Raw genomic sequence first — 72,089 nt, forward strand, 5'->3', positions numbered from 1 at the left:
CCTCTCTTATTACCATTCGATGCCGTGATATGTGTGTTAAGTGTTTTCAGGTTTTATATGGCAGGAATGACTTAGAGGATGGAAAGGGAGTATGCAAAAATGGAAGGAACACAAGAAATTAAAGTTTTTAAAATCTGGCAGTGACGCGCACGCATGGACGACGCGTACGTGTGACTGATGCAGCAGACATACGACGCACACGTGTGGCTGACACCTATACGCGTGACAGAGCGTCACGTGCTATAATTACAGAAAATGCTGGGGGCGATTTCTGGGCTGCTTTTGACCCAGTTTCAGGCCCGAAAATACTGATTAGAGGCTATAGAGTGAAGCTGGAAGGGAATCAATCATTCACTTTCATTTATACACAATTTTAGGTTTAGTTGTAGGTTCCTAGAGAGAGAGAGGCTCTCTCTAGGTTTTAGGGTTTTTAGTTTTATTTCTTCTCCAATTCAGATTTCCATGTTGCTTTAATTTAGTTTCTCTTCTACATTCTATTATTTTAGCATCTTAGTTTATTTTCTTTTGTTGATTTCCTTATTTTTCCAATTTAGTTTATGAACTCTCTATGTTAGATTAAATTTCCTTTTAATGCAATTTGAGGTACTTCATGTTTATTGCTTCTTTCTTCATTTGTTATTATCGATTCCTTGCAATTGTGGTCTTAAAATTTGCATTCTCTTGTTAATTCTCTATGATTTTATTTTGTGCCTTCCAAGTGTTTGATAAAATGCTTGGATGGATTTTAATTTAGATTTTTATGTTCTTGACTTGGATTGATTAATTAGAGACTCTTGAGTTATCAAAAGTCTTTTGTTGATTGGTGATTGAAGATTGCCGGTTAACTTGAACCTCACTAAAGCTAGTCTCCCACTTTGAGTTGACTAGGACTTGTGAAATCAAGTTGATTGTATGCAGTTGACCTTCCTCCATTGTTAGAGGTTAACTAAGTAAAAGCAAAAGGCAATTACCATCACAATTGATGATGATAATGAGGATAGGAATTCCAATTCTCAATCCTTGCTAGGACTTTTCTTAGTTATTATTTTATTTGCAACTGGTTAACCAAGCTTTTTAATGAGATTTTAAGGTCAAAGAAGATGCCTGATGAGTGGAGAAAGAGCACCTTGGTACCTATCTACAAGAATAAGGGGGATATACAAAGTTGTAGAAACTATAGAGGGATTAAACTTATGAGTCATACTATGAAGTTATGGGAAAGGGTGATAGAACGGAGGTTGAGAAAAGAGACACAAGTAACAGAGAACCAATTTGGATTTATGCCAGGCAGATCTACCACTGAAGCGATATACCTATTAAGAAGGATGATGGAGAGGTATCGTAGTAATAAAAGGGATCTACATATGGTGTTTATTGATTTGGAAAAAGCGTATGATAGGGTACCAAGGGAGGTCTTATGGAAGGTTTTAGAAAAGAGGAGAGTAAGGATCGCATATATTCGGGCAATTAAAGACATGTATGATGGGGCCACAACTAGTGTGAAGACTCAAGGTGGTGTGACAGAGGAATTCCCTATTGGTATAGGATTACATCAGGGATCATCCTTAAGTCCATACCTTTTCACATTAGTCTTGGAAGTACTCACAGAGCACATCCAAGAACCTGTGCCATGGTGCATGCTTTTTGCCGATGATATCGTCCTTATGGAAGAGTCAAGGGAAGACCTAAATAAGAAGTTGGAGTTGTGGAGAGAAGCTCTAGAAGTGTATGGTCTGCGCATAAGCCGTAGCAAGACGGAATATATGGAATGTAAGTTCAGTTTGAGAAGGGAAAACCCCAATATAGAGGTGAAGATTGGAGAAAATAAAAAAAAAACTAAGCAATGAAATTCTAAACAGGGCGGAAGTTCTAGATAAGGAATTTATGCCGTTGGATATATTCCAAAAACGAATTAGATTATGCAATGAAGAGACTCAAACAAAAAACTTACCTAAACTATATGATCCTTTCTTGAATGGACCCTGTCGTGGCCGAATGAACAATTTTTTGTTATCCTCAATTAATAATAAAACTTATAAAAAAGCTGATATTTGGATAAATAAGATTCATGGTCTCCTTCTTTCTAGTATTCAAAAAACTAGTTATTTTGAAGAGAACATGGATATATTTTATCAAAAGTTATTTTTAACTGAAATTAGTTTTTTTTTAACATCCTACGAAAAGTTAAAAGTTTTAAGTATCTGGGGTGCATCATACATGATATTGGAGAGATTGAACAGGATGTAAATCATAGGATCCAAGCAGGTTGGTCAAAATGGCGGAGTGCATCTGGTTTTATATGCGACAAAAAAGTGCCTTTAAAACTTAAAGGTAAACTCTATCGCACCGCTATAAGGCCGGCTATGCTGTATGGTACGGAGTGTTGGGCGGCTAAAGTGGAGCATGAACATAAGCTGAGTGTGGCAGAGATGAAGATGTTGAGATGGATGAGTGGTCATACGCGATTGGATAAAATAAGGAATGAAGATATAAGGGAGAGAGTTGGAGTAGCACCCATTGTGGAAAAGATGGTTGAATCGCGTCTCAGGTGGTTTGGACATGTGAGAAGAAGACCGATAGAACATCCAGTCAGGAGGGTGGATGAGATGGAAGATGGACAAAGGGCGAAAGGCAGAGGAAGACCTAAGAAGACCATCCATGAGGTGGTCAAACGAGATCTACATGTAAATAGTATCTCTGTAGACATGATACATGACAGAGCACAATGGTGTCGTTTGATTCATGTAGCCGACCCCACTTAGTGGGACAAGGCTTTGTTGTTGTTGTTTGTTGTTGTTATTTACATTACTTGTCTCCTATTACAAAAACCCCAAAAATACTTTCCCATAACTAATTATAAGTACACTTCCCTGCAATTCCTTGAGAGACGACCCGAGGTTTAAATACTTCAGTTAATTTTATTCGGTTTGCTTAAGTGACAAAAAATTTAAACATTGGCTGAGGTTTAATTGTCGGTTTAGAGCTATACTTGCAACGCGATATTTTTGTGAAAATCTTTACCGACATTTTTCCTCCGTCAAGTTTTTGGCGCCGTTGCCGGGGAATTGGAAACGTATACCTTATTATTGGTTATTGTATATATTTACCTTTTGCTTGTTTGTTAGTTTTTGTTAGTTTTAGGACTTTGTTGCTTATTTTTATTAGATTTTATTTTTATTTGCTACTATGAATTCTCATCCCTTTGGCTATGAGTTTGGTTCAAATTATGTTGTATGGAATGAAAGCTACAATGAAAACATGCATCAAGGATGGGACAATCAAAGGTGGGAGGAGCCTCCAGCATATGATCAACCTTTTTGGCAATAACCTCCACCAACGTGCTATGAGCAAGAGTCATTCCCTGATGCATACCAAGACAATAGCTATGGTGGACCCCCTTGTAGTTACCAAAAAGCCCCACCATATACCTATGAACCTCCTCCTCAACATAGTTTTAAACCACCATACTTACAAGTCACTTATAATCAAACACTTCCTTATGACCCTAACCCATATCCACCATACCAACCACCTTATGAGCCAAATGAACCATACATAGAGCCATCCCAATTCCAACCCAATTACTCCCAAGAACCACCACCTTAATATACACCACCTCCAATGTATGCGGATTTTCAACCACAAGATGAATTTTCCTTTCCACCACAACCTTTCATAGGGGAATGTCCATATCTATCAATCTAAGAGCAATATGATCCTAATTATGTTAGCCAAGCAGAACAAGAGCCACGGGATCATTTTAAGGAAGCAATGGATCGACTTCAAGCAACCATCCATCAAATGGAGCGAGAGAAAAGCCGAAAAGCCCACGAAGCTCTCATGGCTAAAAAATCTCAACTTGAGAACAAGGGACTGGAGTGTGTTGTGCAACAAGTGAAAAATATGGAGAGTGTTGAACCGCTACATCCTTATCATGGTGAACCACCCTCTTATCATGAACCTTTCTTCCCAAGCAATGAACCCTCATATCCACTTCAATCCCTAATAAATGATACTCTTGGTGTTCTTCTTCAAGAGCAAAGAGAGATGCAGCAGACGACACTAGAGTTCATAGCTACCTTGACCGAGGTAGTAGATAATTTAGCTTCACTGCGCTTCAACACTCAAAGTAACCCCATGGCCGCATGTGGAGAATCTAATGAGGAGCGTAGCATGAAGGAGAAATTAAAAACTCCGGTGGAAAATGAGTAATGTGGCTTTGTATTGGAACAATTGGAGGAATCCATAACTGTTAAAGAGGAAGAAGTGGTTGAAGAGTTAGGAGATGCTAAACCTCCATAGGAATCTAGAGTTGTAGAGTATTCCTCCAAGAAGCTTGAGATTGATGTCGAATAGGGTAGTGCACAACCTCCAAGGCATATTCCCTATGAAGAATTGGACGGAATAGATCAAGAAGGAAGTTTCTTTGGTGATGATGATCATGCATCAAGCCCTCCTAGTAATGAATTTGCACCCACAAGTGAACTCCTTGAGTTTGAAGAACCTTCTCCCAATGAAATTGAAAGCAACATTGAGGTAGATTTATCTCAACCTCATATTTATAATTTGAGTGAAGAAGAAGATTTGGATGAATTCGGTGAGGAAGAGCTTGAAGTTGGAGAATCTTTTCAAAAGGTGGAAGTCCTTCGGCAAGGTTAGACAGGAGTTGAATATGCTTTGTCAAGATCATTGGAGACTTCTCTACCTAGGTTGTCGTCTACTTCGTCATTTGAGTGGGTAAAATTTATCTCTATTAGCTTTACTGTCCCACTTGAGTATGGTATTCTTGAAACGGATGGCCAACTTAGGAGGCTTTGTAGAATTAAGCGTAAGAGAAGGATGTTTAGTGGTTGGAGTTGCAAATCAAGACTCATCAAGGTTGAGATTTCAAGAGTTAGATGCAAGGGTTGGACTAGTGATCAATTGGTTGGATCTAAAAGAAGAGTTTGGTACTTCATTGAGAATTCGGATTACTTGCCACCAGGTTGGAACAATGATGATCAACTTAAGGACGGGTGTAGAAACAAGATTTGGGATCCTAACATACAAGAGGATCACTTTTGGGAGCTCAAAGCTTGTGAAGAACTTCATTAAGGCTTGGTGACTTCACTTGAAAATGTTGGAGCTTATTGGAAGTCCAAGCGTTGGTGGAGGTCTCAAGATGAGTTCAAGCACAAGCCACCATGACAAGGAGCTCACCAAACGTCCAACTTAAGGACTTTAACTAAAAGTGCTAGGTGGGAGACACCCAACCATGGTAACTTCTTTCTAATTTCCCTTTTTGTTAATATTGGTAATAAGTTAAATTTTCATTTTAGTTATGATTATTTAGTTTCAGTTATGGTAGTTGTTTAATAATTTTTGGCATTGCAAAAAAAAAGGGGCTGTCACCTGTGCGTGTGAACGACGCGTACGCGTCAACGCCCAAATTTGGTTCATGCCCAAACCGTGCTGTAATGGTGTGATAGGACGGCCTAGACAGAGAGTTGTGCCAGGACCGCGCTGGTGTGGTACTAGGAGCATAGCCAACCCCACGCATACGCGTCACCCATCAATTTTCACCAACCCACGCGTACGCGTCGTTGACGCATACGCGTCATTTGCATTTCTGGCTTTCCACGCGTGGGCGTGACTGACGTGCATGCGTCAACCCCAAAATTTTGATTATCAAATACTACAAACAGAGAGTTGGGCTGCCACTGTGCGAGTGCTGTGCGTGGAGCGAAATTCACTTCCACGCGTACGCGTGACTGACGCGTACGCATTACTTCCTTATTATGCAACCCACGCGTACGCGTGGGCGACGCTTACGCGTCGCTACTTCTTTTACTTTCTTCTCTCTTTTCTTCTTCTTTCTCCTCTCATTCTTCTTTCTTTCTACATTTCTTCTTCTTCATTCCTTTCCCTTCTCATCCCTATTCTCCCTCATTTATTGCATTTGTATACTTTCATTTATTACATTTTAACTTTGTTGTTGTTTCTTATTTTCTTTTCCAAGTTTGATATTATACTATTGGTGTTGACTGTTCTTACTCAACTGATGCGCATTCTCCAAAAATTGTGCGGCAGAACTTGTTTGTCGCTGAAGAGCTGAAGATTGATGGTTTAGAAGTTATAGTAAACTCTTGTTGTAAGTATAATTACTAAACCAAGCAATCAACCTTTCTTACAAATGCTTTGGTTGTCACAAGTAACAAACCCCTTTAAAAATTGATAATCGAGTATTTAAACCTCGGGTCGTCTTCTCAAGGAATTGCAGGGAAGTATGTTCTTATTATTGGTTATGAAGATTGTAAATCAGGGTTTTGAAGTTTGGGCAATGGGCACAGGTATATTTAAATGACAAGTAAAATAAATTAACAATAATAAAATCTCTTGGCAAGGTATGAAGAACTGGAAGTCCTATCCTAGTTATCCTTATCAATTGTGATGAGAATTGGATTTTTCTCCGACTTTGTTAACCTCTAACTATGAAGGTAAGTTAAGTGGAAGAATTAATTCGAATCCTCAAGTCCCAGTCTTTCCTTGGGAAAATTTAGAGTTATTGGATCTCGAATTAATTCTTGAAGAATTCCAAATTTCAGTCAACAATGAGTTTGATAACTCAAGAGTCACCAATTATTTAACCAAAGCCAAAAGGAAAAATATCTAAATTAAATTAAAAGCATTCATGTAAATAAAGCAATCAAATTACGTCTAAATATAAATTCAAGTCATAACATGGGAAGGTTCATAAGCCAATTGGGCAACATAAATCAAATACAAATAAAAGTATTAGAGTAAATTAAAGTAGAAAATAAATATTGAAGGAATATAGAACCTGGAATGAGGATGAATTGAACTAAACTAATAGAAATCCTAAAATCCTAAATCCTAAGAGAGAGGAGAGAACCTCTCTCTCTAGAAACTACATCTAAATCCTAATATTGTGAATTATGAGAGCTTCCTTATGAATGGATGCATTCCCCCACTTTATAGCCTCTAATCTGTGTGTTCTGGGCTGAAAACTAGGTCAAGAGCAGCCCAGAAATCGCTCCCAGTGATTTCTGTTACGTTCAGGTCGCGGGAAGGTAACGCGGAGGCGTCGTCCACGCGGCCACACGGATTGCTTTCCTGCCAGGTCACGCGTCCGCGTGATCCACGCGTTCACGTCGCCTGGTGTCGGGGCAGCTATGGAAAATTATATATCAAATAGAAGCCTCGGACGTTAGCTTTCCAACGCAACTGGAACCGCGTCATTTGGACCTCTGTAGCTAAAGTTATAGTCGTTTAAGTGCGAAGAGGTCAGGCTGGACAGCTTAGCAGTTTTCTCCAACTTCTTGTATTCCTTCCTCTTTTGCATGCTTCCTTTCCATCCTCAGAGCCATTCCTGCCCTATAATCTCTAAAAACACTCAACACACATATCAAGGTATCTGATGGTAATAAGAGAGGATTAATAATAAGAAAATATAAGATCAAAGAAGTATATTTTCAATCATAGCACAAAATCAGGAAGGAAAATGTAAAACATGCGAATAGTATGAATAAGTGGGTAAAGAGTTGATAAAAATCACTCAATTGAGCACAAGATAAACCATAAAATAGTGGTTTATCAACCTCCCCACACTTAAACATTAGCATGTCCTCATGCTAAGCTCAAGAGAAACTATAAAGGGGTGAAGAGAAATGATAGAATGCATGAAATGCAACCTATGAATACAACTAAATGCATAATGCTTCTACCTACTTGGTTAAAAAAAAATAAATTCTCCAAGACAAATATGAATCAAATTCCACTAATTCAAATTATACAATAAAAGACAAGTAAACTTGTAAGAAGATAGCTCATGAAAGCAGGGAACATAGAATCAAGCATTGAACCCTCTCTGGTAGTGTATATCATTCTAGTCTCTCAAGTGTCTAGGGTTAATCACTCTACTCTTCCCTATTCAAGCTTTCTAAACTTTGTTCTTTACCTAATCAATCAACAATGTTTAATGTACCAATGCAAACATCAGGAGGTCTTTTCCAAGGTTGTAATGGGGCTAAGGTGAAGGTAAGGGTATATATAAGGCTAAGTGAGCTAGTGAAGTAAATCTGTGAGTAGTCTAAGATCTCACCTAACATATACATACTCTATAAAAATTTTAAAATTATACTTAGCTTCCCATAATTTTCCCACTTTTTATCACATACACACTTGCACTGTTGCTGCTTCCCTTTCCTTCCATTCTAAAGCTGTATCCGTTCTCTTTTCAATTCTAGTTAATTCCCACTTCTGTTGTTAATTCCCGAATTGGATAATTTGTATTCATTGGTTATTATTGAATACATTTCTAACTTTTTATCATTTGAATAAAAAAAAAGGTAAAAACACATCACATAATAATCCTTTTTTTTTGTTGGTTATCAAAATTTTGTTTTTTATTTATTTCCTAGAAGCAAATAAAGGATTGCTTTTCCTATAAACAAGGAAAAAATATGTATACATATAATGCTTCTTAAATTTTGTAACCACGTATTTGTTCTCACTCCATATACTTAATTGTATTTTTATGAGAAAAACTACTCCTATATTTATTACAACCAAATAATTTAACGTTCAAATTTAATAAAAAGTACTTGTACGATACAATAATATCAAAGTACAAAATAACTTAACGCTCCTCTTGTTTTATCTTCTGCTTCTAAAAAATAGTCGCCAAAAATCCTAAACCAAACGTGCCCAATTCATCCAAACAAAATTTGGAAGTAATCCCATATATTATGCAGGAACAGAACCATCCAGTATATGCTGCTCGTTTAAGTATGCTATTCCCCTATGATATTGCAGGATGCAATGTTGTAAAAATCAGACTAGGCTGGCCAATTCAGTAACTGGCAAAGAAAACAGTCTAATTCGCTATCTATAACCGCTCAATCACAAACTGTTTCAAAACTGTTGACCGACTGAGAATTGGCCAGTTGGATCGGATCGAAAACTGGCCGGTTGTATTAACAACGCCGTTTTGAATTTTTTTTTTTTTTTTTTGAGGAAGTATAGGGAGCCAATGGAATATTTGTACAATGTGTACAATGGGGGTTTAGGGATGTTCGATTCAATATTAGAGATATAATCATTAGTGTTACCTTTTCCTATCAGTTTAAACTTTTGGGATGAGTGGTTTCATGATATGGTATAAAAACTCCATATTCGAAAGGTCAAGAGTTCGATCCTTGGTAAACTCCAAAATTAGCTTAAGTTTTTGGGATAAGTGGTTTCATGACATGAGATGTTTATTATCCTGGTACTGGTTATTCTGGATAGTATGGATGATGTTCATTTTATTCATATTGGGCCAAAGATTTAGTCCATTATACACATTGTACACTTAGATCATTGGCTCCCTAGCAGTACTCTTTTTTTTTTTTTTTAAAACCCACCCGGTCAGACTCGCCCACCCTTTTACCCCCCTCACTCACTCACGAATCTCACACTCAAACTCAGACACTCTCACTCACCCCATTTGAAGGCCGAACCCTTAGCTTCCTCCTCAACGGTTCTTTCGCAGTGCCGTCGCCGTCATGTTGTTGGCGCCTCCGTAGCTTCCTCCTTCCCCCTTTCCGAACCCAAGCCCTTTCTTGTTGGCTGTAGCTCGGCACGTCGTCCCCATCGTCCCTGACTTCTCTGTTCGAGGCTTAGAGCAACTCGCTGTCTGTCTTTCCATCGAAGATTAGTGTCACTACTTTCACTTCTCCGGTTCTTCACTTCCTTTTATCAATCTGTTTAGTCTGAATGTTGTGAATCGATTAATGGAAAGGAAATCATTATTCAAATTTTGTGCTGCTACTCATTAATTTTGTGCTGTTGCTGTGTTTTTAATTTGTATAATTTTTGTTGAAATTTGGTTGCTGCTGCTAAATAGGAAAATCAAATAATTATTAAAATTTTGTACTTCTGCTCATTGATTGTGCTGCTGCTGTTTTTTCATTTCTAAAATTTTTGTTAAAATTTTCTTGTCGTTGCAAAAAATAGAAATCAAATCATTATTGAAATTTTTTATTTTTGTTTATCTTTATTGATTTCAGATTTAGTGTGGCTACTTTATACTTGTTTTGTAATGTTTATTGCTGGATGCTTATTGTTTGATTCTTGGCTCTGTTTTAGTCTCTTGTTAATGGTGTTTTTGATTAGGTTTATCCTTTGCGAACTGTTGTTAGTGTCGTCTGGTGTTTATTATTGATTTCAGATATGGTCTTATGGATGATTATTTGATTTTTGCTGTGCTGCTGCTATTTTTAATTTTATGCATGATTTATTAATTTCAATTATAGATGATAGTATTAATCAAGAAGCAAGTGCTAATAACAATGCATCTGTGAATAATAACTTGCCCGCCAATCCTTCTACTTCGAATACTTCGAATGAGGCTGCTAATCCTAATTCTCCTAGTTCTAGGGGGGACAGATTTAGCTTAGAAATATGTTGCTCTACAAATAGTGAATGGAAAACTACAATATCAATGTTTATGTTGCTCTACATTCCCTTGTATGCATTCGTTTTCTAACTATCAAAGAAGGTTTTGTGGAGAGCCCTTACACACTGTTCTGCTTCACTGTCATTTACTATTAACGAGATATTCACCTGCAGGGAAACAAAATACGAAGTTAAAATACATGAAACAAAACATTTGAGAATGAAGTTAGACTATTGCGCTTGAAAATAAGTGTATCCAGGTTCAAGAACCAGCTAAAGCTGGAAGGGGTTTATAGAAACCCCTTACACCTCCCCCATGTGTGTATATGAACATAAATAGAATTTAGAATACTGTTATAACTTTTACATATGTAAATCATAGCCTGAGTATGACAAAGTACCATGCTACAAAGCCAAAAAATATTGGTGCATGTCATGCTATCCAGTTGAAGACATAATACGTTTGATCAACACCGTTTCATGCCAACTAAGATTATATATGCATGAAAAATGTACAAGGTTGATGATTTCTAGATCACTAAAGATGGGTCAAAAGGACACAAAAACCATTTTTTCTTAAGGTAGGGATACCTTAGATGCACCCTTAGAGATCATTTGAACATTGACACCAAGGGTTCGAAGAACACGGAAGGCCTGCAATAAAAGGCCAATCAGTAATAAAGGAAAGTAAAAAATTAACTTACTACTGTAAATAAGTTTGACACTGCTCACGTGGAAGGACAGTGATATTACAAAATAAAACTCAGGATCAAAATAAAACATTTAACAACAATTCTTGGAACACAATTAAGTTGGATAATTATAACACAGGACCTTCTCCAATATTAGTGATGATTTCTGAACATTTCCAATGAGAGAGATTATGGATCTATTTTGTAGGAGATTCACCACAGCAATTTTTTCCAGCTCTTCAACAACATAGTCTAGTTCCTGCTTAAGGGACTGACAATCAATTAGAATTACGCAAAGGCTGGTATACAAACGTGGCAGAGAAAGCATATTTCAATAGATGTAAAATACAACATAATTCAAGTCTTGTCTCACTAAGTAGTGTATATTAGGTGGTCAAATGACACCATGAGAAAAAAGTTATTAAACACCGTAACCCCGACAATATTGGAAGTAACATAACAACAGGATATGGAGATGATCATCACTATGTCTCACCTCTTGAATTAGTTCTCTGCTCCAAAGCTTCGACGGGTCCAACGTCAAAGAAATACTGACTTCAGTTGTAGCTACAACATCAACATATATACCCAGGTCTTCAAAGATTGAAAACACCTGCATAAATATAGAAATATGAAGACAGGAAGGTATTCATCAAATAAAAAGACAGATCTGCATGCTTTAGCTTTCTCACCTTAGCAAGGAACTCATACTGACCAAGCATGTGAGTGCTAACAATATCCAACATGGTCACATTACGTTTCAAAACAATGCTAGTTAAGACTGCCTGTAGGTGGACAAAGTAAAACTTAACGATAGTTGTATAAAGTCATCCTTAAGATGATAGTATTTATAATTTATTCAGGTATAGATGTTCCACAAACCTTGCTCATATCTCTTGCTTTAGTGATGAGAGTACCCGGAGCTTTGGGGTTGTAAGAATTTTTAACCCTTACTGGAATATCACCTTCTCTAGCAGGTCTCATAGACTGCGGATGTAAGACCTGCAAATTACAAATATTTCCAACAAGCTTATTCCAATATCCCAAAGCAAAGTCATATAAATTATTTTTCATAATTGTGCAGGCAAAAACTCCCAAAAAGTTCTTTAGGTAATGCCATTCTCCAATAAAGACCTGACGTGTAAACCAACCCCCCCTTTTTTCCTTTTGCAGCGGGCAAGTCCCACTGTCTCTCTCCCCCCTCCCTTTTTAACCAAGGAATACCAAGCAATTACAACAATGATACACTGTTATGTTCTCATTCAAAATTAGCTACACATAATGAACTATACAATTTTCAAACTTTGGTATACAGGAAAGGTGAAGAATAGGAATAGGGTTGGAATTATTGTGGATAAGTAGTGGAAGGAGGACGTAGTGGATGTCAAGAGGGTGAAAGATCGGATCATCTCTATCAAACTTGTGGTGGAGGGAGGTGCTTTCCATGTGATTAACGCCTATGCACCGCAAGTGGATTCGGATGAACAGCACAAGATAAGATTTTGGGAGGATCTAGAGAGTTTAGTTCAAAACATACCTTCAGGAGATAAGATTTTCTTAGAAGGAGATTTAAATGGCCATATTAGGAGAGAAGTGACTGGGTATGGGAGTATTTACGGAGGCCATGGTTTCGGGGTGATCAATGCCGAGAGTAAAACTATTTTGGACTTTTCCTCAACCTTTAATCTTCCCATCGCAAATACATATTTTAAAAAAAGAGACGAACATCTTATAACCTATAAGAGTGGCATGACAAGCTCTCAAATTGACTTCTTGTTGAGGAGAGTCGACCGGAAATTTTGTATTAATTGTAAAATTATTCCGGGAGAGAGTTTGACAACACAACATAGGGTGCTCGTCATGGATTTTCGCGTTGAGCAAAAGTTGAGAAAAAGACATACGAAGAACCCAAGGACGAGGTGGTGGCAGATGAAAGGTGAGGAACAAAGAAGATTCCTAAGATGGGTAGGAATAAAGGCAAAGTGGGATGGGAATGGAAGCGCGGAAGAGATGTGGAGGGAGATGGTAGAAGTTATTAGAAGAACAGCAAAAGAAAGTTTTGGTGAATCTAAAGGAATAGGACCAAGAGACAAGGAGTCCTGGTGGTGGAATGCGAGTGTACAAGAAAAGATAAAGATAAAAATGGAGTGCTTTAAAGAGTGGTCTTTATAACACAACGCAAATAATTGGAAAAAATATAAGGCGGCTAGGAAAGAGACAAAAGTGGCTGTAAGTGAAACAAGAACAAGAGCATATGAGGGTCTCTACCAGTCTTTGAACACGAAAGAAGGAGAAAAAGGTATATATAAAATCGCAAAGAGCCGTGAAAAAAGAATGGGAGATTTGGATCAGATTAAGTGCATAAAGGATAAGGATGGAAAGGTGTTGGCTCAAGAGGAGAAGATTAATGAAAGGTGGAAGAACTACTTCTACGAGTTATTTAATGAGGGACAGAAGACTCTTCCGAGCCTTGGTCGGTTATGCACAAGGGAAGAAGATCAAAACTTTGACTACTATCGAAGGATTCGAGACTTCGAGGTAAAAAAGGCTCTAAAGCATATGAAAAATAGCAGGGTAGTAGGACCTGATAATACCTCGATTAAGATTTGGAAGGACCTTGGAGAAAAAGGTATCAACTGGTTAACCAAGCTTTTTAATGAGATTTTAAGGTCAAAGAATATGCCTGATGAGTGAAGAAAGAACACCTTAGTACCTATCTACAAGAATAAGAGAGATATATAAAGTTGCGAAAACTATAGAGGGATCAAGCTCATGAGTCATACCATGAAGTTATGGGAAAGGGTGATAGAACGGAGGTTGAGAAAAGAGACACAAGTAACAGATAACCAATTTGGATTTATGTCAGACAGAACTACCACTGAAGCAATATACCTATTAAGAAGAATGATGGAGAGGTATCGTAGTAATAAAAGGGATCTACATATGGTGTTTATTGATTTGGAAAAAGCGTATGATAGGGTGTCAATGGAGGTCTTATTGAAAGTTTTAGAAAAGATGAGAGTAAGGATTGCACATATTCGTACAATTAAAGACATGTATGATGGGGCCACAACTAGTGTGAAGACTCAAGGTAGTGTGACAGAGGAATTTCCTATTGGTATAGGATTACACTAGGGATCATCCTTAAGTCCATACCTTTTCACATTAGTCTTTGAAGTATATACAGAGCACATCCAAGAGCCTGTGCCATGGTGCATGCTTTTTACCGATAATATCGTCCTTATAGGAGAGTCAAGGAAATCCCTAAATAAGAAGTTAGACTTATGGAAAGAAGCTCTAGAAGTGTATGGTTTGCGCATAAGCCATAGTAAGACGGAATATATGAAATGTAAGTTCAGTCTGAGAAAGAAAAACCCTAATATAGAGGTGAATATTGGATAGAACATCCTACGAAAAGTTAAAAGTTTTAAGTATCTTGGGTGCATCATACAGGATAATGGAGAGATTGAACAAGATGTAAATTATAGGATCCAAGCAGGTTGGTCAAAATGGCAGAGTGCATCTGGTTTTATATGCGACAAAAAAATGCATTTAAAACTTAAAGGTAAATTCTATCGCACCGCTATAAGACCGGCTATGCTTTATGGTACGGAGTGTTGGGCGGCCAAAGGGAAGAACGAACATGAGTTGAGTATGGCAGAGATGAAGATGTTGAGTAGATGAGTGGTCATACGCGATTAAATAAAATAAGGAACGAAGATATAAAGGAGAGAGTTGGAGTAGCACCCATTGTGAAAAAGATAGTTGAATCGCGTCTCAGGTGGTTTGGACATGTGAGAAGAAGACCGATAGAACACCCAGTCAGGAGGGTGGATGAGATGGAAGATGGGCGAGGGACAAAAGGCAGAGGAAGACCTAAGAAAACCATCCATGAGGTGGTCAAATGAGATCTACATATAAACGGTCTCTCTGTAAACATGATACATAACAGAGTACAATGGCATCATTTGATTCATGTATCCGACCCCACCTAGTAGGATAAGGCTTTGTTGTTGTTATAATAAACTATACAGTCTATAGTTTTTCTTCTACTCCTACTGTTCAGGATAGTTCTTAGAGGTGATAAGTGATGACATACCTTGCATAGAGTCATAGAGACCTCTGTTACAAATTTGAAACATATCAGAGAAACATTGGACAACTGATGCTTATTAATAGTTCTTCAACAAGAAGCAAGCAAGGCTGAATGAGTTATATGGACTATGCCATGGAACAGGTATCTAGTGACGTAAGATGGATATCAAACCCAGAGGAAGATAAAGAAATCTTTTGACTCTTCCCCAAGTTATTGCCAAAAGATGAGGAAAAAAAAGAAAAAGGGAAGATATAACATGTTCTTTATGAAAGAAAGAAGTTTGGCATTTATGCACCACTTATAGAGGAAGAGGTAGAAGGGGAAGAAGTTCTGACAAAGACATCAGAGAGATGGCAGAAGGCACAAGTGTTGTAGCACAGGAGATAGCATATTGTATATGCATACATATGATGGTATAGAATATTTTTTTTTTGGTGACTATATGATGGTATAGAATATAGATGCAAAGCAAGACTACCTTTACTCAAGAAGACAAGGAAATCAAATGATCTGGGAAGTCAAATATGAATTTGAAACGGATAAGAATTTTTATAGAAAAGTTATTTCAAAAAACTGAATTTGAGAAAAAAAAACTTTTCAAGAAGTGGTTATAAAATTTAAATTAAAGAAAAGTTGCAACTTTATAAGATATTTTATTTACTTATTTCATTATGGTTTAATTACTTTGCAAGTCCTATAAGTTCACCAAATTTCACAACAATGTCATCCAATTTATACTCTAGTGAAAATTTGGTATAACAACAAAACATAGCCCCAGGATTTGTAGGTTAAAACTTCACTGCACTATTAATGCAGAAGAACCGCAGGACTCCACAGTTTTTAATAAAATGTGGAAGTCTACAATGGCCAAGTTAGCTTACATTATGGAAGCTACTTTAGTTTCATAATATTGCTTTAAGTTCTTGGTGAAAATTTGGTATCTATTTTCCCCTTGGATCAGGTCCTTCCAATACATTTCATGATTTCAAAGGTTGTGCTAAGAAGAAAGATTCTGAATTTCTGCCAATACCTTCCAAAGGTTTTGCCATAGAAAGACTCAAAAGAAGTTGCTGCTTGTGTTATGTGGTTCTTGTGTATTGAGAGTTGGGACTAAGCAGAATGACTGCATCTTCTAGTTTGTTCCTATATCCCCGACAAGAATTATGGCAAAGAATTGCATTTATGGTGTTATTTGCTGTCTCTTCATGTTAGTTTGAAGATAGAATCTCTTTCTGATATGTAGGGAGGATTGAACGACATTGTTGCATTTATTTTAGTATATTGGTCCTCCTCCATAGTTTCTCCATTTTGAGGACACTATACCCCGTAGTTGTACACTGGTAGAATTAAATTTCTCCTTTAATCAAGCTTCGCGACGTTACATAACACACCACAAGATTTATCATGTCAAATAGTAAAAATATACAAACAACGACAATAATCGACCTATATGTAACTAAGTTGTCTTAGTTTAGCAAATATAATACTACTACAACTACTACCAAACCCTATTCCACTAGATTGGGGAGGCTACATGGGCCAGTCAGAACCACAATGTCTTATCATGAATCTTGTTATATCTAAACCTAGCGAAGTATATATAAATATAATTTACAAAATAAAATTTCTCATGATTTTTATGACAACAATGTGAAGTGTGATTCAACCCCAAGCAGAACCAAGAACACTAAATAGAATCCATAAATGTTTTATAGCAATGAGAGAAATGGTAAATAGCATATTGTCAACAGAACAAAGTTGGTGAATATAATAATACCTGAGCACCAAAATATGCAAGTTCAGCAGCCTCGTCAAATGTCAAACATGGAACCGGTTCAGCTTGTGGGCATATATTTGGATCCGAGGTTAGAACGCCATCAACATCTTTCCATACCTGTTTAAAGAATTCCACATTAACCGTTTCCTTTCTATCTCAATTTAATCATAAACGGGCAAAATAAACTCATGTACTCTCTCACTCGTAAAAATTTGCAGTAATTCCTGCTAGTATTTTACATTATCAAGAAAAAACAGACACTTGCATTTCCTATAAACAGAATTATTACTAACATTAACATGTAAACTCAACAGCTCCTTGAATGTACAAATTAAGGGGGCACTAATGCCCTTTCGACATGCAGACGTTTTTATTACAAACCTGGATTTCTGGCAACCCAAGTGCTCTCCCAATTGTTGTAGCTGTCAAGTCACTACCCCCTCTACCCAATGTTGTAACTGCACATGATTTCCGGGCCTACAAGAAAAATACAAACGACAAATCGCATTTCCAATTTCACAAACCATTGTACTATCATATCAAAAGAGAGGATGAAATAACATAAAATGAAAGGCATCACAAAAACCTTTCCAAGGAAGCCCGTAACAATTGGAATCGCAGGATCAGAGACCCAATCACCATGTAACCTCTTTGCAACAGCAGGGTAAGTTGCTTCCAAAATGCCCGCATTTGTGAAGTCATCAGTTGTTATAATTCCCATCTCAAAGGCATCATACTGTTGAACCATTAAATTAGTATTCATCCACAAATTACTATGAAATAGATCTATAGTTGGACTGTCAACATTAGCATTTCAAAAGTAACTTTATGAGTTGCAATTAAGGGGAACATACTTGGCGAGCCTTAACACCCAATTTATTAAGATATGCAGCAATGATCCTAGTGGACATGCACTCTCCAAATGAAACTAAATAGTCTTGAGTCCGTCGAGTTAACTCTTTCATCATAGCCACTCCCTTCAAAAGTTGTTCTAATTCTTCAAGATGCTCTGGAAGTTTCCATATAACAAATCAAGTCAGCAAAAATTCAAATTCAAACATGAAAATTTCTTGAGCAAACATACCAAGAAGAAAGAAAGTAAATGGGACAATTAGTTCAAGAGAAAGTCTAGGGGCAGCACTTTTATTAAAATCTGGCCAGCACTTAACCATCAAAAGAAAAATGAGTAATTCTCTACTATTAGATGTAATCTCACACCATTAAAAATACTATTGATGGCTAATTGATGGCTATAAATCACAAAATCTGCTGGCCCCTAACACTCCTCTTAATTCAATACACAAGTAGATGTAATAAAATAAAATTTCGTATAGATGTAACAAGCTCAAACTATGGTTTTTCCTTTTTCACGTTACAATGATGATCAATATCGCTTCAATGCAATAAAAGAAAACCAGCATGCCAATCTATGCCAAGTTACTCATGCAATGGCCAATCCATGATGCCAATTGGTACCACCACCATTTGCCTCACAAATTTCTTGGCAGAGTTATTATCAAAAAGCAATCATGCTAGATAAAGCCCTTTAATTTAGCCAACACCTTCATAAAGCATTGAATGCCAATATCATAATTCCCAAAACATAAACCACAAAATAAAATTATATATCCAAACAAGCAGTAACTAGTATAAAAGCATGTAATGTAAATAAACTCTTTTATTTAAATACATGATTGACACCCCATAAGCACATTAGAATCGCACATATATGCAGAACCGAATCATCAGTGAAATTTGATCTTGTAAGAGGGTTTAATAAAATAAGTAGTATATAATACAACCAAATCAACGATTAATCTAGTTTGGAAGGTAGCTCACTTGCAATAACATTTCTATCTACTCCGAGCTCATCCACAGTCCTGAGTAAATAAATACAGAATACCAATGAGGAAGCAGTAGTCAATTTAAACATCTTTTTTATTGTTTATTTTTTATTTTTTTCTCAAAATTCTAGTTAGATTTGGAAAAAGCATTGAGTAAATCAAATTTCGCTTACCTGAGATGCAGATCTTTTATAGTGCTAAGCTCCTCAATGTTATCAACATTAGAAACACCGCAACTTACAGCTTTTTCTCCAGCCTAACCAAACATTAAAAAATATAAGGTTTACAACACAGATAGAACTCAACATCATCATCAACAACAACGACAACAAACAACATCAGGTCAGCTACATGGATCAAAAGATGTCAGACAGAGCTCAACATCAGATAAGGAAAATTCTAAACTACATAGAATCCTAGATCACCAAGACACAATACATCATATTACCATAATTAAAACATTTATATAAAACACACAAATCCTAGTCCTAACTTAGAACAAAGAGATCAATGATTCACAAATCACAAGTCGACATTAATAGTTGATTTATCATAAATCTAACTCCATCTAATTATTGCCGTACGACTCTTGTATTAGTAATATAAACATACGAACTCCGCTAGAGAGACAATGAGGAATATTTACAATATGTACAATGGGCTGGTTATTTAGCCGATAAATAGTAAAAACCGCTCCATAGATTACCCTAAATTCAAAAACTCCCATTCAGTTATTTCACAAAAACAACCATCCAAACCCTAATCACAAACCCTTTTCACCCCAAATCCTTCTTCCTCCCAAAACAGCACCCACCCCCAACCTTCGTCACTGAGCATCCAACCGTCAGCGGTGTCCAGCTTCGACCCCGTCAACCCGCCTCTCTTGCGCGCGTATCTCCGTCGCCGGCAGCCAACAGCTTGGACGGCCGCCTTCTTCCCGTCGCGAGTCTCCCTGTCATCCGCCGGCAGCCCGGGTCGAGGCTGCCCATCGTCGTTCCAGTCGCGCGTCCTTGGTGTGTGTGGCTCGCCGCTCTCTCCCGTGCCGGCACCCAGCCTGGGGGTCGCGTACTGCCTCCGCCGCCCTAGCTTCCCAGTCCGTCGCACTCGTGACAAAAAACAACCATCTACATAGCTAATAATAATAACCACCCGGCTGCGTATAGAGATGAATATTCGACTTTTATGAATAAAAAATAATCATCCAATCACTTACTAAAACAACCATATGTCCCCTGTGTGTGGCGGATGAAGACGCTGGCAAACCCGCCGGCTACGGGAGGCGGCTGCATGGCAGGCGCGTTGGGGGCTGCGCGAATAATCCTCTTCAAAGGCAAGAAAGAAAGCTATAAATCCGACCAGATTACAAAGAGAGAGCGAAAGAGGCTAAGGCAAATGCCGACCTAATCCAAGACGGATCTATTTGATGTGGAAACTTCTAGACTTTGTGCCAAGAGTTCATTTCCTTTACTGCTAACTGGAGCCTACAGCCTTATATTCAATATCTATTCCTTACAGGGTAATCAAATCCTAATCCTCGGCTTCTCCCTGACTTGCTTATACTTTATCGGACTGGATGGGAACGGAAATCTCATAATAAGATATTTCTGCGGATGCCCTGGAACTCTATTCTACTTCATCGATTTGAAGAGCTTATGCTTAGGTGTGAAATTGATGAAGAGCCATTCATTCTCCCCCATAATCTAGTAGTAGGTTCGTCAATGGTCTGAGGGTAGACATTAAGAGTTAAGTTATACAGTACAATCCTTACCTAGAAAAGCTACTAAAAGATAATCATCGAGCCATCGTCCAACCTTCGAGCTGAATCAAAAGTGGATATTTCATCAAATAAATGAGGGCTTCCGCCAAGGTCGAGACAGAGGGGAATAAGTCCATTCTCTGGGAGTTACAGAAATGTGGTCTTAAGGCTTCCAGCAACAAGGGAGGGGATATGCATGATGACTCTTGATTGTTATTCTCTCTCGACCCTCTCGTCAGCAATATCATCCTGCAATCTCCAACATCATAGCTATCTCCCTGAATTGGTTCGTTCTTAAGTTATGGCTATTGTGCATCTGCTGCATCACCAAAGGAAAATAGGCTTGTATTGGCCTTAACTAGCTCTTTCATCTTTCGACCTTTCTAATTGCTTTAATAATAAGCGCTAACCCGCTCCCTGAAGGGTAGCCGGGTAGGTACCCCCGACGCTATACTAAGATAAGAGGGAAGTGCCGATTGTATTTGATTCCTTTCCGCCTCGATGATTGAATGATGCCCAAGCGTTGTAGGTAGGTTTGAAAAGGCCCTCGAAGTGGCTTCTCTCAGTCGATACCTACCACGACTTGTAGAAAATGCTGGAAATGATGCTAAGTACGCTTCCGCTAGTACAAAAGTAAGTAAACCACCTTCTCATGTCTCCAGACCTTTTATTAAGAGGGTTTTTGAACTATAGCAAATGTTCCTGCCTGAATATGGCCGAACTATAACTCGTCTTTCTGGGGTTATTGGTCGATCTTCGACGTGTCACGATGAACTTCGGCCACCAAATAAAAATAATGGGGAGAGCACCTGCAAAAAGTACTCCGACGCTCAAATTAGTTAAGGACGATTATCTAAGAAAGGTCTCTCATTTTCTAACAAAAACTTACCTCTGCAAACTCTGATTGTTCCCTTTTATAACTCGGAGATGATGATGACCGTTTAGGTCTGAATTGATCGTTTCTATGTAACCGATCATAGGGGTTTAATGCCATAAAGTTGGCAGAGTTAATGTGCCGATTTAAAAGGAGATCCGCCGAGCTATAATTCGTAACCGATGTATAACGGTTATATCACAACCCCCAAGCTTAGCCTATACTTAAATGAGGCAGGTTGAGCTTTCGAATCCATATAGCCGAATTATAGCTCGAAATAAGGATGGAGCCCCCAGTTCAACTTGACTCATTGTATACAATGATGGTAAAAATTATTATTTAATTAGAATGTTAACAGCCATGATGGCATAAATTAATGATTGTCAACACTTTTCAATGCAAGGTTCAAGTTCCTAAGTAGGCTTGGGACCGTTGCAAGTGGGGTTTGGATTAATGGCCATGATCGAAACCTGGAACTGAAAGGGTTTCATTAAATGAATGGCCAAAAAAATTTTACTTTCAAGTTACACTTTCGTGGGAATACAGCTGCTGCTTAAACTTCATTCTTCTTCAAAAATAATGAGTAGAAGAGGTTAGTAACCACATTTCCTTACCTCTTATCTTCCTGATTTCTAGTTTTGAGAGAAAAAAAAATGAGTGACAAAAAAGCAAAGGCTTTACCTAAGATAGAAGATGATGGTTCTTATGAATGGGTTGATGGCGATGTGAAAATAAGGGCCTCTCTATTCTTTGATAGAGAGAGTTTCGGGGGGTTGAATCTGTCAAAAATAGTCAGACCAGGTTTTCATGTTGAGTTGTTGCCATGCAATTGCATGGATCGGGTTTTTCACAGAAAGAAAGATTTTGAAAACTTTTATATGTACAGTTGTGTTCTTAAAGAATTTTGTTAAACTGCCTTTTACGAATTTTGAATGTGATTTGTTAACCCAAATGAACTATGCACCTTCCCAAGTCCACCCTAATGGATGGGTATTTGTTAAATGTTTTCAAGTTTTAATGGAGTTTCTGGAGATTGAACCTGATTTAGAACTGTTTTTTTCCTTGTTTCAAGCAAAGGGTGTATGGAAAGGCCTCTGGATCAACTTGAATAGTACCCCTGGGTTTTCTGTTTTCAAACTAAATAAATCTTCTTTCAAAAATTTTAAGAAAATGTTTTTCAAGGTAAAGTCGGTGGATGAAGAATTTCCGTTCTATTTAGATGAAAATCTTGGGGAGAAGTTTCCCCTTTACTGGTGCTGTCAACCTAATCATATCTTAGGTCCTGAATTAATAACACCTCGGAACGAGTGTATAATAAATTTTTTGATGGAAATGGTTGACCGGGGCGGTTTAGTATCTGTGTCGGACTTGCTTCCTTGGGAGGAAGATAGGGCCTCTGTTGTACGATATTTTGGTGAGGCATTGTTGTGCTACTTAAGTCGGATTTGTATTTGTTTTTAATCATACTCAACAGGTTTTGTTTTATTGTTTGTTTGTTAGGTGGAAAATATCCGGGAGTTTCAGCCTCGAGCATGAGAGCTCGGTTTAAAATGAAAAATTTTGAGGGGTCCTCTTCGAATGCTGAAAAGGTAGAAGGTGAGGCTGAAGTGAATCAACCGGTACAGAAGAAAAAGGGGATTGTTTTCAAAAAGAGGAAGTCTGAGGTGATTAATCTAGAGGAAGGGGAGAAAGTGGTTCAACTAAGTGAGTTGTTGAGTTTCACTGCTAAACAAGAAAAACTGCATTCTTTTGAAGAAGAGGGTGATGGTTCCTCCGTATGGGATAAAAAATTCCCTTTCAATGTCCTGGCAGACGAAGTTGTTCAGTCTGCTTCTGACGTTGCCTGTATTGAGGAGGTTGGGGATGTTGGCATAGACCAATTCATGCAGGTCAGTTAGGTTTCATATATATATATATATATATATATACTTTAGTATTGAAAAGATCCAGCTAATTTGTATGCTATTGTGCAGGTTTTGGGCTTTCGGCTAGTCAGTATTGGGCGAAGCCAAGAAAAAAGGCATAAGAGGATGCTGCAGAGCACCTTGGAAATTGCTGACCTAAAAGAGCAACTGAAATTAAAGGAGATTGTTCTTGCCGAACTGAGGAAAGAGCTCTCAGTTGCAAAAGAAAAATTGAAACTTGAAAAAGAGGAACATGAAAGAGCAGTAGAGTCTCTAGGAAAAAAGGCAAACGAACTGTCCACTATGAGTGACCAGATTATTGAGATAACCACGAAGTTGAAACATATGGAGTCTAGCCGAGAAGCTGAGATCCTCGATGCATTTGCCGAGGACTTTGAACGTGCTGTTATTCAAGCGAAGTTCTTGCATCATGGAGAGGATTTTGCTGCTATGGATCCGAGCAAGATAGTCCGGGGTGGTCAGTTAGTTGATGATGAAGAAGTTGTGGAAGAGGAGGGGGATAATAATTTGGCCGACTAAGAAATGTTTAAAGTATTTAGCTTTATATTTAACTTTTGCAATCTTATGATAGTTGAGAGATATGAATACTCTCATAAAAACTGTTTATTTTGAGTAGGGTATGTATAATCCCTTTAATGACTGCTGTTTTGTTTGCTGGTAATATATTTGTATGCACTTGTTCCAAATTTTTTGGCATATATCCCCATATAGGGTCCGATCATTGCAGTGTGCTGAAAGATTATCAGCCTTTGGATTTGCGCATGTGATATCAATGCGACTTTCGTTTTAATAAATTACTTTTTACTGCGATCGTATAAGTTGATAAATAAAAGCATGTAACGGAGAATTATCTTAAACAAAATAAGTCATAATAAGAAAATAAGTATTGTTCTGATGCAGTACCTTTACATCTTGAATTAGGTAGGCTAGCCTCGTTAAAACCTCCTTGAGCAAAACCCAAATTTGGGAAAAAATCTCGAGGTAGGAAAAAGAGTACTAGCCCTCTGCAGTTTGTTAACTATAGTATTGCTTTAAGGAATTAACATTCCAAGTGCTAGGAAGCCTTGTTCCGTCTAATTGTTCCAAAAGGTATGCTCTTCTGCCGAGTACTTGATGGATTCTATAGGGTCCTTCCCATATCGCGGCAAGTTTGCCATGTGAAGGTGGTCTCCGTGCCTCTTCGGTTCTTCTCAATACTAGGTCGCCGGCCTGAAAGAATCTCGGCCTCACCTTTTTATTGTGGCGCTGACCAATTCGTTGCTGCAAGGCCTTCTGGTGCATCGCCGCTGTGTTACGTACTTCCTCAATCAGATCTAGCTCGGCTCTCCGAGCATCATCATGATTCTCTGCCTGTGTTCTTAGTGAGCTTTGTGATATTTCAATTTGAATAATTGCTTCGGATCCATACACCAAATGAAATGGTGTTTCTTTGGTTGATGAGTGCGCTGAAGTGTTGTAACCCCATAAAATTTCTGGAACAAGTTCGGCCCATAGGCCTTTGGATTCGTCGAGCTTCTTTTTTAGAGCTTGAAGGAGGACCTTATTTACAGCTTTTGCTAAACCGTTGGATTGAGGATGTTCTACGGAGGAGAAATGCTATCTAATTTTTAAATTCTGCAAAAAAAGTCTTGAAATTATGGTCGGTAAACTGGCGACCATTGTCAGTTATAATATGATGAGGTATACCGAATCTGCAGATTATATTTTGCCAAACAAACGATATCATTTGTGTCGAAGTTATTCTAGCTAGTGGTTGAGTTTCAATCCACTTAGAGAAATAATCTATTGCCACCACTAAGTATTTTACCTGTCTTAGAGCTGTGGAGAAAAGTCCGAGAATATTAATTCTCCAATGATTAAATGGCCAGCTTACCATTGACTGGTGTAGATCCTCGGCCGGGATGTTAATGATCGGACCATGCTTTTGACAATGGTCACAGGTCCTGACCTTTTTTCTACTGTCGTCCCATATCGTCGGCCAATAGAATCCAGCACGGAGAATCTTCTGCGCCAGGCTTCTTGCCCCCGAGTGTGTCCCACAAATACCCTCATGGGCTTTGGCTAGGGCTAAGTCGGCTTCTGACCTGTCCAAACATTTCAACAGTGGTCAAGAATAACCTCGCCGGTATAATTTGTCATTCAGCAATTTAAAGAAAAAGGCTTGTCGTTTAAACCTTTTTAGGTCCTGGACCTCTGATGGAAACTCTCCATGCTTGAGGTATTGTATGTATGGCTGTTGCCAGCTATCACTCTTATCTATATGAAAGGTGCCGATGATGTTTATGCTCGGCTCATGAAGTGTTGATTGCAAAAGTGAGGCGGTGTGTGACTGAGTGGTAGCTAGTTTAGACAATATATCCGCCCTGTGATTTTGATCTCTAGCTATATGACTAATTTCAATTTTTTAAAAAACTATCCATGAGTGTTTTTACCATATGTAGGTATTTTGATAGGATAGGGTCTTTGGTTTGAAAACACTGATTTACTTGTTGGACAACTAACAAGGAATCACAATAAACTTGTAAATTAAGAACTTTCAATTCGATGACTAACCTGAGCCCTGCTATTAGGGCTTCATACTCGGCCTGATTATTGCTGGCCTTGAAGGAAAACCGAAGAGAATGCTCAACAACAACTCCTTCAGGACTCTCCAGCAGTACTCCTGCTCCAGACCCTTGGGGGTTTGAGGCTCCATCAACAAATAGTTTCCAGCTTGCAGTCTCTGCATCCGAGCCTGGTCCTGTGAATTCGGCCACGAAATCAGCTAGATACTGTGACTTGACAGATCCTCGTGGTTGATAGTGAATGTCAAACTCTAAGAGTTCAATGGACCATTTGATCAACCGTCCTGCAAGCTCGGGCTTGGCGAGTAGTTGTCGTAGCGGCTGAGAAGTTCTAACATTGATCGTGTGGCTCTGAAAATACAAACGCAGACGCCTTGCCGAAAAAACTAGTGCATAGGCGAGCTTTTCTAATCTCGGATAGCGAAGCTCGGCATTCTGCAATGACTTGCTCACGAAATAAACCGGTCGTTGTGCTTTCTCATTTTCTGCAACAAGGACAGAACTAATTGCCATATCAGTAATTGACAAATATAAATATAATGGTTCGCCGACCTTAGGCTTCTGTAAAACAGGGGGTTTAGAAATAAATTGCTTTAGACTTTTAAAGGCGGCTTCACAATTTTCATCCCATTGAAAAGTGGTGTTTTTTCGTAGACATTGAAAAAAGGTTAGGGATTTAGATGCTAAACACGGCAGAAATCTGGATAATGCAGCCAGACGCCCTATTAATCGTTAGACTTCTTTAATGTTCGTGGGACTGCTTATATCGAGAATTTCCTGACATTTTTCCGGATTCGCCTCTATTCCTCGGCTAGTAAGGATGAAGCCGAGGAATTTTCCTCCTCGCACCCCGAAAGCACACTTTTCTGGGTTAAGCCTCATATTATAAGCTCGGATCTGACCAAATATCTCAACGAGGTCATCAACATGGGAATGGGCGACCTTAGTCTTGGCAACCATATCGTCAACATAAACCTCAATATTCCGTCCTATCTGCTGGTCAAAGACCTTATTCATCAGCCTCTGGTAAGTTGCACCTGCATTCTTTAAGCCGAAAGGCATGACATTATAACAATAATTGCCATACTCAGTGATAAAAGCTGTTTTTTCTTGGTCTGATGGATGCATAAAAATTTGGTTATAGCCAGAATATGCATCCATGAAACTCAAGGTACCATAGCCACAAGAGTTATCTACTAAAGTATCAATAGAGGGCAGAGGATATGCATCTTTAGGACATGCTTTATTTAAATCAGTAAAGTCGACGCACATTCGCCATTTACCATTGTTTTTCTTTACCATGACGACATTGGCTAACCAAGTCGTGAATCTGATTTCTCGGATAAAGTTTGCGTCGATGAGCTTCTTGGCCTCGGTCATGGATGCCAGCCTTTTTTCGGTTCCGAGATTCCGTTTTTTCTGACATACTGGTCGGGCCGCCGGACTTATGGCCAATTTATGAGTGATAACAGATGGATCTATGCCTGGCATATCTCCTGACGTCCAAGCAAATAGATCGGCATTCTGCCGCAGAAAGCGGACGAGCTTATCCTTTTCTTCATTTATGAGGGAGGTTCCCATGAAGGTAAATTTCATAGGTCATCAGTCAATGGAAGCGTCGTTAGCTCTTCGTTTGGGGTAGGACGATCTTGAAAGTCCGCTCTGTGATCTAACTCGGCCAATGTCGGTTGTTCGACACCTATGGAGTTTATCCGCCGTTCATTGCTTCTTTTGATAGGCTTGAGGCTCGTGTTGTAACAATACCGAGCTTCCTGGAAGTCGCCATGAATTGTAGCCATGACGTTATCCTGCACAGGAAATTTTACACAAAGATGGACAGTAGAGACAATTGCAGCAAATCTATTTAAAAAAGGTCTTCCTAGAATAAGGTTATAAGGACTAAAACAGTCGACCACAAGGTATTGAATATCCTGAGTTCTAGATAATGGTTGCTCACCAAGTGTGGTTTGTAACCACACTGAACCCATGACTGGCACTCGTTCTCCTGAAAATCTGACCAAGTCTCCTACAGATGGTTGCAAAATGTTAGTACTTAACTTCATTTTTTCAAATGTAGAAAAAAATAACACATCAGCACTGCTGCCTGGGTCCAGCAGTACTTTCTGAACTATTAAGTCCCCCAATTGGATAGAGATAACAACAGGGTCATCCAAGTTGGTGTCAGGTGAACTGAAATCGCCTGGACGGAAAGTCATCTCTGGCATCTCGCGTACGGGCTGAGGATTATTGGTGGTATTTCCGAGGGCCAACATGGCCCTGTACGTACGCTTCCTAGCCGAGCTTGTACTTCCACCCCCAGCATAGCCTCCTGAGATGCAATTAATTATGCCCCTGGGTTGAGCAGGGGCTTTTTCTTTGTCCCTAGATGATGATTGATGAGCGGATATTTTATACGCTTTTTGGGGTTAATTTCATATAGATTTTAGTATGTTTTAGTTAGTTTTTAGTTTATTTTCATTAGTTTCTAGGCAAAATTCATATTTCTGGACTTTACTATGAGTTTGTGTATTTTTCTGTAATTTCAGGTATTTTCTGGCTGAAATTGAGGGAGCTGAGCAAAAATCTGATTCAGGCTGAAAAAGAACTGCTGATGCTGTTGGATTCTGACCTCCCTGCACTCGGAATGGATTTTCTGGAGCTACAGGACTCCAAATGGCGCGCTTCCAATTGCGTTGGAAAGTAGACATCCAGGGCTTTCCAGCAATATATAATAGTCCATACTTTGCTCAAGGATAGATGACGTAAACTGGCGTTCAACGCTAGTTCCATGTTGTAGTCTGGCGTCCAGCGCCAGAAACAAGTTACAAGTTGGAGTTCAACGCCAGAAAAGGATCCAAAGCTGGCGTTGAACGCCCAAAACAGCCCTATACACGTGATTAGCTTAAGTCTCAGCCCCAGCACACACCAAGTGGGCCCCAGAAGTGGATTTCTGCACTATCCATCTTAGTTTACTCATTTTCTGTAAATCTAGTTTACTAGTCTAGTATTTAAACAACTTTTAGAGACTTATTTTGTATCTCATGACATTTTAGATCTGAACTTTGTACTCTTTGACGGCATGAGTCTCTAAACTCCATTGTTGGGGGTGAGGAGCTCTGCTGTGTCTCGATGAATTAATGCAAGTATTTCTGTTTTCCATTCAAACATGCGTGTTCCTCTCTAAGATATCCATTCGCACTTCAATATGAATGTGATGAACGTGACAATCATCATCATTCCCCCACGAACGCGTGCCTGACAACCACTTCCGTTCCACCGTAGAATGAATGAATATCTCTTAGATTTCTTAATCAGAATCTCCGTGGTATAAGCTAGATTGATGGCAGCATTCATGAGAATCCAGAAAGTCTAAACCTTGTCTGTGGTATTCCGAGTAGGATTCTGGGATTGAATGGTTGTGACAAACTTCAAACTTGCGAGTGCTGGGCGTAGTGACAGACGCAAAAGGATAGCAAATCCTATTCCGATACGATTGAGAACCTGCAGATGATTAGCCGTGCGGTGACAGCGCACCTGGACCCTTTTCACTGAAAGGACGGATGGTAGCCATTGACAACGGTGATCCACCAACACACAGCTTGCCATAGGAGGACGTGCGTGCGTGAACAAGAGGACAGAGGAAAGCAGAGATTCAGAAGACAAAGCATCTCCAAAACTCCAACATATTCTCCATTACTGCATACAAGTATAATTTGTGTTCTACCCTTTTGCTTTTTACAATTCAAACTAAAAATTATTATTGATATTATATCCTGACTAAGAGTTACAAGATAACTTTAGATTGCTTCAAACCAACAATCTCCATGGGATTCGACCCTTACTCACGTAAAGTATTACTTGGACGACCCAGTGCACTTGCTGGTCTATGTGCAAAATTGTAAGAGAGTAATATGTAACAATTTTGTGCACCAAGTTTTTGGCGCCGTTGCCGGGGATTGTTTGAGTTTGAACAACTGACGGTTTATATTGTTGCTTAGATTAGGAAAAATTTTTCTTTTTGGTTTAGAGTCTTTTATTATTTATACCTTGTTTAAAACACTTTAAATTTATAGCTCAATTAGCTAGAGTGTGGTGCTTATGTTCTTGGTGATTGGCTATCCTTTTTTTAAAAATCTTTTTCAAAAATAATTTTTCTTTGAATAAATCTTGTGCCAAACTTTAAGTTTGGTGTTTTCTTCTTGATTTCTCTTTGTTTTTCGAAAATTTTAGTTGGTTTTCTAAAAATTTTAAGTTTGGTGTTCGTTCTTCATGTTCTTGTGTTCTTTTGAGTCTTCAAAGTGTTCTTGAGTTTTCCTTGTGTCTTGATCTTAAAATTTTTAAGTTTGGTGTTCCTTGGTGTTTTCCCTCCAAATTTTCGAAAACAAGGAGTACTAGATCTAAAAATTTTAAATCTTATGCTATTTTATTGTTTTTCTCTCTCCTCCTTAAATTCAAAAATATCTTTTCTCTCTATTTTAAAGCAAATTTTCGAATTTTTTTCTTTTAAAATTCAAATTTTTTTATTTCAAAATTTAAAACCCTTTTCAAATCATATTTTTTTCAAAACTTCCTAACCACTTTCTCTCTCCTCATTTTTTCGAAAATCTTCACCCATTTTTATTTATTTTATTTTAATTTATTTTATTTTCGAAATAAATAAATAATTAAATAAATAAAAATATTTCTTCCCTATTTTACATCATCTCCCTTTCTCCATCATGGATCTAAGTGGAAATGAACAGTCCAGGAGGACTCTGGGGTCATATGCTAACCCCTCTACTGCTTCATATGGGAGTAGTATCTGCATACTCTCCATTGAAGTCAGTAGCTTTGAGTTAAATCCTCAGCTCATTATCATGGTGCAGCAAAGTTGCCAGTATTCTGGTCTTCCACAGGAAGAACCTACAGAATTTCTGGCACAGTTTTTACAAATTGCTGACACAGTACATGATAAGGAAGTAGATCAAGATGTCTGCAGATTATTACTATTTTCATTTGCTGTAAAAGACCAAGCTAAGAGGTGGTTAAATAACCAACCTAAGGCTCGCATAAGGACATGGAAACAGCTGACAGAAAAATTCCTGAATCAATACTTTCCTCCAAAACGGATGACACAGCTAAGGCTGGACATCCAAGGCTTTAAACAAGGAGATAATGAATCTCTTTATGATGCCTGGGAAAGATACAGAGAGATGCTAAGAAAATGCCCCTCTGAAATATTTTCAGAGTGGGTTCAGTTAGACATCTTCTATTATGGGCTTGCAGAAAAAGCTCAGATGCCTCTAGATTACTCAGCTGGTGGATCTATCCACATGAGAAAGACAATTGAAGAAGCTCAAGAGCTCATTGATACAGTTGCCAGAAATCAGCATCTGTACCTAAGCAGTGACCCTTCCATGAAAGAAGAGGTTAAAACAGTAACTGCTGAACTCAGTCCTGTAAAGCAAGCTGCTGAATTCAATCAGCAATTGGACTTTCTAACAAAGCAGTTAGCCGAATTCAAGGATAGACTACAAGAGACAAGGATGGCTAATATAAATATAGAAGAACAATTGAAGCAAACAAAACAGCAGCTGTCAAAACAAATAACAGAAGAATGCCAAGCAGTTCAATTAAGAAGTGGGAAAACATTAAATACCCCACCTCAAGGCAGCAAGAAGCCAAGAAATGAGCAAACCACCCAAAATCCACCTGAGGACAGTAAGAGCCCAGGGAAAAATAATTTTGGCGCTAAAACGCCAGAAAATTGGTGGAAGGCTGGCGCTGAACGCCCAGACCATGCTCAGGACTGGCGTTCAACGCCAGAAACAAGCAAGGATCTGGCGTTGAACGCCCAAAAGGAGCACAGTTCTAGCGTTCAGACGCCAGGAACAGATGAGAAGCTGGCGTCTAACGCCACTCCAGCTTCTAACTCTGGCACTCAATTGCCAGTGAGGGATCAGACACACACAAGTGCTGATGACAACCCATCTAAAAAGGCTTCTTCAACCACTTCTGTAGGAAATAAACTTACAGCAACTAAGGTTGAGGAATATAAAACCAATATACCTTATCCTCAAAAACTCCGCCAAGAGGAGCAGGATAAGCAATTTGCTCGCTTTGCAGATTATCTCAGGACTCTTGAAATAAAGATTCCATTTGCAGAGGCACTTGAGCAAATACCTTCTTATGCCAAGTTCATGAAAGAGATCTTGAGTCATAAGAAGGATTGGAGAGAAACTGAAAGAGTTCTCCTCACTGAAGAATGCAGTGCAGTCATTCTGAAAAGTTTTCCTGAAAAGCTTAAAGACCCTGGGAGTTTTCTGATACCATGCACATTAGAAGGTAATTGCACCAAGACAGCTTTATGTGATCTTGGGGCAAGCATCAACCTAATACCTGCATCCACTATCAGAAAGCTTAGTTTAATTGAAGAAGTTAAACCAACCCGGATATGTCTCCAACTTGCTGATGGCTCCATTAAATACCCATCAGGCGTGATTGAAGACATGATTGTCAGAGTTGGGCCATTCGCCTTTCCCACTGACTTTGTAGTGCTGGAAATGGAGGAGCACAAGAGTGCTACTCTCATTCTAGGAAGACCCTTCCTAGCAACTGGACGAACTCTCATTGATTTCCAACAGGGGAAAATAACCTTGAGAGTCAATGATGATGAGTTTAAGTTGAATGCTGTCAAAGCCATGCAGCATCCAGACACATCAAAAGACTGCATGAAATTTGATCTTATTGACTCTTTGGTAGAAGAGATCAACATGGCTGAGAGTCTCGAATTAGAGTTGGAAGACATCTTCAAAGATGTTCAGCCTGATTTGGAGGATTCAGATGAAATGAAAGAGCCTCTGAAATTTCCTCTGGAAGAGGAAAAACCTCCTAAACCCGAGCTCAAACCATTACCACCATCCCTGAAATATGCATTTCTGGGAGAGGGTGACACTTTTCCAGTGATCATAAGCTCTGCTTTAAATTCACAGGAAGAGGAAGCACTAATCCAAGTGCTAAGGACACACAAGACAGCTCTTGGGTGGTCCATAGGTGACCTTAAGGGCATAAGCCAGCTAGATGCATGCACAAGATTTTATTAGAGGATAATGCTAAGCCAGTGGTTCAACCACAGAGGTGGCTAAATCCAGCCATGAAGGAAGTGGTGCAGAAAGAGGTCACCAAATTACTGGAGGCTATGATTATTTATCCTATTTCTGATAGCCCCTGGGTGAGCCCTGTCCAAGTCGTCCCAAAAAAGGGAGGCATGACAGTGATTCATAATGAAAAAAATGAACTGGTTCGTACAAGAACAGTTACAGGGTGGCGCATGTGTATTGACTACAGAAGGCTCAATACAGCCACCAGAAAGGATCACTTTCCTATACCATTCATAGACCAGATGCTAGAGAGACTAGCAGGTCATTATTATTACTGCTTTTTGGATGGCTATTCAGGCTACAACCAAATTGCAGTAGATCCCCAGGATCAAGAGAAAACAGCATTCACATGCCCGTCTGGAGTATTTGCTTACAGAAGGATGCCATTTGGGCTGTGCAATGCGCCTGCAACCTTTCAGAGATGCATGCTCTCTATTTTCTCTGATATGGTGGAAAAATTTTTGGAAGTCTTTATGGATGACTTCTCAGTATATGGAGACTCATTCAGCTCCTGCCTTGACCATTTAGCACTTGTTCTGAAAAGATGCCAAGAGACCAACCTAGTTTTAAACTGGGAAAAATGTCACTTCATGGTGACTGAAGGGATTGTCCTTGGGCATAAAATTTCAAACAAGGGAATAGAGGTGGATCAAGCTAAAATAGAGGTAATTGAAAAATTACCACCACCTGCCAATGTTAAGGCAATCAGAAGCTTTCTGGGGCATGCAGGATTCTATAGGAGGTTTATAAAGGATTTTTCAAAAATCGCAAAACCTCTGAGCAATCTGCTAGCTGCTGACACACCATTTGTGTTTGACACAAAGTGTCTGCAGGTGTTTGAAACGCTGAAAGCTAAGCTGGTCACAGCACCAGTTATTTTTGCACCAGACTGGACATTACCATTTGAGCTAATGTGTGATGCCAGTGATCATGCCATTGGTGTAGTATTGGGACAGAGGCATGACAAGCTTCTGCATGTCATTTATTATGCTAGCCGCGTTCTAAATGATGCCCAGAAAAATTACACAACCACAGAAAAAGAATTACTTGCAGTGGTTTATGCCATTGACAAGTTCAGATCATACTTAGTAGGATCAAAAGTGATTGTGTATACTGACCATGCTGCTCTTAAATATCTACTCACAAAGTAGGATTCGAAACCCAGGCTCATAAGATGGGTGTTGCTTCTGCAAGAGTTTGATATAGAAATAAGAGATAGAAAAGGGACAAAGAACCAAGTGGCTGATCATCTGTCCCGGATAGAGCCAGTAGAAGGGACGTCCCCCCCTCTCTTGAGATCTCTGAGACTTTTCCGGATGAGCATTTATTTGCCATTCAGGAAACACCATGGTTTGCAGACATTGCAAACTATAAAGCTGCAAGGTTCATACCCAAAGAGTACAACAGGCAACAAAAGAAAAAATTAATTACTGATGCAAAGTACTACTTGTGGGATGAACCCTATCTCTTTAAGAGATGTGCAGACGGAATAATTCGGAGATGTGTACCTAGAGAAGAAGCACAGAGGATCCTATGGCATTGCCATGGATCACAATATGGAGGCCATTTCGGAGGTGAGCGGACAGCCACCAAAGTCCTCCAATGTGGTTTCTACTGGCTTGCACTCTATAGGGATTCCCGAGAGTTCGTACGTAACTGTGACAGTTGCCAGAGAGCTGCTAATTTGCCCCACAGTTACGCCATGCCTCAACAAGGAATCTTAGAGATTGAGTTGTTTGACGTATGGGGAATTGACTTCATGGGACCTTTCCCACCATCATACTCAAACACTTATATTCTGGTGGCAGTTGATTATGTATCAAAATGGGTAGAGGCCATTGCCATACCCACCAATGATACTAAAACAGTGCTGAAGTTCCTCCAGAAACATATCTTTAGCAGGTTTGGCGTCCCTAGAGTACTAATCAATGATGGGGGCACTCACTTCTACAACAAACAGCTTTACTCTGCCATGGTCCGGTATGGGATTCGCCATAAAGTGGCAACTCCATACCATCCACAAACTAATGGGCAAGCTGAAGTCTCTAACAGAGAACTAAAGAGAATCCTGGAACGGACTGTAAGTACCCGTAGAAAGGATTGGGCAAGAAGCTTGGACGATGCTCTGTGGGCATACAGAACAGCATTCAAGACTCCTATAGGGACCTCTCCATACCAACTTGTGTATGGTAAGGCATGTCACCTGCCCGTGGAACTGGAACATAAAGCCTACTGGGCAACCAGATTCCTGAATTTTGATGCCAAATTAGCTGGAGAAAAAAAGATTGCTTCAGCTAAATGAGCTAGAGGAATTCAGATTCACTGCTTTCGAAAATGCCAAGCTTTATAAAGAGAAATAAAAAAAGTGGCATGACAGAAAGCTGTCATCTAGAATCTTTGAACCAGGACAGAAGGTTCTGTTGTTTAACTCTAGACTCAGGCTATTCCCCGGGAAACTGAAATCCCGGTGGAGGGGACCATATGTGATTACAAGTGTATCACCATATGGTTATGTGGAGCTTCAAGATATTGATACTGATAAGAAGTTCATTGTTAATGGACAGAGAATCAAGCACTATCTTGAAGGCAATGTTGAGCAAGAGTGCTCAAGGCTGAGGCTAGATTAAAAACTCAGCAAGGTCCAGCTAAAGACAATAAAGAAGCGCTTGCTGGGAGGCAACCCAGCCATGGGGCATCACTTCCTCTAAGCATTTTGCCCTATTTTTGATTTTATTTGTTTATATAAAGTTCATTGATACTAAAGTAAAGAGTCAATTGCATAAGTTCACAGGGTTACAGAAGGAATCTACACACAAAACAGAGAAAAAGAGCTCACTGGCAAGAAAATGCCAGTTATGCCCAAAAGAAGCATCCATTGGGCGTTGAACGCCAGTAAGGATAGCCATCTGGGCGTTTAACGCCAGATTTACAGCGTCCTGGGCGTTCAGAAAAACGCCCAGTGACAAAGGAGTTCCTGGCGTTCAATGCCAGAAAGAAGCAACAGCTGGGCGTTGAACGCCCAGGAGAAGCAGCATTTGGGCATTGAACGCCCAAAACATGCAGCGTTTGGGCGTTCAAACGCCAGGATGGTGGGGAGGAGGTAAATTCGTTTTTATTTCATATTTTTCATTTTAATTTTAATTTTCATGTTTCAATTCATGATTTCTTGCATAAACATGTTAAGAACCCTGATTTCTAAAAACCCTACTTTTAAAATATCAAATGTATCTTAATCCATAAACACAAATTCTTTTTCAATCCAATTCAAATCTTTTTCAAAAATTTTTTTAGAAGGATTTAAAAACTTTTCATCTAATCATTATCTTTTTCAAAATCCAAATTTATCTTTTTCAAATATCTTTCATATCTTTTCAATTTTAAACCGTATCTTTTCATATCATACTTATCTTTTCCAAATCAATTTTTTTTATCATATCTTTTCTAAATTTTCGAACCCACCCCCCTCTCCCTTTAAATATGGGTTCGGCCTCCCTCCCCTTCCATCCACAATTGCACCTAGCTCTCCTTCTCTCCCTCTCTTTTCTTTTCTTTTTGCTTGAGGACAAGCAAACCTCTAAGTTTGGTGTGCTTATCCGTGATCACTAAGATCATGGCTCCTAAAGGAAAACAACCCACTCCAAGAGGCAAGAAAGAGAGCATTCCAAAACCACTTTGGAATCAAGGGAAGTTCTTAACTAAAGAACATTCAGACCATTATTACAAAATAATGGGTCTAAGATCAGTGATCCCGGAATTTAGATTCGATCTGAAAGAAGACGAATATCCGGAGATCCAGGAGCAAATTCGAATCAGGAACTGGGAGATCCTAGCTAATCCTGAAATGAAAGTGGGAAGGAATATGGTCCAGGAGTTCTATGCTAATATGTGGCAAACAGACAGGCAAAGACTATCTGGATCTGCTTTATATGACTATCGGACCTTGGTCAGAGGAAAGATTGTTCATACCCACCCTGACAAGATCAGGGAGATCTTAAAGCTACCTCAGCTGAAAGATGATCCAGACTCATTCAATAGGAGAATGATGAGAACAGACAAGGACCTGGATAAGATTCTAGAGGATATATGTATCCCTGGAGCCAGGTGGACCACCAGCACGAAGGGTGTCCCAAATCAACTCAAAAGAGAAGATCTCAAACCAGTCACCAGAGGATGGCTGGACTTCATTGGGCATTCTCTGCTGCCCACTAGCAACCGTTCTGAAGTCACTATTAGAAGAGCAGTGATGATCCATTGCATCATTATGGGAAAAGAAGTGGAATTTCATCAACTGATTTCAACTGAATTTTACAAAATTGCAAACAAAAATTCCAAAGATGCCAGGTTGGCTTATCCAAGCTTGATTTCTATGCTCTGCAAGGACGCTGGAGTAAGGATGGGAATAACTGAGTATATCTCAGTTGAGCGGCCAATCACCAAAGCATCAATGGAAAAACAACAAGCACAGGATGACCCCATCAAGAAGAGAACACAGGAATTTCTCCCAGAAATCCCTCAATCTGAATACTGGGAGTATCTTGAAACATCTATTACCAAGATGCAAGAAGCTATGGAACAAATAAAGAAAGAACAGAAGGAACAAAGTAGCATTCTTTGCTATTTGCTTAAAGAACAGGAGGAGCAAGGGCGTGATTTAAGGGAATTGAAGCGCCAGAAATTATCTCTTGAAGGACCAAGCACCCCGCAGATTAGAGGAACATCCACTTCCCAGAACAAAGGTTGTTAAATTCCAATTTTTGCTTTAACTCTGTGATAGTTGTCATTATAGGAGTTTACCTTAGAAAGTAGATATAAGTAGTAGTAATTAGCATACCTATTTTGATTTTGTCTTCAACTAAGTTATAATTTATTTTTCTCATCATCAGCAAACATGAATAAAATAGTAGATCTTTAGAATAAGAGGCAAGAAATTTCGAGTTTTTAACAAGAAAAATTCTAATTATTTACATGTGGTGGCAATGCTTTCTGTCTTCTGAATGAATGCTTGAACAGTGCATATGTCTTTTGAATTTGATGTTTAAGACTGTTAAATATGTTGGCTCTTGAAAGAATGATGAACATGAGACATGTTATTGGTAATCTGAAAAATCATAAAAATGATTCTTGAAGCAAGAAAAAGCAATGAATACAAAGCTTGCAGAAAAAAAAATTTAGAGAAAGAAAAAGAAAAAGCAAGCAGAAAAAGCCAAAGCTCTTAAAACCAAAAGGCAAGAGCAAAAAGCCAATAGCTCTTAAAACCAAAAGGCAAGGGTAATAAAAAGAATCCCAAGGCTTTGAGCATCAGTGGATAGGAGGGCCTAAAGGAATAAAATACTGGCCTAAGCGGCTAAACCAAGCTGTCCCTAACCATGTGCTTGTGGCGTGAAGGTGTCAAGTGAAAACTTGAGACTGAGCGGTTAAAGTCAAGGTCCAAAGCAAAAAGAAGAGTGTGCTTAAGAACTCTGGACACCTCTAATTGGGGACTTTAGCAAAGCTGAGTCACAATCTGAAAAGGTTCACCCAATTATGTGTCTGTGGCATTTATGTATCCGGTGGTAATACTGGAAAACAAAATGCTTAGGGCCACGGCCAAGACTCATAAAGTAGCTGTGTTCAAGAATCATCATACTGAAATAGGAGAATCAATAACACTATCTGAATTCTAAGTTCCTATAGATGCCAATCACTCTGAGCTTCAATGGATAAAGTGAGATGCCAAAACTGTTCGGAAGCAAAAAGCTACTAGTCCCGCTCATCTAATTAGAATCTGAGCTTCACTCAAAAACTCTGAGATATTATTGCTTCTTGACTTATTTGTATTCTATTTTATTTATCTAGTTGCTTGAGGACAAGCAACAGTTTAATTTTGGTGTTGTGATGAGCGGATATTTTATACGCTTTTTGGGGTTAATTTCATATAGATTTTAGTACGTTTTAGTTAGTTTTTAGTTTATTTTCATTAGTTTCTAGGCAAAATTCATATTTCTGGACTTTACTATGAGTTTGTGTGTTTTTCTGTAATTTCAGGTATTTTCTAGCTGAAATTGAGGGAGCTGAGCAAAAGTCTGATTCAAGCTGAAAAAGGACTGCTGATGCTGTTGGATTCTGACCTCCCTGCACTCGGAATGGATTTTCTGGAGCTACAAGACTCCAAATGGCGCGCTTCCAATTGCGTTGGAAAGTAGACATCCAGGACTTTCCATCAATATATAATAGTCCATACTTTGCTCAAGGATAGACGACGTAAACTGGCGTTTAACGCCAGTTCCATGTTGCAGTCTGGCGTCCAGCGCCAGAAACAAGTTACAAGTTGGAGTTCAACGCCAGAAAAGGATCCAAAGCTGGCGTTAAATGCCCAAAACAGCCCTATACACGTGATTAGCTTAAGTCTCAGCCCCAGCACACACCAAGTGGGCCCCAGAAGTGGATTTCTGCACTATCCATCTTAGTTTACTCATTTTCTGTAAACCTAGTTTACTAGTCTAGTATTTAAACAACTTTTAGAGACTTATTTTGTATCTCATGACATTTTAGATCTGAACTTTGTACTCTTTGACGGCATGAGTCTCTAAACTCTATTGTTGGGGTTGAGGAGCTCTGCTGTGTCTCGATGAATTAATGCAATTATTTCTGTTTTCCATTCAAACATGCGTGTTCCTCTCTAAGATATCCATTCACACTTCAATATGAATGTGATGAACGTGACAATCATCATCATTCCCCCACGAACGCATGCCTGACAACCACTTCCGTTCCACCGTAGAATGAATGAATATCTCTTAGATTCCTTAATCAGAATCTCTGTGGTATAAGCTAGATTGATGGCAGCATTCATGAGAATCCGGAAAGTCTAAACCTTGTCTGTGGTATTCCGAGTAGGATTCTGGGATTGAATGGTTGTGACGAACTTCAAACTCGCGAGTGCTGGGCGTAGTGACAGACGCAAAAGGATAGCAAATCCTATTCCGGTACGATTGAGAACCTGCAGATGATTAGCCGTGCAGTGACAGCGCACCTGGACCCTTTTCACTGAAAGGACGGATGGTAGCCATTGACAACGGTGATCCACCAACACACAGCTTACCATAGGAGGACGTGCGTGCGTGAACAAGAGGACAGAGGAAAGCAGAGATTCAGAAGACAAAGCATCTCCAAAACTCCAACATATTCTCCATTACTGCATACAAGTATAATTTGTGTCCTACCCTTTTGCTTTTTACAATCCAAACTAAAAATTATTATTGATATTATATCCTGACTAAGAGTTACAAGATAACTTTAGATTGCTTCAAACCAACAATCTCCGTGGGATTCGACCCTTACTCACGTAAGGTATTACTTCGACGACCCAGTGCACTTGCTGGTCTGTGTGCAAAATTGTAAGAGAGTAATATGTAACAATTTTGTGCACCAATGATCCTCCGAGGGATGGATCCGTGGTAGGAATGGTCCTCTTCTGCATATGCCCTGCAATATATTTATCAAGATGTCCCTGTCTGGCCAGGCGTTCGAGAAGATCTTTTGCGATCACGCATTCATCGGTAGTATGGCCATACTTCTGATGAAATGTGCAGTACTTGGATTTGTCAACGTTCTTGGGCTCGGGATAACTGCCGGCCTTACGAAGAGGCTTAATCAGTTTGGAATTCAGTATTTCCTTAATAATGTCGTCTCTCTTCGTGTTAAACTGCGTATATGACTCATATCTGGGTGTGGGCTTGAAATTCTTCTTGTTATCCCAAGATTTGTCATCGTCTCTAGTGTTCACCGACTTTTCTGCCTTTCGGGCTTGGCGAAGCTCTTCAATGTCTATTTGCCCTTTGGCCTTCTCGCAAAATTCAGCTAATGTCTTTGGCTTGGCTACAGCAATGGTCTCCTGGAATTTTCCCGGGTGTAGGCCGCTTTTGATGGCGTGCAAGGGAACCTCGGGGTGTAGGTCAGGGATTTTCATGGCTATTTTCGTAAAGTGGGTGATGTAGTCTTTCAGGCTTTCCTGAGGACCTTGCTTTACAGTTGTTAAATAGTCGGAATCGTGCAAATATATCGCCGATGCTGCAAAGTGATCTTCAAATTGCTTTGACAACTCTTGGAAATGTGATATAGAATCTGCAGGCAAAGAGTAAAACCAGTCAAGTGCAGGACCATCTAAAAAGGACGGAAAACAACGACACAAAATAGGGTCAGATGCACCGTTGACGATCATAATAGATCGGAATTTCTTGACATGTTGCTTCGGATCCTCTAACCCATCATATGGGGTTAGTGTCGTAGGCAAGGTAAATTGTCTGGGGAGCTGAAAATTCATAATGTCAGCTGTGAAAGGTCCGGCTGAATTGTCAGGCTCATTATCCTCGTTCTCAGGTGAAGCTCCATCATTCCGAGGGCCACCACCTTCATCGTCTTGAGGCGTCTCGGAGACGTGGGTTGGTCCGGATTGACGCTCATCATTGTCTCGTCGCTCATGATGGTCATTATTATTCTCAATACGAGCGTTGACTAGCTGTTCAATTTGTTGTTGCATCCTTTGGTTCTCCTCCACCATACGCTGATTTGCCTCAGCCATCTGCTGGTTCGCTTGTTGGAGCTCGGTTACCATCCGAAGGAGCTCGGATGGGGTGGGAGGGGGTACATCAGCCATTGGGGCCTATGAGAAGAGAGTCAAAAAAGACCTTTTACTTTCACCGGCCCCACGGTGGGCGCCAAATGTTCCTGCCTGAATATGGCCGAACTATAACTCGTCCTCTTGGGGTTGTTGGCCGATCTTCGACGTGTCACGATGAACTTCGGCCACCAAATAAAAACAATGGGGGAGCACCTGCAAAAAGCACTCCAACGCTCAAGTCAGTTAAGGACGATTATCTAAGAAATGTCTCTCGTTTTCTAACAAAAATTTACCTCTGCAAACTCTGATTATTTCCTTTTATAACTCGGAGATGACGATGACCGTTTGGGTCTGAATTGATCGTTTCTATGTAACCGATCATAGGGGTTTAATGCCATAAAGTTGGCAGAGTTAATGTGCCGATTTAAAAGGAGGTCTGCCGAACTATAATTCGTAACCGATGTATAACGGTTATATTAGTAAATATCCCCGTTAATAGAAGGTTGAGCTTTGCTCTATGCTGGCTTAACTCTTCCTATGCCTTTTCGAACAGGAAAGCCTAAGGAGCAAATTTTGCTCTTAGCCCAATCTACTTGTTGCCCGCTTTCGCACCTCGCTTCCCCGTCTACTTAGTTAGCATCCTAAATCAACCTACCCTATTTTTAGAGGCTAATTATTATTATTAATTGCATAATATTATTAATAATATTTTTTTATTTTTTGAACAAAAATAATAATAAATTTGTTCATTAAATTTTTATGTATGTATTTATAATATATATATATATATATTCACTAAATAATAATAATAATAATAATAATATTAATATTAATATTAATACATTTTTTTTGTTAGAAACAAGTAAGATGACTAATGATACTTTGAAATTTAAATTAAAATATTTTTTAATACAAACATAATTTTTAAAATAGGATATTTTTTTATTATATTAAATACAAAAGTATCAAATGATTTCAATTTTAAATTTTTTTGTAGAATAATCTCTAATAATTTTATTGATTATTATTATTATTATTTATTTAGTGAATATATATATATATATATATATATATATATATATATATATATATATATATATATATATATATAGATACATAAAAATCTAGTGAATAAATTTATTATTATTTTTGTCCAAAAAATACAAAAAATTATGGTACAATATTATTATGCAATTAATAATAATAATAATAATAATAATAATAATAATAATAATAATAATTTTATTTTAGTTTTTTGGATGAAAGATTGTTGTGTCTAACGAAAAAAATATTGGGAATTGATTTCTGTATTAATTTTTTTTTTTGGACTAAAATGTCCATTTTTAAAATTTTTGGGAACTGATTTAGGTAATTACTTTACCGAAAAATGAATTGGGGGACTATTTTGTCTGGTGAAGTAAAACCTTTTTTCTCAAAAAATAAAATATCCACTTTTAAAATCTTTAGAAACTAATTTAGATAATTATTTTTTTAATTCAAAATTAAAAATTATTTAAAATTAATTAACTTAATTACCATGTGATCTTAATTTCTTTTATTACTCCTATTTTACACATTGTACACTGTACTTTCTCTAAACCTAAATTCAAATAATAATTAAAAGATGTAAGTTAGACTCATAAGTGTTCCATGTTCATGATTACCATAAAGATTTTTCAAAAAAAAAAAGAAAAGGGAATAGAAAATACCAATATGAGCAAGTTAGTTGTCTTTCCCATTGCAGATAGAACAATCACAGGCCTCTCCTCTGGAAAACTCATTATGAGGTTGGCAACTTCTCTCACCCTCTCAGCACTGGCAACCGAGGAGCCACCAAACTTCATGACACAAGTGTAACTCCTCTCTGTTTCCGAAACGACGTCGTTCTCATCAACCAAAACATCTCTCCCTGTTGCTGCCTTGCAACAGCTCACAGTAAATGCAGCCCTATTGCGAGAACCTCCCCTTGCGCCACAGCACGAAATTGGAACCGCCGCAGCAACTGACGCCGCGAATCCGATTCGACACGGCAACAAGTGAGATTGGCAATGAGATGCTTTCACAGAAGCCGCAGCGAATGTGCCGTTATAATGACCGCTTAGGTTCATAGCGCTTGTCATGATTATTAACAATAAGTTGTTTCAGCAAATTTAATAAATTGGAAAATAAAATCAAGAAAAATAAATATCAATAATGCTTTAGGTTATTCAATAATTAGCCGCCAAATAATGCTTCATCTCTTTAATACTCGATCTGCAAGAATTAACCATGACTCAATTCAGTTACAATAACAGAACACAATCAATTGAAGTTTAACGAAATATAATGCAGAAGAAACCATCTTCGTTTTTTCCCTCGAAAGAAACTCTTTTCGCATTAACAGAAAAAGTTTGGGAAGGATTCTAGGAATTTATAGATACCTTGTATGAAGGAGCTTTGTTGAGAGGGTGAGAATGGAGTTGTTGGAGTGTGTTAGAAAATAAATGAGAGGTTAGTGTTTTGAAACACTGACGTTTCGTTGGGGCCCCTGAGAAGAGGGAGGAAAAAAGGTGAGTGGTGAGTGTGCGGTGGCGGCTTTGACGGAGGTGTGTAAATTGTGAAGTGATGGTAAAAGAAGTGGAGAATGGGAAGGAAACAGCGGCGTCCCTCCGCACTTTCTCTCTCTCTTACACTCACTCTCTCTTTCTCTCTATCCAAATCATATATTTGGTTTCATTACTATATTAATTATTAAATATTAATCTTGGTGTTTTCATGGACCGCCGTGTAACAATGGTCCATCACTTAACGTTGGATTTTTTCTTAAAACTACATTCCAATAAGTGTTTGCTGCAATCACCTTTGGAAAGTTTGGTTGGCGCTTAACCAAGTCTTCGAGCCTGCACCTTTGGAAAGTTTGGTTGGCGCTTAACCAAGTCTTCGAGCATGATCTCATGTGCTGAAGTTGTTAAAGGGGACCAAGGGCCTTCACTTCTAATTCTCTTTTTTCAAATTTCAAATGTTATTTATTTTTTGTTTATTTCTTTTTTAAAGTTAATTTTATCTCATGTGGATGGTATAATTGGTGGAACCACCTTTATTCATTGTTGTCCTATTATAAACTGTCAACAAATCAATAAAATTTTTCTTTTGATAAAAAAAAAGGTGTTTTTAAGAGCATTATTTAAAGATATTATTAAACAGAAATTTTATAAAAAAATTATAAATAAATATTAATTTTTTTATTTTCATAAGTTCAATGTATTGAAAAAATCATTTTTTTTATTCTCTAATATTAACTATTAAGTTACCTTTTAGGCAAATTATTTCTTAATTTTTTTTAAATTTGATTGGCACTTGAGTGATTTATCATTTTTCTTAGGAGTATAAAATACATCAAATTGCTTGATAACTATTTAGTAATATTTTTTTATACCTTTTACTCTCTTTCTTGAAGTATCTTTTGGTAACAAATTAATACATAGGAAGAATGATGGATTTTTTTATATTTAAATTAAATAAATATAGTATTTACGAAAATGAATAAACGTTGAGATAATTATAAAAATATATTTTGGGCACATCTTAAATGCTGAGAGGGTAATTATAAAATGGGAGTATCTCGAATGTTGTGACCCGTTCTGTGATAGAGTGACGGCGAATCATATCCTGAGTGAATGGGTGTACCGTGATATGTATAAGCGCTGATATCCAATACTCAACATTCGAGATGTGCTCGAAAAGTGATGGAGTCTTAGTAGCCAAGATAAGAGTAACTCTGTAATTCCTATGGTTCTGAAAATCGAATCGGACCAGTCGGTTCAAACGGAAAAACCAGGAACCGGTCACCTAGCCGGTCCGGGTAACGTCAAAACCGTCTGGCAAAAAACCGGTGGAAGAATCGGTCGAACCGACGGTTAACCAGTGAACCGGGAGAACCGTCCGATTTTTTGGCGGTTTTTTGGTTTGAAATCAGAGATGCAAAACGACGTCGTTTGGCCCTATTTAAAAAAAAAAAAAAGAGAAAACGGCAAAAGTAAAACGCGTAACCTAATAATCACAATCAGTCTCCAGTTTTTCCTTTCCAACGCGTCATTCCCATGCCACCCCCACCTCTTCATCTCATCTCTGAGAATCAGAAACCTTACCCTAACCTAACCCCAGCCACCAGCCCGCTATCACAATCCTCCATGGCCGAACTTTTCTTCTCCGGTAGATGGTGCTTTCGCCGCCGGCGGGAATCGTGGGTGCCGTCACACTCTTCTCATCGCCAATCCCTTCTCATCTTTTCTCTTATCGTCACCGTCGCACAAAGGAAGCGTTGACCCCGTGGCATAACCGTCGCGAAGGTTTCCCGGTCGATCGTCATCTCTTCAAGCGCGCGCTCTCTCTCTCACTCACTTTCTCTGTGTCTGAGCTTCGAGCTCTCTGTCGCTCTCTGTTCGAGTTCACTTCCCTTGTTCCGTTGTCGTCAGCCCGTCGCTTCCCATTCCTCCCTCGCCTCACTTTCCTTCCTCCTTCGCCGCCGGTAAGCGCTGCTGCTTTAATTAATATTGCTTGGTTTGTACATTTGTTAATAATACCGATTCTGGGTTTTGGGTTCTTTGATTTCTGATTCTGAGTTTGATAATTTTGCTTAATCCGAGTTACTGGTTTTCTGAAATAATGTTTGATTGAATGATTTGATTAAATATTTTCTTTGCTGGGTTAATTTGTTTGAGTTACTTTTGTTGAAGGTTAATTTATTTTTGCTGGGTGTTGAAAGATGGAATAGGAACAATAGCCAGAAGACATTATTTATTCAATTTGTTGAATGGTGATGTAATTATGAATTCAATTTAATTTGGATTCTGACTTTGGAATTCGATTCAATTTAGTTTTTGCTGTTGATATGTTTTCAGATTAGTTTGGATTCATAAGTTATAACTATACTGTTGATTAATTGATTTGCTGCTGAAAGTTTGAAACTATGTTCCCTTCCCTTTTTTTCAGTGTAGTGTATTTTCCACTTTTCCCTCCCTAGCACAATAGCATGAAAACTAGAGTAAATGAATGGAACACAAGCACAATAATGCAAACACAAATGTGACGAGGGTGATGGTGAACAAGTGATCGTGAAGAGTCTTATAACCTGGGTTTGATCTAGCAACATAGTATTTTACTATTTGTCGATAATTCATTGTTGAGCTGGGATAACAGGTCGATTCAGATCATGATAAGTAGAAGTATTTGGCTCGACTAGTCCTTAAATGCTTGCTTCTGAGTGAAGCACAGAATTGTTGGAACCCTGTCTCTCTTTATTGTATGCTTCTGTTCAGTTTTCATGTCACATTCAACCTTCTAGGGTTGAAGGTGAAAAGCCTTATGGTAGACTAACAGTCTTCTTGTGAAGCATGAGTCAAAAACAGTGTCAATGTGCTTCTATATATCTGAATCAGTGTATTTTAAAGTCCTGCATATGGTAAACTGGTTGTTATGTATCAACAAACTATGCTTGTCTGTACTAATATACCTTTGTTTTGAATAGTATCATTCAATCTATTTATACTTTTCAGCCACCATTTAAGTGTTGCTAGATGATATGTACACAAGCCATGCCAATTTAAATTCTTTTGGGTTTCTTAGTATCACTATATTTCTCTTTCTTAATGATCTATGAAGTTGTTTAGTTATAAACTTTGATGTTTGAAGTTGTTTGTGGACCTCTAATATTAAGTTATGGATAATTTATTATGTGAGATTTTAAATTTTATTAAGTTAGAAATTATTGAATTTATATATTTAAAATTATTTTTAGGTTTTTTAATAATTTTATTTAATATTTAATTAAACCGGTTGAACTCCGGTTGAACCCCGGTCGAACCAGTGAACCATTGAACCAGTAACCTCACTGATTTATTGACCGGTCTGATTCTCGCAACCTTGGTAGTTTCCTCAACGTCCGAGATGTAATTAAGAGTTCATGGTACAAATGAATAAACGGTGAGATAATTACAAAAATACATCTTGGAACACATCTTGATGTTGAGGGGGTAACTACAAAATAGAAGTATTTTGGATGCTGTGAGTCTGTGACCCCATTCTGTGACAAGGTGACTTAAATTAAATTATTAATTTTGCATGACTTAATTTTTAATTTATATTTTTATGATTCTAATTGAAATTAATAATTTAATTTATTATTTCAATAAAAAATATACCTATTCATTATTTATCAAAATGATCTTACTTTTTTTATTTAAAAAAATCTTTTTTAATTTATTTATTATGAATAAAAATTTTGAAAAGTACTCTCAAAAATACAAATAGATAACTCATAATCCGAAAACAGCTTTTTTTTATTAAATCCTTAAAATCTTTCTTAAATCTTATCTAAAGCCGTATAAAATTTTTTCTTTAAATCACATTATGTAAATAAAATTTTCGTCAATTTTTATTAGACAAAAATAACATCAACGTATAAAAAATAAACATATGAACACTTTTATTGAATTAGATTTTTTATTGGAGTTACAGAATATAAGAAATTGAACCCGGAATTTTGGTGGAGGTTAGGGAGCTTCGGTTTCTCTCTCTCACGGTAAGTGAGAAATGAACCCAAATGAAAAATGTATTGATGATGATGATTAGAGAAAATATTTGTGTTAATGGAAGGGTGATTTGTTATATTTATCTGAAATCTTTCTTTCTTTGGCTTCGGTTCTTTCTTTCTTTTTTTTCCAAATTCCATTCGATGGAAATGAATGGAAGAAACCTTTATATTAATAAGTAAATTGGTTATACATCACCCACGTTGTTTCATTTCTTTCTTTTTGTTCCTTTATGGCTTCGGCCAAAGAAGGAAATAATAATAATAATAATAATAATAATAATAATAATAATAATAATTTTTTTTTTAAATTTAAAATATCATAAAATTTAATTTAATTATTTTTTATAAAAATAAATGATGTATCTTTGTAATTATTTTAAAATTATTTATTTTAATAAATAAAATATTTATTTAATTTATATAAATAAAAAATTCGAAGTTGTTAAGAAGTCTATATATACAATTGCCATCCCACTCTTTTCTTCGTACCTTCTTTCTTTCTCTGTAGTTTAGCTACCTTCTGCAACCACCGTTCTTCTCTTCTTTCTTTCTTTCTTTTTAATATTTAATAATTTTATTTCGATCTTTCTAGCTCACTCAATACTTGCTGCCGTCCGGTCCTTTACAATTTACATATTCCATAATTGATCTCAATTTTCGAATTATCAAAGTTGCAGGTTATATATGTCTTTTCTTCCTACATCAAATTTTTCTCTCTATTTTCGTATATACTTATAAATGGACATTATATTTAAACATAAATTAAACTAAAAATTTATTTAAAAATACGATTTGATTTGGAAAGATGCCATTAAATTGAGTTTTTAAAATTTCAAAAAGTATTAATTTTGTTTGCAAAATCATTTTTTATTTTACTATATGAAAATAACATATTATATCATCAATCAATATTACATGGAGTACTAATATATTATTAAAGATAATATATTGGAAAAAATATTAATAGTGGATTGATGGGTAAAGATTAAGAATATATTATTTTAAAAATTAAATTAATGCTTTTAGGAACGAATACATTTATATAATTGTGGAAATATGTGTTTTTATTAAAATTTGAAAATATTTTAAATAATAAATAAGAATTATGTATAATTGTCTCTATTATGTTATTAAAGTTAATTCCATTGTTTTATTTTTTTATTTTATATTATATATATATATATATATATATATATATATATATATATATATATATATAGAAATATTACTGATAAAATTTTTTTGATCCGTGATTTTTTTTTACAAAAATATATTTACAATTTCATAAATCTTAAATTGGAACGTTTACATAGTTTATGAATAATATAGCATAAAAAATAAAATTGGCTGAGCATAGTAAAATTATATTGTTGGCTAATATTTTTTTATGAAACAGAAAATGGCACTATAATGGGTAGCATAGCAGGAGCTAAAGGAGAATCACCGATTCATAGAGTGTGGGGGATATTCCTAACTCTTGGAAACATTGCCTTTGCATATGCATATTCTACTATTCTCATTGAAATTCAGGTACATCATTTTTAATTTCTTATTCTCCGTTTTTAAAATAAAGATCGTTTTTCTACTAATTCATAAACTAGAAATTTAATATATTTACGTGAAATTACATCTCAATATATTAGTGTGGTGTTTGTTTACGAAAATAAGGATAATTTTGAAAGAATATTTGAAACGAAAAAGAATTAATTTTGTCATGCAAAATTTATGGTTTTAAAAAATATTTCTAATTATTTATTACTTATTTGTGTATATTTATATATATTATTTTATATATTTTTTAATAAAATAATTAATTATTAGAATAATCAAACTAAAGATAATAGAATAATAATAAAATCTATCGTAATAGAATAATCAAACAGTATAATCAAATTTTTTTATGAACACTAAATACATATTTCTATATAATAATTAATTGGTGGCTAACTTTTGTGTTAATGTAAGCATGGTCGAAGTATTTTACTTACTTCAAACAAATAAAAATACAAAGAACAACATTAAATATTGATTGGTTTGCAATGTTTGAGTATGTTTTGTCTCTTAATTAATAACACTTGCTGCTCTTCTTGAATCAGTGATTGGTGTCTTGCTTGACCTTTCCAAATTCAAGCCATTCAACTCACAATTATAGGACTCAAATTAAAGCTCTCTCTATATATATATGCCTTTGGTTTTTGTATTACTTGTTTAATTATTCATTCACTCATTGAGTGATTTTGTTATTATCACACAGTGTATGTATGTAAAGGAGGATTTGTTATTACATACTCAAGGAGGATGTTTCCGGCTGCTATAAAGGCCATAAAGTCTCCTAGCTTTACTCTTAAAACTGATGGAACACCATTTTGGCCTGAACCTCCTAACACATAGTTTAAGGTTGCAACAAAGTTTAATTTTCTGGGAAGTTGTGTCATTGGGGGAGTTAAAACATAAAACATAAAACCTTGGTTTCTCATCATAATTTCTCTTAACTTCTTCAAATTTTACCTCTATCTTCTTTAATTCTTATACATTCATATTTATCTTACAAAGTGCATGTACAAACAATAAATAAATAAAGCCTTATTTATTTTTGTGTTGGTCTTATTTTTCATAATAATTAAGAAACATGGTTGAGAAGGTTGCCGCCACCGCCACTACCACCACCAAGAACCACCACCAATCATTTGATCTCTCCATTGACATGCATCAGCAATGAGGCTCAATAATAATGTTATTACTTACCGGATCTTTTGATCGTCGTCAAACAACTTGGAGCCTTTTTGTTGATGCATGTCAATGGAGAGATCAAATGATTGGTAGTGGTTCTTGGTGGTAGTGGCGGCAGTGGCGGCAACCTTCTCAACCATGTTTCTTAATTATTATGAAAAATAAAACCAACACAAAAATAAATAAGGCTTTATTTATTTATTGTTTGTACATGCACTTTGTAAAATGAATATGAATGTATAAGAATTAAAGAAGATAGAGGTAAAATTTGAAGAAGTTAAGAGAAATTATGATGAGAAACCAAGGTTTTATGTTTTATGTTTTAACTCCCCCAATGACACAACTTCCCAGAAAATTAAACCTTGTTGCAACCTTAAACTATGTGTTAGGAGGTTCAGGCCAAAATAGTGTGCACTCTTTTTTGTGAACAATATAAAATTTGTTGGTTGTGTCCATGTAATAAAAATTGATATTTTAAGTTTGGGTTGTACTTTTTTATTGGTTTTATTGCTGATGCAATACATCAATTATTAGGATGTGGATACTGGATCATTATGCTATAGGCAAAGTTAAGTATGTAGTCGTTTATGTTTGATTATTTGTAGTTCACATGTTTGTGAAATTCAATAAAATGCAGTATAACCTCATTATTCTATATTCTCATTGTTTAAGGTTAAATAATTTGTAATTTATTATGGGGTTGATTTATAATCTTAGAATAGAGTAGCTATAATAGTATGAAGAAAAAAAGTAGACAAAATTCTTAGAAAATATATAAATCTTCAAAAGTGTATTTTTTAATATATTTTCCTTTTTGTTAAGGTTTACACTAAAACGTAGTAGCAGATGAAAAAAAAAAAAAACTAAGTTTGTACGAATTTTTAGTTTGTCTTTTTTTTTTTATTATTTTTAATTAGCAGATAAATAAAACTATAAGTCAAAATAGTTGTATTTTTAAATTATGTATTTCTTCATCATCTTAAAAGGAATATTTTTATTTATAGATGAAATAATGTTTGGTTTTTTAGAAATATTTAAGCTATTATATTTTGGTGATACTGAAATTTTATTGTTTCATTGGTTAAATATTATAGGGTGGATACGTAATTTAATTATTTTTTAATATATGGTTTTATAAAGATTTTTTAAATAAATAATTCTCTATTATTTTGTGAGTTATAGATTTTTTTTATCAAAAATAAAAAAAAATTTAGATAAATATAAAAAAATTATGCCATTTGAATTATAGGTTAAAAGAGATAAATTGTAACAATAGATATTTTAAGTTCCACGGGCCTTCAGCTAATATATGATATTACATATATGGTGAATTGGTCTTACGTTAATGGCTATATATGCTTTCCACGTCCTACTTTTACTTTTCACTTTCTCTTCTTTATATGGATAAAGAATTTAAATTTTACTATGTAAAAAAAAAAAATATGCATATATATATATATTCACAAATGAAGTCATGTAACAAAAAAATATTTCACTTCATAACTTATTATTTTAGGAAAAAAAATACAAATTATAGCATGTGTAGTATTTAAAATTCGTTCGAAAAGTTTTAAAAGTTATTTTTTTGAGTTTTTGATTAATAAAAAATAATAATATTAATATTTGGTGCAAATTTTAAAATTAAATTCTAACTTTTAAAAAATTATTTAAATGTTTATAGAGAAGTTATAAAAAATACTTCTCCTATAATAAATTTTTTTTTTATCATTCTTCTTGTAAAATAAGTATTTTTAAAATTAAAAAAATTAAATATAAAATAATTTTTTATCATTCTTCTTGTAAAATAAGTTTTTTTAAAATTAAAAAATTAAATTTAAAATAATTTATTTATAAATTATTTTTAATATAAATATTTATTATTTAAACTTTTGTTTTCAAAAAAAAAAAATTAAACGGTTTAAATCTTAATAAATTTATCCCTTTTATTTCATTAACCGTATCAAAATTAAACTCATTATGAACATATATCAAAATGCATTATCTTTTCTTTATCATACTATATGAGTAAGGCATATGATAGGGTGGAATGGCACTTTCTTTGGTTTATATTAGAGAAGTTTGGTTTTGACTCCCGGTGGATCATGTGAATTCGAGAATTAGTGACAAATGTTTCTTATTCTATTATTGTGGAAGGACAACCTTATGGTTTCTTCAAACCAAATAGAGGTATTCGACAAGGAGATCCTCTATCCCCCTATCTTTTTCTTTTCTGTGCAGAAGGTCTCTCCTTCTTGCTACACAAGGCAGAACAAAACAGACTAATTCAGGGTTTTCAGATACATAGGCGATGTCCTAAGGTCAACCACCTCCTATTTGCTTATGATTCCATCTTATTCTGTAAGGCTAATCCTGAAGCATGTTCAAATATCCTGCATTTATTAAATTCTTATGAAAGCATCAGTGGCCAGAGGGTAAATCTTAATAAATCTGCTGTATTCTTTAGCCACAACACTCCCTCCACTACTCGTACACTACTGGCTAACTCTATGAATATTAATCATATTGGGGTTCAGGATAAATACCTTGGTTTGTCTTCTACAGTCTCTAAATCGAAAAAGGCTTCTTTTAGTATGATCAAAGAAAAGGTTCGGAAAAGAATCCAAGGGTGGAAGCGCAATCTTCTTTCGTCAGGTGGTAGACACGTATTATTTAAGGCAGTGGGAGAAGCTATTCCTATTTATACATTGTCTTGCTTCAAATTGCCTGATGGTTTAATTTCGAAAATTCACTCTCTACTTTCTCAGTTCTGGTGGGGACAAAAAGGTTCTGAAAGACGGATGGCTTGGATTAGCTGGGACACTATGACTCGCCCATGAAAAGAAGGAGGTCTTGGATTTAAAGATCTCAGAATCCAAAATCTGGCGCTTTTAGGCAAACAGTTTTGGCGACTTGTAACACAGCCTACTTCCTTATTATCCAAAATCCTAAAAGGTAAATACTTTAGCAATGGTAATGCTATAACGGCAGAAATTTGAGTCTCACCTTCCTGGGGATGGAGGAGCATACTGGAAGGCCGAAAGATTGTTAAAAAAGGTCTCAATTGGGCTGTGGGTACTGGTGAGAATATCCGAACCTTTGAGGATCCTTGGCTGCCTCCTCCGTATCCTTTAATGATTTCTGACATGCCAAATAGACAGGCTATTTCTGAGTTGGTTCCAAGAGTTAAAGATCTAATTACTGAAGATAGGAATTGGAATCAGAATCTCATTCAAGAATTATTTCCCCAAGACGTTGCAAACAGGATTTTGTTAGTTAAAATTCAGCAGAGTAGGGATAAATTGCAATGGGAATTGAACAAATCCAAGCAATATGATACAGTTTCAGGTTACAGAATTGGCTATTTATTTTACCATCCGCCTCTGGAGCTTTGCCCTAATTATATGCAGCAGAAAAAGCCGTAGATTGATCTATGGAAGTTGAACTTGCCTCACAAAATTAAGCTATTTATCTGGAAAGCTCTCCATGGCCGACTTCCGGTGCTTGCTCAGATTCATCACCGCATCCCATCTATATCACCAATATGCCCCTGCTGTCATGAAGCAACGGAAACAGTCACTCATTGTTTGATCGATTGCTCTAGAATTAAAGACGTATGGTCTCAGAGTTATCTTCGTGACTGTCTTCCCCCTCAGAGTTCTAACGACTTTTGGACATGGTGGACTGCATCAACAGAGATACTTAACCCGTTGAAGAATGCTGACCATAATCCTCAATTGCTTGCCATCATTTGCTGGAACTACTGGAAAGCTCGCAACCAATTGATTTTTGAAGGTTCTACTTCTATGCCGTCTGCCATTCTAGCAAGCTCTGTCAAGTTGCTCCGTGAAATCCAAAGAACTCCCAGTTTAGGTCGTCATCTCCATGAGGTAAGCTCTTAGTTGCATTCAATTGGATTTATCATTCTTTCTTCTTTAAGATTTTTCTTCGTTTTTCGACCACGCACCGTTGAATGAATACCTTCAATGTAGTGTTTTTGGGAAATCCCCACCTTTTATTATGCTGTCCTGCTTTTGGACATCTTTATATTTCATTTTTTAATAATTAATGAAATATAACCTATTATCTTTGGAAAAAAAAAAATATAGGCTTTTAAAAATTATTGTTGTGCTACTCCGACGTGTTTATGCTGGGTTAAGACAAAACTTTTTCATAACAATACGATGAAAAATGTCATAGGGTACATAATTAATTTTGCAGTGTCAGAGGTCAATATTCATTTTTATTACTCTGGTCATGATCCTCAATTATGAAATCAATTCCAATTATTTGCTTTATAGAACTAATAACCATCATGTCTCTTTTTTTAATAGTTTAAATAAATCTTCAATTAAGAGTGATAATTTATGACAAGTCTAATGAATAAAAAGCTATACTCTATTTTTTTAAGAATTTATCTATTTTTATTTCATTTAATTTAAGAAGAAATATTTTTAAGAATATTTAATATATCATTATTACTTTATTTGTAGAGTATGGGGTGAATTTAAAATCTTATTCATAAATAAAAAATTTAATAAGAAAAACTACTATTATGTTAATATTATATATATTATTATATATTTTCTAATTTGTTCTATGAATTAATTTAATCAAATCTATTAAGCATTCTTCTTTTTACAAGCCTATTTTTTTTAAATGTTCATATAAAGAGATAAACAAACTAGATTAATTCATTTTGACGATCTAATAAAATAATATTTTAAATAATAGATGTGAGTCAAATGTAATATAATATGTCTAGAGGACTAGATACAAGGAGTAGTGAGTGCTACTCAAGAACGAAGTGAATAAATTAAAATAAAAATTCACGCGTGAAGTTAACGTAAGTGAAATTGACTACTGTACCTGAGTTTTTATCGTAAATTAAAGCATTCTTATTTTTATTTTATAAATGAAATTGGATTATTATTATTATTATCATTATTATTGTAACAAAATAAAACACACCTAAAAAGAGTGTGCGCTCCAAGCACTATGACACAAAACACTTCTTCCCGGCCATGAAAAGAGAAACAACAATGCTGGTAACCAAGAGAATATCAGACAAAAACCAGCAAAATATTTTTAGGTGAATTAAAAATTTTTACGTGGATAGTATTTATGTTAGATATTAGGATATTTTTTTTATTAAGTATTAAAATATTTTTTTTTCATATTAAATAAATACTCTTTTATATATTTTATAAAATTTTTTATATACTAAGAATTGAGATTATTGGAAACAGAGTTTTGTAATTTCTGTTCCTAATTCTCCAACGTATCATTCAAAATTTTAATTTGGGGTGAAAAGTAATTAATATCAAATATTATAAATTAAAAACAAATAAAATTAATTAAATATAATTATAAATTAATTAAATTGTTTACTTTTTGACTGACCATCTCTTCGTTTCATATCCTTTTCCAAAAAAAAAATTAAAGGATTAGTCAAAGATTATTATTATCTTCTTTCTCATAATTTATATGTACGGATGTCCAGCCGTTTTATTACCTTCCATATATAATTTGTTTTTGGGATTAATGATTAAAGCTAGAGCCTAGAAGTATTTTACGCAGGTAATAATTTTAAGCATAGTTATGAGAATAGAATCGAATTAGTTAATTTTAATCAGAAATTAATTATTAAATTAGTCCAGTTTAAGGTAAATATCACTTGTTAGCGAATTAGTTAAATTGAAAAAAATCAGTAAATACGAATAAACCGGTTAAACCAATTTGATTTTAGTCACTAAAAAAAAAAACCAATTTGATTTTATAGTGATTAATTATATAAAAATAATAAAATATAAAAAATTATATATTTTATGCATAAATATAATATTTTACTATATCTGATTCAAACCATGTAGACTTTTTATTGAATCTTTAAATATTTTATACATAAATTAATTGATTCGATTTTAAATAATTTATATGAAACATTTTTAAATTTCACTAATAATATTACATGTAATTAACAAGATTGATGATAAATAATCTTCCTTCCGAATTCTCATATTATTAATAAATTCTATAATATATTTGGTGGAATAACTCTGTTAGAATACAATAAAAAATCTAAATAATGTGAATAATGAACTTTAAATTTAGTCCAATACATAAAAAAAATAAAAAAAAATTCACAAATTATCTAAATAAAAAATTCATTTAGTTATTCCCAAAAAATAACCATTCCAAACTCTAATTTAACAAAACATTTTACTCTAGTACCCTCTCCTTTCTCAACCGACTGCCACCTCACCTTCGTCAATAATCATCCCACTTTATCGTTGCTACAGCTTGGTTTGCCACACGCCGTCACCGGTATCGCTCACCCCTGTCTAATGAATTAAACATCCAACATATTTTAATTATATATAACTAAACACAATCCAATCAAAATAATTATCCACTATACATAATAATTAAAATAATTATCCGCATAACTATTAAAATGACCATCCTAAACTAGCCATTGAAATAATTTCGTGGTGGTGAAAGATCGATGCACCCTTGCGGTGCCACACTAAACCCTAAACGGCTCACACTTCCCTCCCATCAGTATCTTCTTCTGCCACGCTCTGCCATCGCCCTAACCACCCTCAGCTGCCACACTAAACCCTAAACGGCTCACACTTCCCTCCCATCAGTATCTTTTTTTGCCACGCTCTGCCATCGCCCTAACCACCCTCAGCTGCCACACTACAACCACCTTCCTTCTTCTTCTGGCTGTGATGATCGAACGGCAGCAACACCTTGCTGCTTATGTTGTTGCGCAGCTTCTTTGGCGCCGCCAACAGAGACTTTGGCGGCCACGTCCTCATCTCAATTTTCCAATCATCATCGTCAAAGCCTCCGTCTGTCACGATTTAGGCCACGTGAATTTTGGTTTGGATTTAAGGCGGTTGGCACGTTTTGTAAGGAGAGAGAAGACGGCGGTTATTGCTATAAGGAAGCCGTTGGAGCGGTTATGCTTCAGAGAATCTGAGGATTTTGAAACGTAAATCATGGCGCAAACCAATAACCCTTTCTTAAATTCTTCTCTTTAGTAGGTTATGCTGGATCTCTATATATTGGATGCACTGAACTTCTTCGCAGAGCTCATCCGCCTTTGCTACCGAGAAAGAGCTGCGTCAGCTGAGGGTTCGGCGGTGGGGTGCAGCAGCGTGAGGTTATGATGAGATTATGTAGTGTAAATGCGTGTAAATGTTAATTCTAATTTTTTAAATTTTAAAATTTAAAATTAAATAATTAATTATTTAATTTTTAATTTTAATTTTATTTTTTTTTAATTCATTATTAACATTGTTCACAATTAAACGGATATAAATAAAGACTCCAGGGCTAGGGCTGCATCTAATTAAGTCATTAATAAATTGTGAAAGAGTAGAAAATGGATATAAATATTTTTTTTGCTAATCATGTTTTAGTTTTCACAAAATTATTATACACTAAAAATTAATTATACATGTGTGTTGTTTATGTTAGAAGGAGAAAAGATTAGAGAAAATTATGTGTTTGTTATATATCTAATTGAGTTATGCTATGTGTATACTAAAATTAGCCATCAGTATAAAATAAATATTGAAATATAAATATACATTAAAAATAAATTAAATCACACATGTATTTATACACAAATACATTTGTAGCTGATTTTAGTGGCTGATTTTGATGTACAAATAATATTTTTGTATCTAATTATCTATTATATATACACCATCAATATATAATTTACAATCCGTTTATAGGTGTTAAATAAATAAAAATAGCCAATGAGTTATAGCTAAAGTGACATAATCTCCTCATACTCATCTAAGAGTTTGTGGATTCGAGTCTTTCTATTTTTAATAAAAATTAAAAATAAAAATATATCAAAAGGATAATTATTGTCTAATAAATTCAAAATATAAATACAAATACAAATATCAATTTAACTAATATTTAAATATTATTCAAATAAATTTATATATTTTTAATGTATATTTTATATTTTAATATATATAATTTCAAATGGTTGATTCAATGAATGATTTTAAGCTTGTGTATTTATATAGTTATAGTTTTTAATATATTTATTTTTTAAAATAAATTGATAGACAAAACTTCAAAACTCAATAGGTATACGTAGTTGTTTCTCTTATAAGAATATTTAAATAAGTGTTGCTTGCCCTCACTAATAAAATCCACAATGAAATAATATGATAAGAGTGGTAGTATATCATAATTTAAGGTGCTTTTGTTTCGGGGTATTTTTTAAAATTAAAATTTAGTTTTTATATATTTGTTTAAATTTTGTACACTGTTTTCATCTCTACTAATTGAAAAGAATTTTTTTTGAGTAATTTTATACATTTATGTTCTTTTATGAATGAACTAAGTTTAACTAAATTAAATAATAAAATTTGAAATAATACTAGTTATAATAATTTTTATTGTGTTTGATCAACTTAATTAGATTTTATTAATAAAAAAATTTGAATGTATAATTTTTTTTTTTTTATCTTTACTATCTTTGCTTAAAAAAAAAAAGTCGTTGAGATTTACAATTAAAAATGATAATTTTAAAATTGAAAATAAATATAACTAGTCGATCACCTTAGAACATGTTCCTAACCACATAATTATATAAGTAATAACAGCTGTAACATTAAGCATATATAACTTAAAAAACTATGCCATCATATATAAGAATGTTGATCAGTTTTTATTATCAAATGTTACGTATGATAAAGTAATTTCATTAAGTAACTAGTACTAAAAGCAAAGTCCTATTTTGTAGAATTTGCAATGAACTAATAAAATAGGAAGAATATCAAAAAATAAATGTACTAGTAAGTGAAGGAATAATAAGAAATTACAACGGAAATATTGACTAGATTAATTTTGTTCTTTTTCCTTTCATTTTTTTCTCTTTCTTATCTTTTATTTTTTTAAAAATTATTTCTTTTAATTTTCTATTGAATAAAAAGAGTTGATTTTCCCTAATTAAGTGGGTAAATTAATAAAATACTATCAGAACATTAGTAATTAGAGCCAATCAAATGAACGAAAAACAAAATTGAAGTAAAAACACATATGTATTTGTTATTGTCTTTTTATAATTCTACTAGAATGTCAATTTATTAAATTTTTATCAAAAATACTATTTGTATATTAAAATTAATTATTAAAATTAATTATTATATATACATATATAATTAATTTATTTTTAATATATATTTTATATTTTAATATTTATTCTATTTTATAACTAATTTTAGTATATATATATATAGACACACACTTATTAGGGCTGAATTTAATTTAGAATAATTTACATAAATAGATCATTTGAAAAATAAATTTATACAAATACAATCTTTTAAAATAGGTTATATTCGTGTTCTGAATGAATTATACGTAAATCGCGACATCCTACCACGGTTTAAAAATTACACGTAACTCATTATAGACTATTGCGGATTACGTTCAAAACACACACAAGTATAATCTGTTGTACCCTATTGCGGATTGTGACTAAAATGCAAGCCATAAACCGCTGCACTCTGTCGCGGTTTATGAAAGAATGGTGAAGCATAATTTGCTAGAGGCTGTTGTGATTTACGTGTTGCAGCATTATAAAACCGTGATATATAGCCAAGGTTGCAAGAGCCAGACAGGTCAATAAACTGGTAAAGTGACTGGTTTATTGGTTCAATAGTTTGATCGAAATTCAACCAGAGTTCAACCGGTTTAATTGAATATTAAATAAAATTATTAAAAATTAAATATATAATTTCAAATATTTAAAAAATATCATCAATCATCAATAAAATTATTTCAGAAAATTTAACAAAACTCCATCAACTATCATCCGTTAAAATTTAACAAAACCATTCACCACAAGTTCCATACTAATTGGACTAGGACAAACCACAAACGTTTTAGTCCATGCCAACAATGTTCCAAGCAGGTACTTCATGGCTGCAAGGGTCTTCATGGATGCTCCAATCTCAGTTGACAATAAACCACCACAACTATATTCCAATACAAAGGCATCTCAAACACTGTGATCCCTTCTCTTCCTCAACTTCAACTTCCTACTAGAAATGACTCAGCTTTTGCACTGAGTCTCAACAAGAAACTCAGAAGCCTAAACTCTGATCAATACCCTGCTCTTGTTTCTCTCAAAGTTGATAGAAACCTCTTCTACACTATTGGTTTAGGCATGAATCCTTGCCCTACGTGTGTTAATGGAACAAGACTAGTTGCTTCATTGAACAATGTCTCATTTGTGATGCCACAAACTGCACTTCTTCAAACTCACTATTTAAACCTCAAGTGCGTTTTCAGAACTGATTTTTCTGATAGGCCTTCAAAACCAACTATACCAGTGCGTCGCTAACGGCAAATCTTGCCACCTTAACGGGGACACGGCTTAGCAAGATTGCCTTCAATTCTTCGGCGGAGCTGGTTTTGCAAGATACCAATCTCCTCTCAATCAGCAATCCTCATCAATCAGCAAAAAAAGTATAAAACAAGAAAATCTTCAAAAATAATTTCTTATAATTCAAAAATAGAAAAAATCAGAGAGTCCAAAAACAAAAAAATTAAACAATTAATCCAAACTCACCAATCATACCACCACCAACTCTAACTCAGAAGTCAGAACACAACAAACAGAAAACAAAATAGCAACTCAAGAATAAAATTTCAAAAAATTATGAACAAAATTAATTTAGCAAACTCCACAAACTCCTCAGTAAAACTAAAATCAGCAAACTCCCTAGTAAAATCAGCAAACCCGGCAGAAAATTATGAAAAAAATTAACTCAGCCAACTCCACAATAAAACTAAATCAGCAAATAATAAAAAATAATACAGAGAAAGGGGAGTGACGAATTAACTCAGCAAACTACACCGCATAAATAATTAACTATTATCACAATGCTTATCGGCGGCGAAGAGGAAGGGGAGTGACAGCGACTATAGAGGAGACGGCGCGACACCGGCGAACAGAGAGAGAGAGAGAGAGAGAGAGAGAGAGAGAGAGAGAGAGAGAGAGAGAGAGAGAGAGAGAGAGAGAGAGAGAGAGGAGGTGCGGTGGCTGTGGGTTCTGCGAGGCTGTGGGGATTGCAGGGCTGCGGTGGGTGCGGTGGCTAGGGTTCTTTTCATCTCTAGTCGTAGAAGGTCCTGGATGCCAAGAGCCCTCCAAGCAGCATCTTTCTCCGATTCGAGACGCCTGTGTCAGGTCCTGAAATCAGTCCCTCGTGGAGTAATTTTAGGGTTGTTCCTGAAAGATTTTTGGGGGTTAATGAAAGAAAAAAATGATGAGGTTCTGGTTGATTAGAAAACTTTTCCCTTGTACATTGGGAAAGTAGTGAAGACGTTTGTTTGCTCACTCCAAATTTTGAATAGGGCCAACAAAATAATGGGTTTCGCTGCCAATGTTAAAAGGAATGAGAATCCTAGTGTCATCAATTTGAGGTTGAGGGTCTTTGATAATTTCATCATTAATCTGGTTAAGTATCTATAAGGTTGGAGGAGCCTGAGGTTGAGCCATAGGACCTTTGCCTTTGTCTTGATCAGCAACATGAGTTGGGAGGAGGCCATTGTCAAGTGAAATGAGAAATGGGAAGAGAAATTGCAGTTGCAGAGTAAAAGAATGTCCAAAGGTGAAAAAGAAATTGGAGTTTCAAAAAGTAAGAATTCAGAAGGTAAATGATAGTAAGAAAATTTAATTTAAAGAGGGGTTGTTTCCTAACTGTTGTTACAGAGAAGAATCCAAAAAGAAGAGAAAGATTATGAGCCATGGGAGACGTGTCAAAAGAGTGAAAAGTTAATGGGAAAGTGAATGGCATTTATGACTAATCAAGATGATTCCGGTTGATGATTAAGTCAGGATTAAGTGTTTTGTCTACCAAAAATAATTTCGAAAACAAAACACATTAATCCTAGGGGGCAATTTGTTAGTAAAAAATAATTGAATTCGAAAAAGGAGGTTATTTGAGTTGTCAAGTAAGCTTTCGAAGGGAAGTTGGTGTCGAAGGAGACGTGTCTTGAGACATTAAGTAAAAGTTCGATTAATCGAGGAGTTATTTGACAAAGAAGATCGAAGATTTTTGAAATCGAAGGTTATTCTGCAACCGTGACATGGTTAGACAAAAGAGCGGGAATGGTTATCCACGTTTTCGCGCACATGGAAGTTTCATTTCAAATTGACTGGTTAAAGAAATGGCTATAAATACTAGAAGGCTCGAAAATATAGGGGTTGGAACTTTGCTTCAAAAATTATTCACTCACATCCCAGCAACTTTCTGAGTCTACTTCGAGTTAATCTTCTGTAGGGTTCCTTCCACATGTCTTTACTTTCCATTTACATTTTCTGCAAACTTTACTTTTCTTGCAAATTTACTTTTCAAAAAACATTTATTTTACTTGTTCAATTTTACGTTTCGAAATCTTTATTTTTCATGTCAAAAGCCCTTTGATTCGATCTGAGGCATTTTACTGCTTTGTTTAAATTCAATACAAACCATTTCAATTCTAGTCAATTTTATCTTCAAAGTTTTTATTTATCCCTTGTCAGGTTCTTCCTTTAATTATCGTCAAATTCGAGGATCTTTGATACACTCTTAAAAAACTGGTACTCGCAAAAGAGGAGTTGGTTTCGCTCTCAGACCATTAGAATCGAACAACCATCGATTTGCTAAAAATCGATAAAACACTATATTAAATTTCTGGGAGAAGAGTAGAATAAGAAGATAATATTATATGTAAAGTTGTTGTGTTGAAGTTATTTTTACATGATACAAGAGTCATCCTATTTATAAGGATATTACCAACTAACTTCATAAATATTCTATCTACTAACTACTAGTCATTACTATCTTAACTCCCAATTACTAACAACTCTGATAATATTTTAATAGATATTGTAGTATTGAATATTTTATGTCTATTTTTATATTAGTTATCTTAAAAAATTGAGACTTAATTGTTGTTTAAATATTAGTGGATATAATTCAAATTTTTATTTTAAATTTTTGAATATTTTATATTTTTATTTAGGTAGAATCATTTATGATTTACTGATTGAATCACTAATTTAATGACTTAATAGTCTGATTTGATTATCGATTCAGTTCTTATAACTATAAAAAAATTTTATTAGCCACTGAATTAGATTAATATTCTTATTATTAAACATAAATAAGGTGGCTAGTTTAATTGTCTACTTAAACAAATGTCAAAAATTCGAATCCACTTTATAAAACTTAGATTTATAATAAATTAGTCTTAAATTGGGTCTCTTCAACTATGGCGCTAGAGACAGCTGGATCCTCAAGCAGTTGCTGTTTAAAAGTTTGAGATTAGCAAGCTCTTATGTTCATAGTCCCCATGTTTGGGCAATAACGCGGACATTACACTAAATTCTCAGTGCGAGATAGCATGCTCCTAGAACACTATGGTGGGTCATGCTCCACAAGATTGTTTCCAAATTATGATATGTTAAGTTGATCCTGCAGAAAGAAGGTGGTTAAGTTGATTATATTTTGCTTCAGAATACCCAGTTTATTATGGCAATGGTTTTTAGTAGTTAAATTTTTTATGTAACAAAAAAAATTCACTTTATCTCATCTGTTCACATTATAATTTAGAAAAGGGAGAGTATGGGGAGTCAATGAAATATTTGTACAATGCGTACAATGGAGGTTTAGAGAGTATTAGAGATATAACCATTAGTGTTACCTTTTTCCATCAGCGTAAGCTTCTGGAATGAGTAGTATCATGACATGGTATCAGAGCTCTAGATCCGAAAGATAATTTTTGGAATGAGTGGTTTTATGACATGAGATGTTTATTATCCCTAATACCTGAATAGTTATTCTAAATATTATGAGTAATGTTCATTTTATAACTCATATAGCCCATTGTACACATTGTACAAATAAGCTATTGGCTCCCTAATAGAACTCTTTAGAAAATTGAAATTGAATAAAAAAAAATTACTTTACCTTTTTATCTAATTTTTTTATACAATAAGAAAGAGTTTTACTCATCTTTAATTATCTATGCTATAATTTCATCACAAAATTCTTAAAAGTTTTTTCACTTCTCTAAGCTGGTTGAATAATGACTTGTTCACCTAGTATATATAGTAGCACTCTTTGTTTATATCCTAAACGTTAAATTTTCTGTCGTCAATAATTCATTTGTTATAATGTATTAAATTTGATAGTATAACATAATATGATACCACTATTACATACAATTATGTTACGGTTTAATTATTCTATTGACTAAATTTATAATTAGATTTATATATTTTTTTATTTAATTGAATTTTTATATTATTTTTAATTTTATAATTAAGTTATTTTAATGTCAAAAATATTAAAATTAACGGAATATTTTCTCATAAAATATGTGATAAAAATTTAATTAAGTTTTTAATTGTAGATATTTTTAATTTATGAAAAAAATATTTAGTTAATTCTAATATTTTTTGTATTAAAAAATTTAATTTTAAAATTAAAAATAATATAAAAACCTTAATTAAAATAAAAAATATAAAAATTTAATTATAAATTTAATAAAACTATAAGAATTAAAAAAATAATTAAACCTTATGTTATCGACGACTTATCAAAACCGAAGAAGTTATCAACGGCCAAGTCAGAGTCATCCGTAAACCGAGCCAAATATTATTTTTTATGCAATGTGCAAGTTTTAGTTGCTTATAAAGAAGAAATAAAAGTAGCAACACAAAACAATGTACAGAGGAAGAAGATTTAATTTAATTTAAGTCCTATTGTATCATTTAATTATTTCAATAGCATTTACATGCATACAATGTGATAATAACACTGAATGAGTGAATGAATGAATAATTAAACAAGTAATACAAAAACCAAAGGTATATATATATAGAAAGCTTTAATTTGAGTACTATAATCGTGAACTGAATGGCTTAAATTTAAAAAGGTTAAATAAGACACCAATCACTAATTCAACAAGAGCAGTAAGTATTACTAAGAGACAAAATATATTCAAACATTACAAACCAATCCATTTCTCACTTCATTTTCAAATCTTCATTTGTTTGATGTACATCTCCACAGAAAAATAAATTGTTAAGGGCCAAAATCTTAATGCTCCAATCATTCTCAATATGTCATTAAAAAATAGAATCAACATTGATATAAAAGTTATTATCACAACAAAAATTGATATCCAAATTAGTCTCAATTTGTTTAGTTTGAAAGAGGGTAAAAATGGTATTTTCACCTTGTGTTCAGTTTCAAAATTTGGCTATCTTTTAGACGCATGTTATTCAATAAAGACAAAGAGGAGTTGGGAATAAATTTGGTATACTCCCACAAGATGAATGACTATTACTAAATTTGCAATGTCAATAAACCAAATTAGTTTATCAAATATCGTGAGTAAATTTTTTGGTGTTAAATCTCCAAATACACCATAATCTATGCATCCACAACGGACATTGAATATTGTTGTTGTTGCAACACTTATCTTTGAAACAATCATCATTGTTTTTAGTTCAAATAAAAATTTTATAGTGTCATATTTCATTAGAGCCATATTATTGTATACTAATCAATTTATAGAGAATAATCAAAAGACATACATTAAAATTTGTCCTATAAATTTAGTGTTGTCGCTTAGATTGCTAGAGTGTTTAAAAAAAAATTTGATTATACAGTTTGATTATTCTATTATGATAGATTTTATTATTCTATTATCTTTAGTTTGATTATTTTAATAATTAATTATTTTATTAAAAAATATATAAAATAATATATGTAAATATATACAAATATATAATAAATAATTAACAATATTTTTAAAAACCATAAATTTTGCATGGCAAAACTAATTCTCTTTCGTTTTAAATATTCTTTTGAAATTATCCTTCTCTTCGTAAACAAACATCATATTAATATATTTAGATGTAATTTCACGTAAATATATTAAATTTTTAGTTTATTAAGAATCAGTAAAAAAACTACCTTTATTTTAAAAACGGAGAATAAATTAAAAAAGATGTACCTGAATTTCAACGAGAAGAGTAGAAAATGCATATGCAAAGGCAATGTTTCCAAGAGCTAGGAATATCCCAGCACTCTCACTACAAGAAAAATTGGTTTTATCGACAAATTTTTAGTGGTCATAACACAATGGTTATTATTAATTTTGTTTAAATTATGTTTTAGTGGTAATTATACATTTGTCATTTGTTTCGAAAGTTATCTGAAACCGGATGATAACTGGGCTGGTGTGTAAAGCCCAAGAATTCAAGGAGGGTGATCTCCGACTTGTTCTACGACAAGGAGTCACCGTCCGAGTAGTGTGTGAGCAGATGGGGGTGGTACCTGCAAGACACTCCGAGACCTAGGTCAGTAAGAGATTAAGCAAGTTTTTAGAGTATTGGAACTTGTATTTACCTGAGTGTGTCAGGGTATTTATAGGAGATGAGCCAATAACTGCCGTTGAAATAGTTCCACTTCTGATGGTGGGTAACCGTCCTTTTATCTTAGAGTTGTTGGGATCTCTTTTCTAGACGTGGGGGAGAGATTTGGAGAGGTAGTTACTCACTTGGATAAGTGTTAATTTCCTGCTTGCGCCGAATCCGACTTCTTTGAGGAAGTCGGTCAAGTGTGGGAGGCCAATCTTCTAGGTTGTGCCTTTTGACTGGGTTGGGCCTAGCCTATTATTTGGGTTAGGGTATGAACAGTGTCCCTACTCGAGTTCGATCTCTTTACTATGAGTTGGACTCGAGCATTGGTTGAACTCGGGGATACTTAGGTCGATATTCTCCTTTCAAGTTGGAAAACCGACGTGATTTCGGTTTTAAAACCTACGTGATTTCAAATTATCAACTGTCACGTCCTTTTGGCTTTTCGCATTTACACGTGGAGAGCGGTTACATTGGTAATGTCGCCTCTCTTTAATGAGCTATTTTACAATAATGCCCCTGGTATCTTATAAATACCTTTCCCTCCTTTCTCTTTCTTTTCTTTCGCCTTCTCTTCGAACTATCTTTTTTGTTCTTTCGCGCTTTCTTTCCTCACTCAAACCATTTGGCTTCCATTGTTAGTGCTTCACAATGCTTGCCCTGCCATTCGTTGGGACTCCCCTTTCTTGACTTTTTTCAAAAAGCTTAGTTCTTCACTGCTTCTCCGTTTTTACAGCATTTTCCTCTGCTTTCATGTTTAGTGTTAGTTGTGTGTGCATCTTGGCTTGCGATAAGGGTTTTTGGGAATTTTTGCACCTTTCTTTAATGAAAGATAGATTCTTTGTGATTGCTTGCTTGGTTCCTGCCTTTGGTTCAACTCTGTTTTTGATGATTTTCTTTTTCTTTGTGCAAATGTAGGTATATATATTTTTCCATTTTTGAAAATGTCTTTCCGAATTATTGAGGCTTTGTTAAAATAGGTAGATGCTTCTGTCCTTTCTGAATACCCAATAGTAGATGATATTTTTATAACCGAACTCAAAAAACACCATAGGATATGTAGTCTTGATGCTGATGAACCCAAATACGAGTTAGTGGTCCTAGACCCTGAGGACAAAGTTTGTTGTGGGAGGTCTAATGACTCTGACCCCCACTTTGTTTTTATGTATGATTGCCTATTTACTCGCTTAGGTGTTACCTTCCCCTTCTCTGACTTTGAAATGGAGGTATTGTCCCATTGTAGGGTAGCTCCTACCCAACTCTATCCCAATTCCTGGGGTTTTCTCAAAATTTACCCGCTTGTCAGCCAAGAACTCGACTTCCTGATGTCATTAAAGATATTTTTCTATCTTTTTCACTTAACAAAACCCTTTAGTGCTTTGAATAAACAAAACAAACAACAATGGGTGTCCTTTCGAGCCATTCAAAACTGGAAAGTTTTTTCTATTTTTGACGAGTCTTTTCACGACTTCAAAAATTTCTTCTTCAAAGTTCAAGCCGTTGAAGGCCATCACCCCTTTTTTCTAAATGAAAGCAATGAACACTGATTTCCTCTATACTGGGTCGAAGCCTCCCCTGTAGAGAAATATAACCTGGTAGATTTGGACGAGGTAGAGGAGGTTGTGGTAGAGTTTTTTCGAGAGGCTTGGGGACGGGCTCCCAACCTGGACACCAAGAAATTTCTTCTTGGATCTCTGAGCTATGTCAGGACCGAGCTAGGTAGTTTTTATTTTTGATTTTGTTGGAAAATTTGCTTACTTCCGACTTGTGTGCTAATTATTTTTACTTATCTTTTCAGAATAAATGAAAAGCGGGTCGAAAGCTTACCAAAAGGTGCAGGCAGCCAAGAGGAATGCTCGTACCCGAGCTGCTGCATAAGAGGTTGGGACCTCTGCCACTCCTCCTTCTCAAAGCTCAGGTTTGGGAACTTCTTCTTCTCAGCCAATTTTGGTAAATCCAATTCCTACTACTCCTCTCCTCCTCCTGCCCCTACCCCCCTCCCCCCAGTTCTTTCCTCCTTAGGAATCTAAAAAGAAAAAATGCAAGACCTCAGAAGCCAGTGCCTCTAACGTCGGGGACACCGGTTTTGACGGGGTGAAGTTTACTAGGAAGCACATCCTTCCATATATTCAAATTGCTATTGATGATGCTGCTATCCGAAATCATCTCAAGTTTTAATTCAAGGAGGAATTCGGAATGTCAGGGTCTGTACCTCTCTTCTTGATGTTCTGGAAAAAAATCCTTTGAGGGCTACCCAGCATTCTTTGGAGAATCTTCAAGAGCAAATTGCTATGTATCAAGAAGATGAGAAGAGGTTACAGGAGGAGAATGCCCAGCTGAAGGAAGAACTTTCCCAAGCCCGGGAAAAAGAGAAGCAGTTACTGGCTTGTTATGCAATGGCTGAGGAGTTGAAGGAAAAGGCTAAGCAGGACTATGTCAGGGTCTTTTCAGCCAATCTTAATTTGAAAAAAGACTTGGAGCTGCTCTGGGAGGGTTACCAGGACTTGGAGGACTCCATTGTTGAGGGCACTGAAGAGGTGTTCAGGGTGTTGAAGGAACATGTCAGAGTTATTACTCCCGACTTGGACCTATCACCTCTTCATACTGACAAGATTATCATCAATGGAAAGATAGTTTCTCCTCCCCGTCCTAAGACTGACTCCGAGCTGAAGACGGCGGGGCAACACATAATTGAATCCCCCCTCGTGAAGTCGAACTGCCGAGTTCTTCTACAGCTCCCGAGGTGGTTCCAGCTTCTGATGCCGAAGAGATTCCTCCGATCCCCTCGACTCCTACAGCCGAGCCGATCTCCTCTCCTGGCGATGACTCGAACCCTTTAATTGGCCCTTGTTAGTACTCTTTTTAAGGCCCGGTTTGTGGGTCCTTTCATGAACAATTTATTTATTTTTTTATATTTTTGTTTAAGTAGGGCTCTTGACTTTCGATCCTTTTTAATAGGATCTTTAAAAACTACCACTCTTTGGTCCTTTTTAAATAGGATCCTTAACAAAGTAGCCGTTTTTGTTTATGCGATGAAATTTTTCTTTTGCTGTTTGATAAGGCTTTTATTTTTAGTTTTAGGAGGCTTTTGCGAAAAACCTTTGCTGTTCAGTAGTGTTTTAAGAAAACTTCTTGTTGAGTAATCTTTATCTTGGCAAGGTCTTTATGAGAACCTTTACCCTCTATCCCTTAAGGGACTTTCGCATTTTTCGTTTTCCATTACTTTAATCACTCACGTCTAATTTCGCTTTGCCTATTGAATCGTTTTCATAACTTAGGTTATTTTTGCGATGCATTTTGTTCTGCTTGGGGGCTTTCCGACTTATAAATCACTTGCCTTGTAATGCCAAGTTGTTATGATCATCTTTTTACAACCTCTTTACACCGACTTGTACCTCGTCACATCATCTTACCGACCATTTAGGTCGAGCAACAGATTTTCGTGCTTTTTCGAGCTTAAGTTGGGGCGTATCGTGGAAATAATAATGGAACTTTCAAAGAAGAATAAATGTAATCATTAACGAAATATAACTTTACAAGGATGCTTTGGCTACTAAGGGACTAAAATTTCTCTTGCCCCTAGCCCTCGCTTTGATGCCTCATTAAAACCCCCTTCAGAAAAATCCTCTTTGGGAAAAAACCATGAAGTCGGAAAAAAGAGTACACCAGAGAGCAAGGTTCTCTTCTAGCTATAATACCTTTTCATGTTGCAACCGTGCCACGACCGGGGGAGCTCGGATCCATTTAGGTCAGCCACTTTGTAATAGCCTTTTCCCAAGACTTCAACTATCTTGTAAGGTCCCCTCCAGTTTGCAGCAAGTTTTCTCTCGCCCGACTTGTTCACTCCGATGTCATTTCATATCAGGACTAAGTCGTTGGTGGTGGAGCTCTTTCGAATGACCTTTTGATTGTATCTATTCGTCATCGTTTGCTTTAACGCTCTTTCTCTTATTTGGGCTTGCTCTCGGACCTCTGGAAGTAGTTCGAGTTCTTCTTTGTGGGCTTGGACGTCTCCAACCTCGTTATAAAATCTCACCCTTAAACTTTGCTTATTTATCTCAACAAGAATCATGGCTTCTATGTCATAAGCAAGTTGGAAAGGTATTTCTCCAATGGTTGAATGAGGTGTCAATCTGTATGCCCATAATACCTGAGAAAGTTCTTCAGCCCATGCCCATTTTGCATCCTGCAGCCTCTTTTTTAACCCTTCCAATATAACCTCATTGGCAGCTTCAGCCTGCCCATTGGCTTGGAGATGCTCTACCGATGTGAATTGGTGCTTAATTTTCATGCTGGCCACTAGGCTTCTGAATGTAGAATTGGTGAATTGGGTACCATTATCTGTAGTAATGGAGTGAGGAAATCCAAATCGAGTAATGATATTTTTGTATAGGAACTTTTGACTTCTTTGTGCCGTAATAGTAGCTAATGGCTCTACTTCTATCCATTTGGTGAAATAATCCACTTCTACAATAAGGTATTTTACTTGTCCAGGTGCTTGGGGGAAAGGTCCGACTAGATCCAGTCCCCATTTTGCGAAAGGCCATGGAGAAGTTATATTAATAAGCTCTTCTTGGGGAGCGACGTGAAAATTGGCATGCATCTGGCAAGGTTGGCACTTTC

General features: G+C 35.9%; 1 protein-coding gene and 2 long non-coding RNA genes across 6 annotated transcripts; 2 read left to right on the top strand and 1 right to left on the bottom strand.

The window, feature by feature from the left end:
* Nucleotides 1-10,256: 10,256 nt before the first annotated feature.
* On the bottom strand, nucleotides 10,257-44,412 carry LOC112771097 (aspartokinase 1, chloroplastic). 4 transcript variants are annotated; one of them, XM_025815715.3, is made up of 14 exons: nucleotides 44,124-44,412; nucleotides 43,413-43,956; nucleotides 19,020-19,102; nucleotides 18,842-18,882; nucleotides 17,857-18,011; nucleotides 17,589-17,738; nucleotides 17,384-17,479; nucleotides 17,003-17,119; nucleotides 12,012-12,131; nucleotides 11,822-11,914; nucleotides 11,626-11,742; nucleotides 11,272-11,388; nucleotides 11,029-11,091; nucleotides 10,257-10,605 (listed from the first exon to the last, which is right to left on the bottom strand). In XM_025815715.3, the coding sequence occupies exons 2-14, from the start codon at nucleotides 43,821-43,823 to the stop codon at nucleotides 10,525-10,527; spliced, it is 1,644 nt and encodes a 547-aa protein (XP_025671500.1). In that variant the 5' UTR covers nucleotides 43,824-43,956; nucleotides 44,124-44,412; the 3' UTR covers nucleotides 10,257-10,524. The 4 variants fall into 4 exon arrangements, with proteins under 4 accessions (XP_025671500.1, XP_025671499.1, XP_025671498.1 ...); XM_025815714.3 differs by having other exon boundaries at nucleotides 11,272-11,400; XM_025815713.3 differs by having other exon boundaries at nucleotides 11,822-11,935.
* A 1,364-nt stretch (nucleotides 44,413-45,776) lies between these two features.
* Nucleotides 45,777-47,211, top strand: LOC140181678 (uncharacterized). The gene is made up of 2 exons (XR_011876721.1): nucleotides 45,777-46,210; nucleotides 46,675-47,211. It is a non-coding gene; the product is annotated as an uncharacterized lncRNA (long non-coding RNA).
* Nucleotides 47,212-48,782: 1,571 nt separating this feature from the next.
* On the top strand, nucleotides 48,783-51,635 carry LOC112772057 (uncharacterized). Its single transcript, XR_003187331.3, has 3 exons — nucleotides 48,783-48,951; nucleotides 49,671-49,804; nucleotides 50,371-51,635. It is a non-coding gene; the product is annotated as an uncharacterized lncRNA (long non-coding RNA).
* Nucleotides 51,636-72,089: the final 20,454 nt, after the last annotated feature.

This window comes from Arachis hypogaea, chromosome 18, assembly GCF_003086295.3.
Source record: "Arachis hypogaea cultivar Tifrunner chromosome 18, arahy.Tifrunner.gnm2.J5K5, whole genome shotgun sequence".
NCBI classification, from domain to species: domain Eukaryota; kingdom Viridiplantae; phylum Streptophyta; class Magnoliopsida; order Fabales; family Fabaceae; genus Arachis; species Arachis hypogaea.

Bases quoted from the DNA above. Each gene is read 5' to 3' on its own strand.
- LOC112771097 (XM_025815712.3), bottom strand. From the start codon at position 43,823: ATGACAAGCGCTATGAACCTAAGCGGTCATTATAACGGCACATTCGCT. The intron at 18,012-18,841 runs GTGAGCTACCTT...GGAAACTTCCAG, and splicing joins AGATAGAAATGTTATTGCAA to AGCATCTTGAAGAATTAGAA. The intron at 12,132-17,002 runs GTATTATTATAT...TGTAATTTGCAG, and splicing joins TTGCATATTTTGGTGCTCAG to GTCTTACATCCGCAGTCTAT.